This window comes from Bubalus bubalis, chromosome 1, assembly GCF_019923935.1.
Source record: "Bubalus bubalis isolate 160015118507 breed Murrah chromosome 1, NDDB_SH_1, whole genome shotgun sequence".
NCBI lineage: Eukaryota > Metazoa > Chordata > Mammalia > Artiodactyla > Bovidae > Bubalus > Bubalus bubalis.
Window position 1 is genome coordinate 162242727 of NC_059157.1, and position 67663 is coordinate 162310389.

General features: G+C 42.4%; 1 protein-coding gene across 1 annotated transcript; it reads left to right on the forward strand.

Moving 5' to 3' along the window:
- The first annotated feature begins 14069 nt into the window (after positions 1–14069).
- Positions 14070–56784, forward strand: MINDY4B (MINDY family member 4B). Its single transcript, XM_044940613.2, has 12 exons — positions 14070–14176; positions 14704–14731; positions 16397–16564; positions 27690–27809; positions 28604–28695; positions 31156–31321; positions 32373–32438; positions 39187–39257; positions 41029–41101; positions 41686–41847; positions 53834–54014; positions 56300–56784. Exons 1-12 carry the CDS (start codon positions 14070–14072, stop codon positions 56440–56442), a joined length of 1377 nt encoding a protein of 458 aa, XP_044796548.1. The 3' UTR covers positions 56443–56784.
- The last annotated feature ends 10879 nt before the right edge of the window (positions 56785–67663 follow it).

Sequence of the window (67663 nt, forward strand, 5' to 3'; positions counted from 1 at the left end):
TCATCTATTTGCATGAAGTGATGGGACCGGAAGCCATGATCTTAGTTTTTTGAATGCTGAGTTTTAAGCCAACTTTTTCACTCTCCTCTTTCACTTTCATCAAGAGGCTTTTTAATTCTTCTTTGCTTTCTGCCATAACGGTGGTGTCATCTGCATATCTTGAGGTTATTGATATTTCTCCTGGCAATCTTGATACCAGCTTGTACTTCATCCAGCCTGGCATTTCTCATGATGTACTCTGCATATAAGTTAAATAAGCAGGGTGACAATATACAGCCTTGATGTACTCCTTTTCCTATTTGGAACCAGTCTGTTGTTCCATGTCCAGTTCTAACTGTTGCTTCTTGACCTGCATGCAGATTTCTCAGGAGGCAGGTAAGGTGGTCTGGTATTCCCTTCTCTTTAAGACTTTTTCACAGTTTGTTGTGATCCACACAATCAAAGGCTTTGGCATAGTCAATAAAGCAGAAGTAGATGTTTCTCTGGAACTCTTTTGCCTTTTCGATTATCCAATGGATGTTGGCAATTTGATCTCTACTTCCTCTGCCTTTTCTAAATCCAGCTTGAACATCTGAAAGTTCACGGGTCACATACTGTTGAACCCTGGCTTGGGGAATTTGGAGCATTACTTTACTAGGGTGTGCCATGAGTGCAACTGTGCGGTAGTTTGAACATTCTTTGGCATTGCCTTTCTTTGGGATTGGAATGAAAACTGACCTTTTCCAGTCCTGTGGCCACTGCTGAGTTTTTCAAATTTGTTGGCGTATTGAGTGCAGCACTTTCATAGCATCATCTTTTAGGATTTGAAATAGTCCCTTTTACTTCATTCTGAAAGTTTCTAAGTCCTCCTGTTCCCACAGAATCAAGTCTGCTACCTCAGCTCACACCATGGCAGCTCACAGCCTACCTGACTCTGAGGCTTCGGTGAGAAGATTGCTTTCCCAAGGCAAAGGAAGTGCTCCCCAGGGATGCTCTGCAACCCTAGGGTTCTAGAATGCATGGAGCCTGTGATAGGGAGAGGGTGTGCTGGAGAAGAGCACACCCTGTCATCTGCCCATAGTGCTTTAGTGTTAAATGGAGGTGGAGAAGGTTGAAAGCTCTTCCTTTTCTTCAGAAAGTCCACCTTCTCATTTCTGTTTTAACACAGAAAATTCTTTTATTATATAAGTGGAATTAAGGCTCATTTGATCACCCTGGGAGAGGTATGTGTATATGTGTATGTGTGTGTATGTGTGTGTGTGTGTGTGTGTGTGTGTGTGTGCTGTGCTCAGTCGTTATCTGACTCTTTGCAACCCCATGGACTGTAGCCTGCCAGGCTCCTCTGTCCATGGAATTTTACAGGTAAGAATACTGGAGAGGGTTGTCATTTCCTTCTCCAGGGATATATATACACATACATATGTACATACATACATACACACACACAAAATTCACATTTTTTACAGCACTAATAACTGTTGTCAGAGCCTCTTCTAATGCCCAGTTATGATTGGGAAAGATCACAGAAACACAAAAAACCACCATTTACCTTTCACTTTGAGAGGGTGAAAAGGCACAGATTTATAAGATGAGAGCACTAAATGTTACATTCTGCCAAATTTGCCAATAATAGAGTTTCTTAGTTGAGGTTCTTGTATGAAAAGAAACCACTCTAACAAATCAAAGAACAGAAATGCAATATGTTGAAGGAATAAGGCATCACACAGAATACAAAGACTTGCTGAACTCCAAGGATCCCAGGGTTTGTGATTGGTTCCTACAGACCGCAACCACTTAGAGGATTCTCTAACCATCATATGACTCTTCAGTTCAAATGCATATTCCCCAAATAAACAGTCAAGCCTGTTGGGGACAAAATTCTATGTCTGAATCAGCTATGATTGGGATAAGGTCACATGCAGATACATGGCTCCCAGCAGCTCACTCCATGAGAAGAGCAGGATGATCAGGTTTCGGGAAGGTACAGCGTACCTGGTCTCCCTCCATGCATTACTTCCCAGCAATGTGGCTCTTCACCCTTTATAAAGTCCAAGCACTTCCCCATGACTACTCTCATCCTCACAATTATCAGATAAGTAGGCTAAGCAGGGACTCTTTAAGATACAATGATGCCTTCTTCCAGGTGAGGAAAACAAGGCTTACAAAGCTTAGTGGACTTAACCCAAGATCACAGACAGATTAGGAGAGGAAGTAGGACTTAAACCTATGTCTCTCGAGCTGCAAAACCAAACTTTGTGTGTGAGTGTGGAGGAGACAAATGACTAAATGGGTAGAAACGCATGAATAATAGGTGAGTGGGTGTCTGGATCGGAACCACCAGAACTGAAGGAATGTAGTCACTTGCACTCTCAAACTAAGCTATTCGCAAGATGCCAAGGAAAAGGGGAGGAGGGACCAGAAGACAGATGGAGGAAAGAGAAAAGCAAGAAATAGATTCAGATCAAGAAGGAGACTTTTGGAAACTGTACATAAACATATCTATCTTTTAATATAAGGTATCAATGGAAGAGGCTATTCATTGTCCCTCCCACCAATGGCCTCTCTCCCCTTACAATATAGTAAAAACATTCTTAGCAGCATGAATGGTTGCCCAGCTAGGGGTTTCATGAGCAAGAGTGACATGTGCAAATGCCACGTCATGCTCTTAAAGGGCCTGCCCTTTCTTCCTTCCCCTTTCTACACTCTGGAATACAGAGTTAATGGCAGTAGGTGAAGTAGCCATATTGGACCATGAGGTGCAAGCCAAGTATGAGGAGGACAGAGACACAAATGGATAAAGCCTGGGTTGCTGATGATTAAGAAGCCACTATACCAATCACTACCAACCCGGTCTTGTTTTCAAGCCCAAGAAATAATTTTATTACAGTTATATTGGAAAAAATAATATAAGACCATCCATCATCCAGGAGGCACTGGTAAATGCTAAATATTTATATGATTAATATGCAAGCTTAATAAAAGCTGGTACATTTGACTAGGGAATTAGTAGCAAGTTCTATGTTTTCTTTTTCTATTTACTGTAAGATTTTAAATAATTATATATCAATAGCAAAATTATTAATAAACTATATTTCAGCAATTGAAATTTTTTAATGCTTATAGGTTTTAATACAGTTATTCCTCTTCAAGAATTTTTTTTCTCATAGGGAAACTTTTTATCAGAAATTTCTATCAAAGACACAATAACTACTTTTGGCTCTTGTGTAAGGTTTTTTGGACTAAATTCCTTTAAAAATACAAATTTTAAATTACTGGTTATGAACACAGATATTTTTTATTTTTTATTATGGAAAATTTCAAATATACACATGATTAAAAAAAGTAATATAATGAAGCCCTGTTTACCTATTACATGTCTTCAACTGCTAACTCTGGACCAACTTTCTTTCATCTATATGGACTCATCCACTTCAGATCCTCCTCAAGTGGGTTATTTTGAGGCATATCCCAGACATCACATCGTTTCACCCATAAATATTGTAGTATATATTTACTCCTTGGAAGGAAAGTTATGACCAACCTAGATAGCATATTCAAAAGCAGAGACATTACTTTGCCAACAAAGGTCCGTCTAGTCAAGGCTATGATTTTTCCTGTGGTCATGTATGGATGTGAGAGTTGGACTGTGAAGAAGGCTGAGCGCCGAAGAATTGATGCTTTTGAACTGTGGTGTTGGAGAAGACTCTTGAGAGTCCCTTGGACTGCAAGGAGACCCAACCAGTCCATTCTGAAGGAGATCAGCCCTGGGATTTCTTTGGAGGGAATGATGCTGAAGCTGAAACTCCAGTACTTTGGCCACCTCATGTGAAGAGTTGACTCATTGGAAAAGACTCTGATGCTGGGGGGGATTGGGTGCAGGAGGAGAAGGGGAGGACAGAGGATGGGATGGCTGGATGGTATCACTGACTCGATGGACGTGAATCTGAGTGAACTCTGGGAGTTTGTGATGGACAGGGAGGCCTGGCGTGCTGAGATTCATGGGGTCGCAAAGAGTCAGACACGACTGAGCGACTGAACTGAACTGAAGGACTCTTCTTAAAAAACATGATCATATCATTCTGTGTTATTATGATCAAACATACAGTATTTATTCACTTTTTAAAACATATAGTATTTAGTTTCCTCCATAAACTTTTTTGTAGGATCCAAATAAATTCCTTATATTGCAATAAGTTGATATATCTCTTCTAGAATATAGGTTACCTGGAGTTTACCAACGATCTTTTGGCTTGTATAAGCCACATACTTGGAGTCTCTATATCAAGGCAAGGACATCCTAATACCTTCATCTCTCCTCTAGACCTCTGGGGACTTTAGCCCAGAATCACTGCAGGTCATGGCTCCTAGAGCAGGCGTGTGGCTCATTACCCTGGTCCCCAGGCCTGGGCCAACCCAGACAAGGGCAGGACCAGAGTCCAGCAGCCAATCCTGTCTTGGGTTGAGATATTTCTAGTCCTTATCAGGCCATTCATCAGCCAGGGCAGTAATTAGGTCTTGTTGGAAGCACCAGACAACCCAGGTCTCTTTCACCTAAAGCCTGAAATTCTTTCCCAGGTTAAGAAGGTTCTATGCTGAGACTTAGTCAATTTGTATAGTGACTAAGACACAGCAGTCCCCAACCTTTTTGGCACCAGGGACCAGTTTTGTGGAAGACAATTTTTCCATAGCCAGGGGGATGGTGGTGGGGAAGGTTTCAGGATGATTCAAGAGCATTACATCTATTGTGCACTTAATTTCTGTTATTATTACATAAACTGAGATCATTAGGCATTAGATCCCAGAGGTTCGGAACCCCTGGTAAAAGACCATCTAGGTCAAGGGTCAGTGAACTTTTTCCGTAAAGGGCCAAATAGTAATTATCTTAGGCTTGGAAGGCCATACGATCTCTGTCACAACTATTCAACTCTGCTGTTGAGTCTGAAAGCAGCCATAGACAGCAAATAAATAAATAAGTGTGGCCATGTTCCAATTAAGCTTTATTTCTAGAGACAAACTGGGATTTCATATAATTTTCATAAATATGATTGTGTATATTACATATTATAATTATGTACTATTAAATTACACTATTAAATAGTAAAGTATTTTCTGTCATGAAATATTATTCTTTTAATTCATTTTCAACCATTTTAAAATGTAAAAACCATTCTTAGTTTGCTGGCCACACATAAACATATGGCAAACCAGATTTGTTGGTTCATGGGCTGTCATTTGTGAAGCCCTGATCTAGCCGAACCTTCTCATTTCTTTTAACTGAGAATTAAACTGAGGACCAGAGATGTGAATTAATTCACCCAAAGTCACACAGCAAGTTTGATGACAGAGGTCAAATTAGAACCCCCAAGGTACCAAAGAGTAGAATAATATGCAAGAAGAGTGCCCTCAAGAATCGTTTGAAAGACCAAGGACAGAGAACCAGAGCTTATACTCAATGCCATATGGATACATAATGACAATAGACAGCCTGACTTCAGTGCCCGTTTCCTAGTAACCACAGCCTCTCTGATGAAAGATTGCTCCCACTTGTTATTTATAACTTATTTCCCAATAGGGAGGGTGAGTGATTTGTTTATATTTAGTTACAAGAGCCAGGGAAACCCTGATCTACCATCTCAGGATAGACACAAACCTTATAGCCACAGCTGCCGGGAGATGGGAGAAAGCAAAGAAAGCTGCAATGTACAGTGTGGCCTCTGTTACCAACAACAAGGGTCACACAGAGCAATGCCCAACTGCCTGACCAAATAACAGATGGTGTGAGGGGAGACGGGAGGGAATGGATGCATTCCTATTTATGCTCTACGGAGGCAGTCATTACGAGAAACCTTTCTACACCTTGTTCATTACTGGGAGCATCTGTTAATTTTGCCTGCCTTTTGACTTTGTTAGCTTTACTTTGCTTCTGGCTCCTAGAATTATGCTCCTGAGAATGAATCCTTCTGTCTTTGAAGGGGTTTTCTTGATTCCATAGACAATTGGACGACCTGAAGTCCAAGAAGAGAGCACCAAGCATTACAGAACTGTGAACAGCCTATTAAATAGAAGAGAGTTAATAGGCCTGAGTCAAGAGTTTCCAGGTGGAGTTGGGCAGAATTGACAAATGAAGCCAAAATCAGAGAAGGTACACACTGAAGGGGTTATCTGGAGATTACCTAGTGTCGTCCAACATCTTATTTTACTACTGCAGGCTCAGAGAGGGTAGGTGACTTTTGTAAAATCACACAGCAATTTTGAGTGTGCTCACATCTCATTACTTGCTGACCCATGACCTTTCTGCTGCCTGAACAGCCTCTAAAACAAGGCAGAAAGTATTTCAAAGCAGGCAGAGGTGGAGTGTCAACATGATGAATAGGTGCAGAACCTTCACTTCTTTTCATCTACAGATGTAAACAGACAATTATGTGTCACTGCACAATCATAGGAAAGTAGTCAAAAAGCAACTTTTTTTTACAAGACTGAGAAAGACAAGTCCTAAAACAACAACCCACCACTATTTGTGTGGTGCTTTTCAGTTAACAGAGATCCACATCCCCGAGTTTTGTAAAAACTCTAAGAGGTCAACAGAGTAGGAACTGTCCTTGTTTTGAAGAGAATCCACTAAAAGTCATAGACATCTGCTATGTCCCAGTGTTCTAAATGCTTCTTACGTGTGAATAAATCCTCGTAGTGATCCACTAATGCATTTAAAGTTATTATCCCCATTTTTCAAGGTTAGAAAGTAAGGCAGAGAGGTGAAATGGATTGGTCCAAGGTCACTGCCAGTATCTAGATATGATGGACACACCCTAAGGTGACCTCCCCACCCCCAAAAGTCACAATTCTGTATGATACCCTTCCTTTGAGTGTCAGCGGGACTTGTGACTTGCTTCTTATCAACATAATATGGGATATAGAGGGATATTACATAATGATAAAATGGTTAATTCTCCAAGAACACATAATAATTCTTAATATGTATGTGCCTAACAACAGACCATGAAACTTCAAGAGGCAAAAACTGATAGAGCTGCAAGGAGAAATAGATGAATCCACTATCATAGCTGGGGACTTCAATACCCCCTCCCAGAAATGGACAGATCCAATAGGTGGAAAATCAGCTAGGACATAGTTTAATCCAACCATGCCATCAATCAACTGGATATAATTGACATATAAAATACTGCATCCAACCAGAAGCAGAATATATGTTCTCGAGCTCACATGGAATGTTCACCAAGATAGACCACATTCTGGGCTATAAAACACACCTAATATACTATAAGTGGAGAAGGCAATGGCAACCCACTCCAGTACTCTTGCCTGGAAAATCCCATGGAGGGAGGAGCCTGGTGGGCTGCAGTCCATGGGATCGCGGAGAGTCGGACACGACTGAGCGACTTCACTTTCACTTTTCACTTTTATGCATTGGAGAAGGAAATGGCAACCCACTCCAGTGTTCTTGCCTCGAGAATGCCAGGGACGAGGGAGCCTGGTGGGCTGCCGTCTATGGGGTCTCACAGAGTCGGACACGACTGAAGTGACTTAGCAGCAGCTGCAACATACTCTAAGACATTAGGTTGGTGCCAACATTCTATTAGGTATTAGATAGGCCATGAGATACATTTACCTGGTCCACCAGTTGAACTCTTACAGTTGTTACAAAAGCTAACAGATTTAAAAGAATAAAAAATATACAGTGTTTACTCAGACTACAATGGAATAAAATGAGAAATCTATAAAAGATAACCGGGAAATCCCCAAATATGTGGAGATTAAACATACTTCTACATAGGACATGGGTCAAAGAAGAAATCTCAAGATAACTAGATAAAAATAAAACAACTTATCAAAATTTGTGGAATGTAGCAAAAGCAATGTTTAGAGGGAAATTTATAGCATTGAATGAAAATGAAACTTATAGCATATATTAGTAAAAAAAGATCTAAAATCAATCATCTGAATTTCCACTTTAGGAAACTAGAAAAAGAAGAGTAAATTCAATCCAAAGCAAGATAAAGAAAACAAATAATGTATAAAACTAGAGCAGATATCAATAAAATTAAGAACAGGAACTCAATGGAGAAAATCTATGAAACCAAAAGCTGGTTCTTTGAAAAGATCAGTAAAATCAATGAAGCCTCTAGCCAGGCTAAGATAAAAAAGAGAGAGGATGCAAATAATTAGTAGCAGAAATTAAGGGGGGACATCACTGCAAATCTCATGGACATTAAAAGGGTAATAAAGGAATACTATAAACAACTCTATGCTCACAAATTTTATAACCTAAAATAATAAAACTGACTAGTTCCTTGAAAGACACAATCTGCCAAAACTCACACAAGAAAGAGACCACATGAAAAAGCCAACAAACCATGGCAATGGTGGTAGGATATCACTCTCATAATTGTGTTACCTTATATGGCAAAGGTGAAGGAAATTTGCAGATGTAATTAAAGTCCCTAATCAGTTTGACTTTCAGTTAATCAAAAGGGAGAGTACTCTGGGTGGGCCTGGTCTAATCAAGTTAGTTTTATTATAAGAGAGCTTAGGCTTTCCCCAAGATCAGAAACTTGAAGCAGCAGAACCTCCCTTTTTCTTTCTGGTCTTGAAGAAATAACTTCTACAGTCACAAGGAAATGAATTCTTCCAACAACTATGTGAGCTGAGAAGAGAAGAGGAGCCTAGATGAGAATACAAGGCCTGGCCAACAGACTTGTGAGACCCTAGGCAGAGGATGCTAAAACAGGTCTAGATTCCTGACCAGGGGAAATGGAGATAATATCCCTGGGTCAGGAAGATTCCCCTGCAGAAGGAAAATGGCAACCCACTCCAGCATTCCTGCCTGCAAAATCCCAGGGACAGAGGAGCCTGGTAGGCTACAGTCTGTGGGGTCGCAAAGAGTTGAAGACAAGTGACGCATGCATAGAGGAGGAGCAAAAATTCCCACCCACTCTGACTCCAGAACATGTGCTTTAAATACTGGTTCTCAGATTCTTTCTGACACCAACTGGGAGACTTTTTTCCCCCAAACAAACGAATTCTCTATTTCTCCAACACCACCTAGGTGTTCTACAGTTGAAATACCAAGGTTTTTATGAATTCTTTGGACAAAGACCAAATATATTTCCTATCATACCGCACTGGTCTTTAAGACCTTTCAGAGCAGGAGTATGATCCAACACGAGTGTCTAAGTGACCAACCAAAGACCACATGCCCACTGATGGAGGGACCAATGCCCCAGTCTTCATGCTTGAGCACTTCTGACTTCTCATTGTATCCCTAGCCTGTGCTACCACCCGTAAAATGCATAAAGGTAGGAAAAAGTAAAACTTTTAAAGGAGAATTTTTAATATATAAGAGACAAGAAAACATTGGTAAAAGGTTAAGAATTTTCACATAAGTCATATTCATTATGATTCTGTGAGGTAAGTCAAAGGAGACTGAGAAGGTGAAGCTCATAGAAATGAAGTAACTTCTCCAAGGTTAAGGTCACGAGGGAGGCTCTGGCATTTGACCTTGGGCCTGACACTCTCTTTCTCTTCCTTAGCACACCACCAAGGAACAAAAGGGGGGAAATATCAGCTATCTTCTAGTTTCCAGGCCTTAAGGAAGGACTTAATCAAGAAATTTCTATCTCCACAGAAAGAAAAACTAAAGAAAATGAAAGATTAAAGCGCAAAGGATTTAACTTAATCCAAAGGAAGAGCTTTCCATGGGTAAGGTTAATTAAAACACTTAACAAGATTTTATTTAAGAAAAAACACCAAAAGGCTCTCAAATTCTCGTTCCAGATTTCTATATATAAAGCCTCCTATGAAAACAGCAAGAAGAAAAGTTGGGGATCATTTTGCAAGCTGGTCAAAACACTTGCAAGCACAAGGTTTTTCAGATTTGACCGTAAGGATGAACTGAGTAACACTATAAAGATCAATCATAGTTTTCATAGAAACTATAGCAAATAGTAATAACATTAGGTGTTCATATGTTAATTTCCAAGTTTGGAATAAAAAGTAGTTTTTCTCATGAAATCATTGGAATTATTTTTTTTTAATTATCAACAAAGAAAGGAAATGGATTCAGGCACAAATTTCTGTACTTACATAGTGTATTTCCTTTATAGTCAAATGATTTCAGGCCCTCCACCATCCTCCCTAACCCCCTGACTCACTGCAGGGTTGCAAAACTTCCCTCCTCTCCCACAACCCTGCTTTCTACTTTCCTTTTGCTGCTACGCATCCGCTGCTGTGTGAGACCTTGTATTCAGGCGGGAAGCTCTGATACACCACAGGCAGTCTAGGGAGATTTAGGTGATTTCACATGCCATGTGGTGGGAACAAAGGTATTAAAAAGTGAGGGGGACAACCCTAAATTCTACATATTTCTATACCCCTCTCCCACCTTATCTCTCCAGATCTGGCTCAAGATCCCCCAATTCTATCTTTTCTTTTCACTCTACTTCTTACACCCAGGCTCCTGCTCTAAGTTCTTTGACAAAATGCCCAAGAGAGACTGCCTTCCTCTGAATATAGCTAAATCACATTCTTAACTCCTGATGTCATCTACAGACCAGTCTTTTCTATTCTAGAACCTTTATCAACATCTAACTGCAAAGAAAGATAAGAGAAGTGAAGACAGCACTTTCTTGATTGAAAACAATGGGATAACAAATTCCAATTTAGGAATACAAGGAACAAGAGGGACTGGGCAAGGGATGCTCACAAACAATGGTAAAACTTGGCATTATGTAGCAAAAGTCTTTAATAACCAAATCATTTGGTTCAGGCACTCTACTTTTAAGGATTAAACTAAACAAGATAAATAAGACCTGTGTAAGTTAAGTGATATCGGAGAAGGCAATGGCAGCCCACTCCAGTACTTTTGCCTGGAAAATCCCATGGATGAGGAGCCTGGTAGGCTGCAGTCCATGAGGTCGCTAAAAGTCAGACATGACTGAGCGACTTCCCTTTCACTTTTCACTTTCATGCATTGGAGAAGGAAATGGCAACCCACTCCAGTGTTCTTGCCTGGAGAATCCCAGGGATGGGGGATCCTGGTGGGCTGCCGCCTATGGGGTCGCACAGAATCGGATGCGACTGAAGCAACTTAGCAGCAGCAGCAGCAGCAAGTAAGTGATATACCATTTTCATAGATATGCAACTATTCCCATTTTACAGATGAATAAACTGGCCGCAAAGAGGTTAAATAACTAGTCCAAGGCCATACAGCTAGCAAGAGGTGAAAACATGATTCAAAACAATTGGGGCCCAGAGGCCATGCTCTTTACCACTCTGCTCTCCTACCTGTCCCCTGCATTCCCATAGTTCCAAGCCACCATTAAAACTATAAAGGAGGAAATGAAAAAGAATTTCTTTATGCCTCTTATGTTTACAACAAAAATACTTAACCCAAAGGAAGTTTATGAGACGTCTGAATATTAAATGGTTAAACAATCACTAAAAGTTAGTTTAAGAAAGCTGGAGGTAGAGCATCCTCAGGCAAAAGTGGTTGATGTGGTATCTTGCTGCATTTCCATATACAATCAGTCCCCTCAGCTCTGATCCTCATTCTAGTCGTAATAAATCCACATAGCCTCTTTGCTTTGACCTGTTAGTCTTCCCAAGATTTTACAAACGTTATAATCAGAAATGTCATAGAGAAAGTGACCTCCTGCTTAAGAGGTTCAATTTCAAACAGAAAAGATAGGAATCCTTTTCTGATAACCAGTATTTGTTTTTGATTAAAAAAAAAAACAACCCACTGTATTTCTCAGCATTCTCCAGAGAAACAGAACCAACAGGATATAAGAATCTCTCTCTTTCAGTATATATACACATATATATCGGCCAGGGCTTCCCTGGTGGCTCAGACAGTAAAGAATCTGCCTACAATGTGGGAGACCCAAGTTCTGTCCCTGAGTCGGGAAGATCCCCTGGAAAGGAAATAGCAACCCACTCCAGTATTCTTACCTGGAGCATTCCATGAACAGAAGAGCCTGGAGGGCTACAGTCCATGGGGTTGCAAAGAGTTGGACATAACTGAGTGACTAACACTTTCATGTATATTGGCTGCACGAATGTGGGGACTGACAAGTTTAAAATATACTGGGCAGGCTGGCAGACTGGGGGTCCAGGAAGAGGCTGACACTGCAGGTTCAAGTCTGAAGGCTGTTTACAGGCTGACTTCCCTTTCTTCTGTTGAGGATCTTTGTCTTTTCTCTTAAGGTCTTCAACTGATAGGAAAAGGCCTACCCACGTTATGAAAGGTAATCTCCTTTACTCAAAATCTACCGTTTAAATGTTCAGTTCAGTTCAGTAGCCCAGTGATATCCAAGTCTTTGCGACCCCATGGACTGCAGCATTCCAGGCTTCCCTGTCCATCACCAACTCCCAGAGCTTGCTCAAACTCATGTCCATTGAGTAGGTGATGCCATCCAACCATCTCATCCTCTGTCATCCCCTTCTCCTCCTGTCTTCAATCTTTCCCAGCATCAGGGTCTTTTCAAATGAGTCAGTTCTTCACATCAGGTGACCAAAGTATTGGAGTTTCAGCTTCAGCATCAGTCCTTCCAGTGAATATTCAGGACTGATTTCCTTTAGGATGGACTGGTTGGATCTCCTTGCAGTCCAGGGGACTCTCAAGAGTCTTCTCCAACACCACAGTTCAAAAGCATCAGTTCTTTGGCACTCAGCTTTCTTTATAGTGCAACTCTCACATCCATACATGACTACTGGAAAAACCGTAACTTTGACTAGATGGACTTTGTTGGCAAAGTAATGTCTCTACTTTTTAATATGCTGTCTAGGTTGGTCATAACTTTTCTTCCAAAGAGCAAGCGTCTTTTAATTTCATGCCTGCAGTCACCATCTGCAGTGATTTTGGAGCCCAGAAAAATAAAGTCTCTCACTGTTTCCATTGTTTCTCAATCTATTTGCCATGAAGTGACGGGACCATATGCCATGATCTTAGTTTTTTAAATGTTGAGTTTTAAGGTACCTTTTTCATTCTCTTCTTTCTTTTTCATCAAGAGGCTCTTCAGTTCCTCTTTGCTTTCTGCCATAAGGGTGGTGTCATTTGCATATCTGAGGTTATTGATATTTCTCCCAATAATCTTGATTCCAGTTTGTGCTTCATCCAGCCTGGCATTTTGCATGATGTACATTGCATATAAGTTAAATAAGCATGGTGACAACATACAGCCTTTACATACTCCTTTCCCAATTTGGAAACAGTACATTGTTCTAATCTGGTTCTAACTGTTGCTTCTTGACCTGCATACAGATTTATCAGGAGGCAGGTAAGGTGGTCTGGTATTTCCATCTCCTGAAGAATTTTCCACAGTTTGTTGTGATCCACACAGTCAAAGGCTTTGGTGTAGTCAATAAAGCTGGGTACCATAGCCTAACAAGTTAGGTACATAAAATTAACCATCACAACCATCAACATTCTTCATTATGCCAGTTATTAAAGCTACAATTCATTCAGCTAATAGGAAGAGACATACTTCTAAATTTATCCCAGAAAGAAATCAAACCAGTCCTTCTTCAAATTGTGTAAGGTTTCTGTGTGCTAAAATGCATATCAAGTTGGCCTTGATATGGCCAGTTTCTTCCTCAGCCTACACTTTACCCAATAGCAGTTGATATTGTTTTTCAATATCATCATGATGGCTTTTAGTCTCTTTGACTACACATTTCCAAGGAGGCAACACAGCATAAGGTGCTATCACATTCCACTAATATGATATCTCTCATCAATTAAATTATCCCAGTTGCTTTGATACAGATAAGTAATTGCAGTCCTTTTGTTTATAAATCTGTGTCTTGGATTAAATATTCATGGTATCCATACAGTGAAGAAACACAGAGAAGTATTCCACCCCTAATGAAAGTTTAATCATGATCTGACAGCAAGGTCTTACAAAAAGCCCAGAGCTGCAACTGTGTGGAGTGATCTCCTCATTGGTCAAAAGGTAGGGACTGCACACACGTCACCTGAGCATCTTTGCCAGCCAACTCATTTCACTGCCAGCCCGCTCTCTCTCCCATTTGAACAACTTCCTTCTTCCAATTCTCTACATTATCTGATAATTATGGAGCCCTCAGAAGAGGCACAAAGCTCCCAAGAGCTGGATTTAGAGGAGATAACTAGAAAGCTTTTATTTCTTGACAAATGGAGGGAAATCTTTAGTTGTAACCGGTAAGATGTTCTCATTTTCTCAATCCTCTAGAACCAGAGGGATTTCTTTTTTTAAATTTTATATATTTATTTTTGGTCTTTTGGGGGTCTTCCTTGCTACACTGGCTACTCTCTTACTGTGGTGCGCAGGCTTCTGATTGCAGTGTCTTCATTTGTTGCAAAGCATGGGCTGTATGGCTCCTGGGCTTCAGAGCAGAGGCTCAACAGTTTTGGCGCACAGCTCCAAGGCATGTGGGATCTTCCTGGATCAGGGATGAAACCCCTGTCTCCTGCATTGGCAGGTGGATTCTTTACCACTGAGCCACCAGGGAAGCTTCCCTAGAACCAGGGGGATTTTATGTGGCTAAACAACCAGCTTTTACGCTTGCTATGTGAGAAGTCTCCATTACAGATTTACATTTAAAATGCTTCAGGTATAACTGTTTTCAGAAAAAGCATCCCAAGCAAAGTGGAGGTTGAGGAGGTTTGAAGGAATAAGGGTTGAATAGAGTGAGTAATTTTCTTGATGTTTTCTCTTTCATTTATAGGTTGGGAACCAATAATACAACTTCTCAGGTAATTACTTTTCTCAAAGCCAGAGTGTTTTCCTCTAGTTGCTTCTTCAAACAATCACATTAACAGCATAATCTCCATTTATTCTGTGCATGTAATGTCACTCGGGCACTTGGCATTTAATGTGTGAAAACACAAAACTGGAAACTCTGTTGGAGATCTTTTCTTGTGCTTTTTTTTTTCTTAGAAATCTCTTCTTACTTTTACGAGCTACTTTGCATCATTAAAAGCACCATATGGTTATTATTTTCAAAAATAAAAATCATATGAGAATCTAGAGTTCCTACACTTGTGCAACAGCACTAGATTCTGACATCCAAGTGCTTCAGTGATCCTGAAGAAAAGTAGTTCTGAAAATAGTTATCATATTGATTCAGCTCCTGAAAAATTGTTTTCCTTCACCATCTTCAAATAAGGAAAAGATGACTGAATTCAGATGTTAAAAGGTATTTTAAAATCTGTTATACAATATAAGATGAAAGATGTTTTCCTCTCCTGTCACCTGAAAAGCTTAGAAGGTAACGGGCTTTGTATTTCAGATATTAATTCAATCACTGAACCAACTCTGCACAAAATATTAAGGTGATTTTCCTGGCACTAATGTATAATACAGTCAAACAACTGAATTATTAATATTTTAACTATAGCACTAAAGCACCTTGCTCCAAGTAACACAAGATCAAAAACCTTATTATTTCTGCTGAAACTCTCTTAGCCAGTCTACATTACAGTCAGAGAGAGAATACTTCTATTTCAGTCCTAGAAGTATTAAATGGAGCTAGCTATCGTTTGGGGGAATAGAATAGTCAAAAGATAAAACAATCTTTGCAAGGAAAAAAATAAATAAATGTTGAGTTAAGCTTTCCGCAAGGTGGGGGAAACCCCCTGCTACAAATGTAAAGATTTTCCATGTAATTTACAAAATGCATCTTATCCCATTAGTAGTCTATGACTGGGATGCTGTGTTTCTGAGATAAAGTATCTTAGCCTCTAGGAATGCAGAAAACAAGGAAGGCAGTTTCCTTCATGTTTTAGCTACCAATTGGTCAGACATGTTTCATGACATTAGGATAGAAGTCTAAACCAAGTGGAAGAAGAACTGATGCTATCTTATATTTAAATGCTATAAGAATCAGTTAAGAAAAGTAAAAATGGATTTTTTTTTCTTAAAGATGGGAGTGGTTTTTTTTAAGGAAGAAAATCATTGCACGCACTTGCTAGGGATCAGGAATCTGAGAGAATTAAAAGACGGTAACCTGATTTTGTTTATTGGCCAGTTAACAATATAATGGGAAATACTTCGTATAGACTAGAAAGATTCACTCATTGTTTATAAAATGTTGTCTCCTCAAAACAAGAGACAGTAACATTTACAACTGTCTATAAACACAACTTCAAGTCAAGGTCTTGATAGCATTAATTATGTTTCCATAGTTACACTTAACCTCATCAAGTCACATAAAACTTGGGAGAACCCCTTTGACACAGACACTGGGGCTTTTCTGCCTCTTTTTTATCTATTTATGATCATTTTCAGACATCTCTAAAAGGGAGATAACATTTTATGAACACTGATATTTCAGGGAGCAAAAGAAAAGAAGGCAAGCAAAGGAAAGGTCATCACCAGCTGTTTGCTTTGTTTTTTGGTGGTGGTGGCATTTTACACAGAATCATGAAGGTGACCTTATATCTGCTGGTGAAACTGAAGATGGGACAGGAAGGCCTCAGCCAAAAGGACAAGGACATTTGCCATCAAGTCGCCTTTGTTCTGTTCCCAAACCCTCTATCATCTCTTCAAAATCGGGCGGCTTTCCTGTCTCCCTAGCAATGGCCACAGTAAGTATAGCTTGTCAATTAAACATGAAACGAAACGTAATCTTCCCCAAACAACAAGTCTGGGGGAATCTAATCGGCTGTCATGTGAGAGTATTATGGAAGATAAGACTACGGACAGTTGTTATTGCTAAAGGAGAATATAATGAAAATGACTTATGCGTGGTATTTTTCAAGGACACTGGTGATGTTACAGTCTTTCCTTCCCAAACTCGGAGTCTCTCTTTATTGACTTCCTCAATTTGACCGCTAAAAGTGAAGGTATGAGGGTGTTAAATTCAAATAATTGACCATATGAGGTAGCATGGGATAGATGATAAAGATGGCAAAGGTGGAAAAATGAGGTAGATGTGGGAGAAAGGACCCCTGTGCCGTGTGGACAGGAGGAAGATGGGGAATATTCCCCGGCTCAGTCCCACAGCAAACACATGATTCCAAGGAGGAAACACTTTCTGGGGTGCCAACTAATAGTAAGATTTGAAGAGAACCTAAAAGTTTGAGAATCCAAGTGGATCTGGAAGCTGCTGTTTTCAGGGACCATTTGCTCCATTCAAACCTTGACCAAGGTGGAGGCGAGGGGCTGAGGCAGAGACCCAGCCACATCTTCTTGTGTGGGCTGGGGGCAATGTCTTGGCAAGTGGCCAAAGGACCAGCTGTCATGGTCAATGAGGCGTGGTTGGGACCTGGGGAAGCAAAACCAAGGATCAAGGAAAGGAAAAAAAGCACCAGTGAGGCCGAGCGATCTTTCCAACAGGATTGTCCTCCAATATCACCCTTTCAATCACAGTGAACATCAGGGATAATTTCTCCACATTCAGCCCATCCCCTCAGACTATATTCTAGAGACATAGGCAGAGGCCTCCCCTTGAGGCCCTAAGAACAAAAGTAGGAAGAGGTACTTTCTTCCTGAGGATATGCTGCCCTGCACCTGGGTATACTCTCAGAACACACCCAAGACCAGTCTGACCATCCGGGAAAAGACCAGCAAGGCTGCAGTCAGGCCACCATGGACAGAAAGTTCCGCAGTCTGTGCCCCATAGGCAGGATCCCCGCTGGGAGTGGGGATGGGGGCTGGACCCCCTTCTGGGGGAACCTCACAGTCTCCACCTGCCTTGTGAGCCCAGAGGCCAGGCTGGCCCTTACTGCAGTATTTCCAACCTCAACATAACCCATAACCGTTCCTCAGGCTCCCAGATGGGACATCATCACACAGAGACTACAGCCCCCATGTTCTTCATCTTCAAGCACATCCTCACAGGCTCCATGGAGCAACTCTCTCCACTGCTGGAGTTGTGGTACAAAAGTGCTGGGAGGCACACATGCTCTGTCTCATCATCACAGATCTTTCTGCCTCAACCCACCTTCCCCCTTATACTCGAATGCCGGATGTCCCAGGCAGACAGGCCGGCAGGGCTCTCAGAGATGCAGTACTTGGCTCATTGGTGGCCCAGCCCCTGGATGGTGCTTTAACTTGTATCTCAGACATCTAGTTTATCACTCTCCTTTTGAATAATCAAGACAGGTAAAGTGTCATCCTGTTAAAGTCTCCAGCCTCCATGGTTATTCTGCCTACAATGTGCTATAAGAACAGTAGTTAGGGCAACTGAAGTCATCCCTCAGTATCCTGGGGGATGGGTTTCAGGCACCCCCTAGAGGAAACCAATGCCCACCACACTCAAGTCCCTTATATAAAATTGCCTAGTACCATCGGTCCCCCAATATCCTCAGAGACAGAGGGCTGAGTGTATCTGTATTTTACTGTACCAGGTCTTTAATGAATGGTCTTTGTTGTTGTTCAATCACTCAGTCATGTCCAGCTCTTTGTGACCCCATGAACTGCAGCACACCAGGCTTCCCTGTCCTTCACCATCTCCCGGACCTTGCTCAAACTCAGGTCCATTGAGTCGGTGATGCCATCCAATCATCTTGTTGTCTGTCGTCCCCTTCTCCTCCTGCCTTCAGTCTTTTGCAGCATCAGGGTCTTTTCCAATGAGTCAGTTCTTCGCATCAGGTGGCCAAAGTATTGGAAATTCAGCATTTGCATTAGTCCTTCCAATGAATATTCAGGGTTGATTTCCTTTAGGATTGACTGATTTGATCTTGCTGTCCAAGGGACTCTCGAGATTCTTCTCCAACATCACAGTTCAAAAGCATAAATTCTTAGGCACTCAGCCTCCTTCTGTATGGATGGTCCAACTCTCACAAGCATACATGACTACTAGAAAAACCATAGCTTTGACTAGATGGACCTTTGTTAGCAAAGTAACATCTCTGCTTTTTTTTTTTTCTGTCTAGGTTTGTCATAGCTTTTCTTCCAAGGAATAAGCATCTTTTATTTTCAATCTTTAATAAACAAGTATTACTGGCCACCAATGAATTTCTATGGAGAAGGTCATTTTAAAATTTACACATATCAGGAAGCAGGAAATAGCCTACCTTTTATACGCAAAACAGAGAAAACTATGATTCTATACTTGTACTGTATTTGCCTGCAAATGCACACAGAATTTTCCAGACGATTTCCTAAAATCGGGACAGTAGTGGCGGGGGGAGGGGTGGAGGGACAAAAGACTCAGGGCAGGGAGAAACCTTCTTAGCATAGCTTTTTGTGCTCTCCGGATTTTGAACCATGTGCATGGACAATCTATTTTTTAAAACACCATTATAGGACTTCTCTGGAGGTCCAGGGGTTAGGACTCTGCGCTTCCAAGGTGGGGCACGTGTGTTCGATCTCTGGTCAGGGAACTGAGATCCCACATGCTGTGTGGCACAGCACACCCACCCCCCACCCAAAAAATCCCCAAAACTGCACTTTTTAAAATGCCTTTATGCATTTTAAAAACAGGGGGGAAAAAAAAGGCAGTCACCGATGTTTCCAAAGTCTTCTAGTTTCTCTTTATACCAGTGAGCCTGGGTCTGAATTCTCCCACTTGTCTACAAACACAGACATGATGCAATTGGAGACCTCCTCAGTGACTTTTCCAAGATAATTCTCTCCCTTTGGAAGAGGCTTGGAGACAAAAGAATCAGACTTGATGGAGTGTTAAGGAAGTCCCAGAAGAAGAGAGAATTGATTTTTCTTCAAAAAAGCTGAATTTGGACGAATTCCAATTATCAGGACAGGATGATAGTGTGTCCTTTAAACAGCAGCAGCATTAATTAAACACACCCTGGGATTTCAAGATGATGAGCCTTGGGACTCTGAATACGCATATCCAGGAGTGAGTGTAGAAGCTGGATCAGACCAGTTCTAAAGGACCTTTCGGCAGTGTAGCCGCCTGGCAAATTTTCAGAGCGATTGGATCCTCATTCTCACATGAGAGCACCTTTTGTCATCATCCTGCTACTCTCGCTGTCCCCCTCCACTTGGAATTGGGATGCATGGGACTTCCTGACATTGGCACACGCTTTTTGCTGGGAATCCGTTGAGAAAGTAAGGGGTGGGCAATGCACACAAGGCCCCTTCGCTGTCTCTAATTCTCCTGTTTCTTGCTTTTTGCTGCCCTATATCCAGTTCCACAGCCTTCTCCCTTCCCCAGCCTCACATCTTACAGTGTGTGTGGTGGTGTGGTGTAATGAATGGCCAGCCAGGCTGCTGACCCAGGTGAGGTCCTCGGAGAAGGAGAGAGTCCTCCTCAGGGTCCATTCCCTCCCGCTATCTCACCGCCTCCCCCCCCTCCCCCCCACCACAGCTGCTGATCTTCCCACCAGCAGCAGTTTCCATCTTCCTCCAGAGCCAACCCTTCTGCAGAACCCAGCCTGGAACACATTCTTCTTGCCTCTTTTATCAGCAGCCAGTAAACAAAACTAGGGGTTTGCCTAGTGGTTATTTGGAATGCCACCCAGCAGGATCATCTAAAAAATGTAATATGCGAGATAAAAATATTCTGGGGGAGACCCAGAAGAATGAAGCTCTAACAGATGATAACAGGCAATGGGTTGGCTTTGAGTTACCAGAGCCTGGTAACTGATAATTAGTCCTAATAATTGGAATTCATCCAAATTCAGCATGTTGTTATTGTTCAGTCGCCCAGTCATGTCAGACACTTTGCGACCCCATGGATCACAGTACACCAGGCCTCCCTGTTCCTCACCATCTCCCAAAGTTTGCCCAAGGTCAGGTCCATTGCATTGGTGATGCCATCCAGCCATCTCATCCTCTGATGCCCTCTTCTTCTACCCTCAATCCTTTCCAGCATCAGGGACTTTTCCAATGTGTCTGTTCACATCAGATGACCAAAATACTGGAGCTTCAGCTTCAGCATCAATCCTTCCAATGAGTATTCAGGGCTGATTTCCCTTAAGATTGACTAGTTTGATCTCTTTTCTGTCCAAGTGACTTTCAAGAGTCTTCTCCAGCACCACAGTTCGAGGGCATCAATTCTTCATTGCTCTGCCTTCTTCACGGTCCAGCTCTCACAACTGTATGTGGCCACTGGGAAGACCATAGCCTTGACTATACAGACCTTTATCGACAGAGGTCTGGCTGACCTTTGTCAGCACAGGTCTAATAGATGGTTTTGAGTAGATGTTTAATTTAATTAATTAATTAATTCACTGCCTCTGGACAATCTCCAAGAGAAGCATCTCAGTACAGGAGAGTGGATATCATCCGTGTGCCCCTTCAGACACTTGTTCTACCCCTTGCCACTCTGCTTACTGCCCTGGAGACTGAGCTGTACTCCCTTCATCAACAGGGCTCCCTTCTCTGACTTCTTGTTGAGTTTGAACAATGGGAGCCCTGGAGGGAGGGATGGGAATTAAGTCAGGTTGAGCAAGCTGGCAGAATCCCTCTCCTTTGAAGGCAGTGCTCCCCCAGGACTCTTTTCTTCCTTTCCCACCTCCAGGTCTAGGAGACATAACAACTTCTCATTCTTGGTAGCTCTGGCACTCTACATTAGCCCTTGTGGTTTCCCCACATGCAGCCATCATCTTTGCAAACAGTCCCTGAATTAAACTTTCCTCAAGTCAATTATCCTGACTTGAGTGCCATCTGTTTCCTGCTGGGACCCTGACTGGTGGCAGCTGAAAGGCTTGCATTTGAGATCTGGCAGTACCATTTACTAGCTATGTGACCTTGGGCATACCACTTCACTGCTCTGGGCCCCAAGTTCTTTAACTGTAAAATGAAAGGGCCAAATTAGATTTTTATTCAACAAATACTTCTTGTGTACCAGGTACTGCCCCAGATGTTGAGAAACTGACAGTGAACATGACCAGGCCTAGAGATTGCCACTCTACTTGGTGGGCTGATATAGAAATGTCTTCGGACTCACTAGGTCTACATTCTCTGATTCTACAATGGTCCAGCAATTTCTAAAGCAGGAAAGGATTCAGGGAAGGAGCTTCAAAGAGAATTATTCTACTTCAAGTTGTGAAGTATGGTGATGTGGCTGAGCAATGGATAGAGACAGGTGATCACAGGGAAACTCTAAGCCCAGGGACAAGAGACAAGGCAGTCAGGGTAAGGAAATGAATCTGTTGGGAAGAATGATCTGTGGATGCGTGCATCTCTCTCTCTCTCTCTCTCTCTCTCTCTGTGTGTGTGTGTGAGAGAGAGAGAGAGAGAGAGAGAAATAATGGTCATCATCCTTATTATCATCACAGCAATCAGGAAAGAGAGATAAGTATTCCTGGAAAACTAACAAAGTAAAGAGAGAAAAACTACAAACCCCACTTGACTGTGTTAAACAATAACACTCATTACAGTCATTTATTAGGACCATTTACCATTTGTGTCTGGGAGAAGGCAATGGCACCCCACTCCAGTACTGTTGCCAGGAAAATCCCATGGATGGAGGAGCCTGGTGGGCTGCAGTCCATGGGGTCACTAAGAGTCGGACACGACTGAGCGACTTCACTTTGACTTTTCCACTTTCATGTGTATATGTGGAGAAGGCAATGGCAACCCACTCCAGTGTTCTTGCCTGGAGAATTCCATGGATGGGGGAGCCTGGTGGGCTGCCGTCTATGGGGTCACACAGAGTTGGACACGACTGAAGCGACTTAGCAGCAGCAGCAACCATTTGTGTCTAGTTACCAGGCAGCATAAAATATATGTATCGTTTACTGCGTGTCAGGTTATTCTTGTTATAAATTATATTGATGTGAAAGTCAGTGTTGGGGGGGATAAACTGGGAGAATGACATATACACACTGCTGCTAAGTCACTTCAGTCGTGTCCGACTCTGTGTGACCCCATAGATGGCAGCTCACCAGGCTCCCCCATCCCTGGGATTCTCAGGCAAGAACACTGGAGTGGGTTGCCATTTCCTTCTCCAATGCATGAAAGTGAAAAGTGAAAGTGAAATCGCTCAGTCGTGTCCGACCCTCAGCGATCCCATGGACTGCAGCCTTCTAGGCTCCTCCATCCATGGGATTTTCCAGGCAAGAGTACTGGAGTGGGGTGCCATTGCCTTCTCCACATATACACACTACTATATATAAAATATATATAATATAAAGATACTCTGGGTGGAGAAGATCCCCTGGAGAAGGAAATGATATTTCCTTCTCCGGTATTTTTGGAGAAATATTTCCAGTATTTTTGCCTGGAGAATTCCACAGACAGAGGATCCTGGCAGTCTCTAGTCCATGGGGTTGCAGAGAGTCGGACACAACTGAGTGACTATCACTCATATATAAAATAAATGTCTAGTAAGGGTCTATTGTGGGTTTCCCTGGTGGCTCAGATGGTAAAAGAACTTGTCTGCAATGCAAGAGACTCAGGTTCAATCCCTGGGTTGGGAGGATCCCCTGGAGAAGGAAATGGAAACCCCTTCCAGTATTCTTGCCTGGGTACTCCCAAGGACAGAGAAGCCTGGCAGGCTACAGTCCACAGTGTCGCAGAGAGTCAAACATGACTGAATGACTAACATACACACACACAGACACACACACAGGGGCCTATTGTATAGCACAGGGAACTCTTCTCAATACTCTGTAATGACTTATATGGGAAAAGAATCTTAAAAAAGAGTAGATATATGCATATGGATAACTGACTCACTTTCTTGTACACCCGAAACTAACACAACATTGTAAATCAACTATACCCCAATAAAATTTTTTTTTAAAGTCAGGGTTACATAAGTAAGGTGGGTCATCTTCATTGCCATGCTGGCCGGTGGGGGCTACCCCGAGCGGCCTGTAGCTCGTCTGCTCCAGGCCTCCCCAAGATGCATTTGGATGGCAATGCTCCCTAAGTTGGAAGGGGCAGCTGGTAACATAAACAGGAGTTTGATTTGGCTTACTGAATTTTTCAATTGAATTTGAATTCTAAGCTTTCTTAGTTCTGACAGTCTTAGTCTGTCACATTATTCACGGTTTCTCCTCCCTTACTCCTGCCAGTCTCTGGTCTTTTTCCATCTGGGCTGGAACTTTCTTCCATGCACCATAAGACGTTCCAGCATAGACAGACTGTGTTTTCACAGAGGTAATACCAGCACTTATGATTCCCAGAGTCTTTTCCATACATCTTCTCTTGCAGTGGGATGGCTTTCCATTTTAGGGATAGGGGCTGAGCCAGGGGTTATCCCTGTTTCAGAAGAAGCAAAGAAAGTCTTAGGTTTGGAAATCTGTCAGCAAGGAGCAGAGCAGGGGCTTCTCAACCCTGGAGTCAGGAGTGAGCCATTTTCCTTCTGTTGTATGCAGTCTTGATGTCAGAGAAACACTTTCCATCCATATGCAGTCCTCTGCCCAGGAGTTGGTGGCCCTTTTTGGTTAGAGTGCACACCAATTCTGTCTTCCAAGAGCAGCCTTTGTGTCTTCTGCTCCCTCCCCTTGACAGACACAGGACACATCATTTTCCCTCAAGTGCAGTTTTGGGCTCTTTCTCACTCTGAAATGTATCTGCCTCTTTTTCTCTGTTGTTGTTCAGTCGCTAAGTCATGTCTGACCCTTTGAGACACCATAGACTGCAGCATGCCAGGCTTCCTTATCTGTCACCATCTCCTGGAGTTTGCCCAAGTTCATGGCCATTGTATTGGTGACGCCATCCAACCATCTCATTCTCTGTGGTCCCCTTCTTCTGCTGCCTTCAATCTTTCCCAGCATCAGGGTCTTTTCCAGTGAGTTAGCTCTTCATATCAGGTGGCCAAAGTATTGGAGCTTCAGCTTCAGCATCAGTCCTTTAAATGAATATTCAGGGTTGGTTTCCTTTGGGATTGACTGGTTTGATCTCCTTTCTGTCCAAGGGACTCTCTTGGTATATACAGCCTTTGACGGCCTTGCTGTACTCCTTTTTCTCTGTCGAGACAATCTTTTCTTTCAAAGGTAGGAGCGGGGTGGCCAGGAAATAAACTCCAGCCACAGGTGGCACTAGTTGTAAAGAATCTGCCTGCCAATGCAGCAGATGCAAGAGACATGGGTTCGATCCTTGCATCTGGACGATCCCCTGAAGAAGGAAATGGCAATCCACTCCAGTATTCCTGCCTGGAGAATCCCTTGGACAGAGGAACCTGGTGGGCTACAATCCATGGGATCACAAACAGTGGGACACAAATGAAGCGACTTATCATACATGGACACATGGAAGCAGACCCTGGCCAGACATTGAGAAGACTGTTTCAGATGCATGCTTCTCCTGCATGTGTCCTTGGAAACCATCAGGGTTTGCTCTGCGCACTGCTGAGAAGAGGTACTCTGGCTCTGGATCAGTTGTGCTCCATGTTCCATTTGTCCACACTCTTCAACTAGCTCCAAATGCCTGAGCGTGCTGTTCAAAACTCTCCAGAATCAGATTTGAGGTACTTTCCAGTCTGAGCTTCCACTGACTTTCTGCCCCATGACCCTGGAACACACACATGCAATGTTCTAGTCTCACTGAACTGCTCACTGTCCCCAGATACCCTGGTACCATGTATGTGCATTTGTAGGTCTTCCTCTCTGCCCCACCTCCCCTCCTTTACAAGTGACAGGCCATTGTGTGGTCTGTTGCAGAGTGTGGGATGTGTCCTTGAGCTGGAGTATGGGGTGTTTGGGGCTGCGGCAGTAAGTGACATTGAATAACATGGAGTTGCATCATGGAAATTCAGGCCCCTCTTCACTCTGGCAGGCCAGGGAGAAGACCACTAAGGACATGTTCACGTCTTCCTTTGTAGCTCAGTCAGTAAAGAATCCACCTGCAATGGGGGAGTCCATCTGCAATTGAAGAGACTGGGTTTGATTCCTGGATCAGAAAGATCCCCTGGAGAAGGAAGTGGCAACACGCTCCAGTACTCTTGTCTGTGAAATTCCATGGACAGAAGAGCCTGGTGGACTACAGTCCATGAGGTCACAAGAGTCAGACATGACTTAGCTACTATACCACCACCACCATCTCTCTTTTTAATTAAAAAGAGTGCAGGGTTCAGTCAGAGACTTCATAGAAAATGGTTTCTACCATGATTCAATAAGATCATTTTATTTCTATTATATATTTATGTATTTACTTTTGGTCACTATTCTGTACAGTTTTTTTAATTTTTAATTTTATTATAATGTTATAGAGCAATTTTGATTGCTTTATAATGTTGTGTTAGTTTGTGCTGTACAACAACATGAGTCAGCTATATGTGTATATAAATCCCTCTTTCTTGAGCCTTCCTCCCAGCTTCCCCCATCCCACTCCTCTAGGTCATCACAGAACACTGGGCTGAGTTCCCTGTGCTATACGGCAGTTTCCCATTAGCTATTTCACACATGGTAGCATATATATGTCAACGCCACTCTCTCAATTCGTCCCTCCCTCTCCCGCTACTGTGTCCACAAGTCCATTTTCTATGTCTGCGCTTCTATTCCTGCCCTGCAAATAGGTTCATCAGTACATTTTTCTAGGTTTCATGTATATATATGCATTAACATATGGTGTTTGCTTTTCTCTATTTTTTATTATGGCAAGTGACTTTGATTCCCCATTAAGGACATGGTGTAAAGGGTCCTTTTACATATTTAAATAAACATTTTAAATGTTTTCTACATTATCAAAGAGTGGCCCAAGCTAATGAGCACTATTAATTCAACAATGATCAGCACATAAAAATGACAACAGTCCTAAGGAAGGCACATACAGGGTTGAAGCTGGGAGGTGGCTCAGTGCTGTTAGACTGGGTGTGCATCCCAGCTCGGCTTCTTCTGGCTGGGTGATCTTCTGCAAATACTTTCCTGTGAAAGGAGGATAATTATAAAATGGTCATTTCATAATGGTCAATTTAAATGGTCAATTATAAAATGGGACCTTTCTCAAAGAATTAAATTAACATAATGAACTCAAAGCACTTAGCCCAGTCCTGGGAGCACAGAAAATGCTCAATAAATACTAGATGCCATTTGCCAACCTCTTTCAAATGCCACCTCTTCCACGAAGCTTTCACTGACTGCTTCAGTCAGAAGTCGTCTTCACTCCTGGCACTTTGTCTAATGGAATGTCACACATTCTTTATTGGACATGGTTGCAAGGTTAGACTCTTTACGCATCTATACCCCATATAGGACCTAACACATACTAAAAGATTCTTGTGTGTCTGGTTATAAAGGCATTCCCTTTTTGTCATGTGTTTGGTTTACAAAGGCTTGTACCAAGCTTTCTGGGATTTTCTAAAAGACCCTCTCTAATCTCAACATGCTGCTGAGTACCCAGAAAAAAACATAAAGATTCTACAGAGGCTGCTTGTTGAATACCATTGACACCACTATCACACTCAGGTTACAATCATAGAGGCCTGCCTATTCCCTTTTTCTAAGCAAGAGAGAAAGACCCAAAGGCAGGAGAGGTAGAGGTTCCAGAGTCATGGATGGAGGGACAAGAGGCATGAGAACAGAACTGCAGCCTCATCACGGATGGTAAGAGCGAGCAGGGAAGATGGCTGGCAATGGAGGGTGAGACAGACACAGGGACTAAACTCAGATGGGGACAACAGGCGCAGAGTTGACGCTCTGGGCCTTCAGGATAAAGCGTCCTAAGAGAACCTGATGCAATCCTTTTGCAGAGGCTGGACAATCACGCTCAGAGGAACAGAGTAACATGCTAACCTGACTCTAGGAAAGGGACAGGCCCACCTCCGTGATTCCACCACCTGGCTTAGGGCTGTTTGCTAAGGGCTGTGTCTAGGAAGAATACCCTTTGAACCATTTGTTCCCTTTTTTTCAGAAACTGCGCCAGACCCTCTTTGGAAATACCATCCAGGTCTTCAGCTCTGACTGGACAAAGGCCTATTTCCAGTTTCATGAGCCTTTTTCTGACCTGGCTTTTGCGTTGCAAGTGGGAAAGGTAAGTGCAGGTGATCTCTTTTTTAATCCTATGCTCCCTGTGTTTCCTTCCATCCTCCTCCATATAAATGCATGTTTTCATTATAATCAAATGTAGAAACATGTTTATAATTTAAAATGTAACCTTAAATGATAACAGAATTAGTGTGTTGAAAATTCTAAGACACTATCAAGGATGTAATAAAGTCTCAAACTCTTCCCTACCCTCTTCCAAATTCTGGTTTTCCTAACTCTTCTTTCAAAGTCCTAAGCATCGCTAAGAATTTAGAGGTAGAGAGAGATCTAGGAATTTCTAACTTGTTTTATTTTTATTTTATTTTATTTTTAAACTTCACAATATTGTATTGGTTTTGCCAAATATCGAAATGAATCCGCCAAAACCTCAATAATTCATATCATTGATCATTAGCCACACAGAATTTCAAGAGCTAGCCGACTAGTTCCTTACTTCCTGCAAATCTCAAAGTTGAATGTGAGACAGGAGCACAGTGAAGGTAGGACAGAGGAAGACAGACAGCCTGAGGTGCTGGCTATAATGCTCCAGAGAGAAGCAAGTCACTGCAGGTTCTAGTCTGGCCATGGCACCCGGCCAGAGTCCATGGAGAGGCGTGGCATTGTAGAGTGCAGTGTCCCTTTGCTAAGCCTAGGGATGCTGTGCATCAGGAGGGAAAAGGCTGCCAAGAAGAATAAATGATGACATCCATTTCCAAGAGTTCATTTTTATAATGTGGGCCCTAAGGGTTCCAATACCATTGTAAAGCCCTGCTCCTCACTATTCATCCACTCCCATTTCAGGGAGGTGTCCGAAGCATTCAGATGGCTGTACAAGGATTCATCATTAAATACCTGCTGTTTACAAGGAAGGGAAAAGACTGTAACTTCCTCAGGTAAGAGGCCTATGAGAAGGATGCTAAAAGAATTAACCATTTTATGAAAAACTTTATGGGCTAAATAATCACCATGGAAAATCCCCTGGGTTGCTTCAAGAAGAAGACTTGACTCAGATGCAAAAAGTGGGGACTTACCTGGCAGCCCACTAGTTAAGACTTTGCCTTCCAATGCAGGGGATATGGGTTTGATCCCTGGAGAGAGAGCTAAGATCCCACATGCCTCACAGTCAGAAAACCAGAACATAAAACAGAGGCAATATTGTAACAAATTCAATAAAGACTTTTTAAAAACAGTCCATATTAAAAAGAATCTTAAAAAATAATAATAATAAAAAAAAGACAGAAATGGCCCTGGTTCTCCCAGAGGGGCTGGATTTCACAACTGGGGAGGGCTCTCCCAGAGTCCCCCTCAATGCTCAGCTGCAGGAATAATGCTGGCAGTTTTTATGCTCCACCGCAGACCACCCTGACAGGTAAAATGAAGCACCAGGTCTCCAGGTGGGCTCAACTGACAACATTTGATGGGAAGCCCCAACCTAACAATTCCAGAGAGAGAACAAAAGGGGTGATGAAAAGCCTCATAAATGGAGAATTCACCCTCCCGTTTAATCAGGCTGACAATGCAGTGTTTAGTGGCTGCCTATTTTTAAAAAAATCAGTTCAAATTATTTTGTTCTTAGATGTTAACAAGCCCCTATCATGTGCAAGGCTATATGATTGCTATTAGGAGAAACAGAAATAATTAAAAGGCACCTACCTACCCTTGAGCAGGATAAGTTATCACCCAAAACAGGAACTGAACATTCATCTATCCTAAGAACATGAATTGCCAGGTTCCTTAGAAGCAGAGCCAAAGACAGGAATTCTTTATGCAGGTGATTTATTAAGGGAATGAATGTCCTCAGAAGAAACCTATAAGAGAGCAGAGTAAAACAGGCTCAGGAAGGAAGAGAAGTGGAGGAGGTAGGTGGTTGCCAGTGATGGCTAGGCTCCGCCTGAGCCATGGGAGTTCTCCGCAGTGGGGCACTGCTCCACCTTCAGATAAGGGGGTGGGGCCTTTTCACCTCTCACCCCTGCTTAGGCATCTACTATGTACCCTCCTCTGGGAAGGTGGCACAACTCCTAGTCACTTCCAGGGAAAATGGCTCCAGGTCTTCAGAAAGTTTAGAACTACGAGCCGCTAGCGGAAGTACCCAAAGCAATGGCAGGATGTATCCACCAACTGAGTAAGAGATCCCAAGCAGTCTAGATGAAACACATACATCTGCTATACAAATAGAAAGCATTTAGCACAGTACTTGGTATTAAGTCAATGATAATGAATAACAGCTACTATCCACTATCTCCATGAAGCCTTCTTGAATGTTCCCAGGCACAAGTTCTTTCTCCTTCCTCTGTAATTTCCCAGCACTTTGTTTTATTCTCATTCTACCTTGCACTGGGGTTTTGGAGTATGAGGCTCTTGTTACTCATTTCTGTATCATCATAGAGCTAGGTGGATTTCACAAACCATGGCTGAGTTCATTCTCTAACCTCTATCATGTGTTTCTTCATTAGGACCACAGCTGTCAATGTTAAATATTTAGAAAATGAGCATAGCACAGGTCTCTGATGTAAAGACTGGCTCTCATTTCCAGGGAGGTCGGACCCACTGGGATTACCTGACAGGGCTAATGCCACAGGATAATCTCATGGTTAAGTCAGGAGGCACACTGCCTGCATTCAAGTCACTGCTCTACTGCTGTAAAGGCAGAAGACTAGGGGCAGACTACTCAACCTCCCTGTCTTCCCTTCCTCACCTCTAAAATAGGAGAAATAATAGTGTCCACCTCACAGCTTGTTGAAAGGATTAAATGAGGTGATATGTGTTAGGTGCTTAGGACAATGCTGGACCCAGTGAGTGCCAGATGAGAGTAAGTTACAAGTCACTAAGGGCAACCTGAAGGTGGCCTCAAATGACACGTAGGATGTGATCAGGCAGAAAGCACAGACAGGATATGCATATTAAAGGCAGCGCACGAGAAAAAGCATGGAGGTGGAACGCAGAAACAACATCCAGGGGACCGGTCCATCTGGGGCAGAGGGTTTGCAAAATGAAGTCTGGGAGATAAACCTGGGAGGACTGTTCGGGGTTGCACTTTGGAAGGGCCTGTGTTATGGGGTTAGAGAGTTCGGATGGAGCCTGACTAGAGTTCAAGAGAGAGGACAGTGTGGGGATTCAGTGGGGACCGTAATGCACAGGGTGGAGAACCAAGAGGAATAGTGTGCTGGGATGAGGATGCCTATTCTGTGGGGGCAGAGAGGATGAGACCCCCCATGACATTCTCAGAGTGCAGGCTGATGAAGGAACCAAACAGAGCCATCCTGTACTCAGAAGGGTTCCTGAAAGTGGAGGCCTGGGCCCTCGGCTGGGTGATGTTCTTTGCCACGTGTTCCTCCCCTCCTTCTGCGTTAAAGCTTGTGCAGGATAAGCAAGCACGATCAGGACCACACGCTGGCGGCGGCGCTCGCAGGCATCCTGTGGGCCGCAGGAGCAGCTCAGAAGGCCACCGTCTGCCTCATTACTGACGACACTTATGTCGCCCCAACTCCTGGCTACTCTGGGGACGGTTTCTCTGAACGGGTGAGTGCGCTCCTGCCCGTCCTGCCAGATAAAGGTGCTGGAGCCTGGGTGAGTACTAGACTCACCATGGCAAGGCAGTTGGAAGCCCACTGCTGCTCTGGGGTGGACCTCTACAATGTAAGCATCTGATGTGACCAAAGAGGCAAGGATCAAGGCCATGAGGAACCCAAGCAGCAAAGACAGAGATGCCTGCTGTGAATTTCTCCTTCCAAAATTTATCATAATCAAGAATGTTCCAGGGCCTTCCTTGGTGGTCCAGTGGTTAAGACTTCACCTTCCACTGCAGGAGGTGTGGGTTCAATCCCTACTCCGGGAGCTAAGATGCCCACATGCCTCATGGCCAAAGAACCAAAACATAAATAGTATTACAGCAAATTCAATAAAGACTTTAAAAACAGTCCACATCAAAATAAACAAACAAACAAGTATATTCCATACCTAACAGAAAAGAAGCAGATTCACAGAACACAGAGAACAAAGCAGTGGCTATCAGTGGAAAGGGAAGGAGGGGCAACATAGGCTTTGGGAGTTAAGAGGTGAAGACTATTACATATAAAATAAGCTACAGAGTATATTATACAACATGAGGAAGATAGTCAATATTTTATAATAACTATATATAAAATATTACCATTAAAAATTGTGAATCACTAGATACTACACTTGTAATTTATATAATACCATATATTAACTACAACAAAAACATTTTTAAAAAGAAAATCTCATGCCTGAAATTATCATAAACTACACTTTCATAACTAATCTTTTAAACTTGGCTAAATTCTACCTATTAGGGAAAAAAATGTGTTTATGGTTTTCCTTCTCAAGATACCATATTGGTTTAAAACAGGAATGCAGACATGAGACCGGTGGCCACCCAATTTTACCATGTATGTTTTACATGACCTTGGGTAAGATAATATGTCAGTTTTAGCACTGTGATTTTGCAATGAAACAAAGAACTCCCTTGAGGTAATAACAGTGAGTTGACATCTTCTAGATATGACTTTCATCTTCCTATTCATTTTTATCTTCTATTTCTGACTTATAGCTCCAGCTGTTTGAACTTTCAGACAAAGAAGCCACTGAGAAATTCATCTATGATCATTTACAATGTGTAAGTGTTTAAGTATTGAGGTAATTCCTTTATGTTGAACTGATCTTACAGGAATTTTCTTCCTTTTATAAAGTATATTTCTAATGATGCTTGTTAAGAAAACCAGGTCATTTTGAGGACTCAGAGAGGGCGGAATGAGAGAAAGAGAAGCCTGTCTCTCCCTCCCCACAATCTAGAGAGAGGCCAGATCACACACAGGCCTGCTCACAAATGCCGCTTTCTCCTTGGCTAATCAAACCCAAAAAATAATACTATAGAGGGCATATACAGCAAGATGGCTTTTATGGGAAGAGAAAATTTTACAGCAGTCTTGCCTCCTCTGAGGGATAAAACATAAAAATGGTAGTCTAAATTGCCAAAATGACCATTTACATTGGCTCAAAAAAATGACTTTCCGTCTGAAAAAGGTGCCCCCCCACCACCACTTCTAGCAGCCCCTTCTACGCAGTGCTCTCCCCTGCAATGAGTCTTCCCCACCCCCTGGGTAGGCGTGACACAAAGTAGGAGACAGCGATGGTTGAAAATGCAAGGTGCTTTTGTAAGATGCCTCTGCGGAGAAAGAAAGGAAAGTTGGTTTTCCAAAGAATCCGAACCTTACAATGTAGCAGGGTAACTGTAAGTCCATGTGTATGTGGCTTGTATGGAAAGGGGAAATGTGATTCATGAAACTCAGAGCTCCATGCCTTTCAAAGGTCACAGCGATGGAAAACTTGAGCATGAGCTCTCAAACACACACTAGCAATAGGTTTTTGGATAAACTAGTTACCCCAGACCTACCTCCTCCATCAGCTCTTGGGTCTATGTGGTAGGCAGAAGAACAGTCTCCTGAAACATGTCTATACTCTACCACCTGGAACCCATGACTGCTTCATTACATGGTAAAGGGGAATTAAGGTTGCTAATCAGCTAACTTTAAAATAGGGAGATTATCCTGGATTACGTGGGTGGGTCCAGTGTAATTACAAGGGACCTTATATGTGGATGAGGAAGGCAGAAGAGAGGGGAAGAGTGGTGTGATATGAAAAGAGCATCACCCCTATTGCTGCTTTGAAACTGGAGGCCATGAACCAAGGAATGTGGATAGGCTGCTGCAAGATGGAAAGGTCAAGGAAACAGATTCTCCTCTAGAGCCTCCAGAAGGAATGCAGGGCTGATGATAATTTTTTTTTTTTTATTCACTTGGGTATAGCTGTTTTGGGCTTCCCAGGTGATGCAGTAGTAAAGAACCCTTCTGCCAATGCAGGAGATGTGGGTGCTATCCTTGGGTCAGAAGATTCACTGGAGGAGGAAATGGCAACCCACTCCAGTATCTTCCCTGGAAAATCTCATGGACATGCAGCCTGGAGGGCATGTCCATGGGGTCGCAAAGAGTCGGACATGACTGAGCACACACACACACACAGTTGCTTTATAATGTTGTGTTACTTTCTACTAGAGCTGCTGATACCTTAATTTTAGACCATTAAGTCCCATTTCAGACTTCTGACCTCCAGAACTATAAGATAATAAAATAAATCTGTACTATTTAAGCTACAAACTTATGGTAATTTGTTCCAATATCAATATGAAAGCAATCAAAGCTGTGTGATAGATTTTAAATTATCTGTCATGAAATGTTAGGCTGCTGCTGCTGCTAAGTCACTTCAGTCGTGTCTGACTCTGTGCGACCCCATAGACGGCAGCCCACCAGGCTCCCCCATCCCTGGGATTCTCCAGGCAAGAACACTGGAGTGGATTGCCATTTCCTTCTTCAATGCATGAAAGTGAAAAGTGAAAGCGAAGTCACTCAGTCGTGTCCGACTCTTAGCGACCCCACGGACTGCAGCCCACCAGGCTCCTCCATCCATGGGATTTTCCAGGCAAGAATACTGGAGTGGGGTGCAATTGAAGCCTGCTTAGGGACTCTCTGTTGCAGAGAGAGATGTTTAAGGGGGCTACACAGAGAGGAACCATTTAAGAAATTACTTTCCTAGCCAACAGAGGGAAACCCTTCCCTCTCTACCTTCCATCTCCTCAACTCAGCCCTGGGAGAGTCTGATTCACTAAGAAGGACTTTCACATCTGCAACAGTTTCTTAAGTATAGCCAGAGCTGACAATTGGAAAATCAGAGCTAGAGCTATATATAGGGATTCCCCTCAAAGGCTAAGGGTTAAGCTGGAATAAGTAATAAACAGAAGTGGAATCAGACTGCACAGTGCAGGTGGGTTCGGCACAAGAGCCACCCGTGTCAAGCAGACTCAAGCTGACCATTAACCGTAGCTATGCTGGGGAAGGGCCAGCACCATTTCCTGGGTGAGGGGGGATCTTGCTTCATAGATACCCCTCTCAAGGGCACTCCCAGACCAGGGGCTGCCTGTGTGATTAGCCTCCATTCAGACCTTCACCCAATGTCATTACTATCAAAGAACAACAGTTCTAGAGGTGGGACGAGGAGTGGGAGATGGGGACTGACACATATACATCACTGATACTATGTACAAAATGGACATACTGTATAGCCCAGGGAACTCTACTCAATGCTCTTTGGTGACCTGGATGGCAAGGAAATCCAAAAGGGAGGGGATATATGTATATATATATGGCTGATTCCTTTTGCTGTACACTAGAAACTTAATACAACCTTGTAAAACAACTATACACCAAATAAAAATTAATTTAAAAAACATTAAAAAAAAAAAAAGCATCTCTGTGCCTATCTTGAGGCAGGGATCACAAGCTGAAGAACTGAGGGCTACATGTGGGAGCAGGCCTATTGTTATTATGGATTGAGTTGCATCACCCCCCCACCACCACCCCAAAATGTGTGTGCCCCAGCAGCTGTGAATGTGTTCTTATTCGGCTCGAGAGTCTTTGCAGATGTCATCAAGTTAACATCAGGTTATGCTGGATGAGGATGGGCCTCAATCCAATGACTTCTATCTTTGTAAGAAAAGAGAAATTTGGTCATAAACACTGACACAGGGAAAACGCCATGCAATAGTGGAGACTGGAGTGATGTATCTCCCAAACCAAGGACGCCGAGGACTGCCAGCACCACAAGAAGCTGGGAAGGTACCAGGAAGGTTCCTTCTCTCGGGCCTTCAGAGAGAGCATGGCCCTCCTCTGACACCTTGATTTCAGACTTCTAGCTTCCGGAACTGTGAAAGAATCAACTTCTGTTGTTTCAAGCCTTTCAAAGAATAAACTTCTGTTGAATTTCTGGCCACTTGTAGGGCAGTTGTAGGAAACTCATACATCTACCACACAGGGTGGGCAGTGTCAGTTCACCTGGTGTTGTGTTTTTAAAAGTTTGAGTCAGTGAACTTCAAAAAGAACCAGAAAATTCCATATCAAAACCTAAAGGCTTAGCGCCTTCTGGCCAAATCAGAAAATCTGGCTGCACTAGACCTATATTCTATCTAGCATGCCCTCCATTAGCTGATACGGGGAGCAGTGACTCCCATTTAACAAGTCGTGATAGACTGAATGATGTTACCTAACTGGTCAAAAGGAACTGCAGATGAGATTAAGTTCAAGGTCTCAGATGGGAAGATTATTCTGAATTTCTCTGGTGGGTCTGATTAATCATAATGGTTTTAAAACAGAAAGAGGATGGCAGGAGAGTCAGAAAAAAAGGATGTAATGAGAGAAGCAGAAGGGAAGAAGCTATGCAACGTGGGGTCATGAGCCAAGGAATTAAGACCGTTACCAGAACCTGGAAAACACTAGGAAACACCATTTCCCATAAGGACTCCAGAAGGAACATGGACTGACCAACAGCTAGGATCGAGTCCACAGATACCAAGGCTGGACAGCTAGCCTCTAGAACCCTGAGATGATGGATTCCCATTATTTTAAGCCAGCGAGTCTGTGGTCATCTGTTAAGACAGCAACAGGAAACTGACCCAAAGGTGCTCTCCTGTGCCTCAGGCTGCACCTCTCCCCTTTTCTCTCATGCCCTGAAGTACAGCCATTTGGGTTCCCATCTGGCTCTGGTGGCACTGAAATTTGTTCTCCTGCATGAGATTCCAGCCCTTGTTAGCACACAGATAGTGGAGCACAGATGAATTCACAAAAGGGAAAGCATATGCATTTTCACAGAAACCTTCCTGACACTATGCCTTTAAAGAAAAGGCTTTAACCCTGGGCACTTTGAAAGCCAGCCAAGGAGCTTCTTCTCCTCAGCAGGTAGAGTACTGACACAAAGCCAAGATAAGGCCAACCAGTGGGAGGCCCCGAATGTGGGTGGATTACATCCTGGAGCTCACAGGGCACCTTCAGAAAGTTCAGAGCAGAAAAGTAACCTGGCCAAGAAAAGAGACAGGGAGAAGTCCCTTAGAGAGGGGCAGATAGTAATTTTTCTGTGGTTCTATTAATAGCATGTTCTAAGAACCAAGGTGAGCAATGCAAAAAAAAAAAATAGAGGGAAACAACAGAATGCAAAAGAATAGAGATCTCTTCAAGAAAATTAGAGATACCAAGGGAATATTTCATGCAAGGATGGGCACAATAAAGGACAGAAACGGTATGGAACTAACAAAAGCAGAAGATATTAAGAAGAGGTGGCAAGAATACACAGAAAAACTATATAAAAAAGATCTTAACGATCCAGATAATCACAATGGTGTGACCACTCACTTAGAGTCAGATATCCTTGAGTGCAAAGTCAACTGGGCCTTAGGAAGCAACACTACAAATAAAGCTAGTGGTGATGATTGAATTCCAGCTGAGCTATTTCAAATCCTAAAAGATGATGCTGTGAAAGTGCTGCACTCAAAATGCCAGCAAATTTGGAAAACTTGGCACTGACCAAAGGACTGGGAAAGGTCAGTTTTCATTCTAATCCCAAAGAAGGACAATGCCAAAGAATGTTCAAACTGCCGCAAAATTGCACTCATCTCACACACTAACAAGGCAATGCTCAACATCCTCCAAGCTAGTCTTCAACAGTACATGAACTGAGAACTTCCAGATGTTCAAGCTGGATTTAGAAAAGGCAGAGGAACCAGAGGTCAAACTGCCAACATCTGTTGGATCATAGAAAAACCATGAGAAGTCTAGGAAAACATCTACTTCTGCTTCATTGACTATGCTAAAGCCTTTGTCTGTGTGGATTGCAACAAGCTATGGAAAAGTCTTCGGGAGATAGGAATACCAGACCACCTTACCTGCCTCCTGAGAAATCTGTATGCAGGTCAAGAAGCAGCAGTTAGAACTGGACATGAAACAGTGGACTAGTTCAAAATTGAGAAAGAAGTATGTCAAGGCTGTATATTGTCACCCTGCTAATTTAACTTATATACAGAGTACATCATGAGAAATGCCAGGCTAGATGAAGCACAAGCTGGAATCAAGATTATCGGGAGAAATAGCAATAACCTCAGATATGCAGATGACACTACCCTTATGGCAGAAAGCAACAAAGAGCTAAAGAGACTCTGGATGAAAGTGAAAGAGGAGAGTGAAAAAGCTGGCTTTAAACTCAACATTCAAAAAACAAATATCATGGCATCCAGTCCCATCACTTCATGGCAAATAGATAGGGAAACAATGGAAACAGTGAGAGATTTTATTTTCTTGGGCTCCAAAATCACTGCAGGTGGTGACTGCAGCCATGAAATCAAAAGACACTTGCTCCTTGGAAGAAAAGCTATGATCAACCTAGATAGCACATTAAAAAGCAGAGACATTACTTGGTCAACAAAGGTCCATCTAGTCAAGGCTATGGTTTTTCCAGTAGTCATGTGTGGATGTGAGAGGTGGACTATAAAGAAGGCTGAGCACTGAAGAATTGATGCTTTTGAACTGTGGTGTTAGAGAAGACTCTTGAGAGTCCCTTGGACTGAAAGGAGATCCAACCAGTCAATCCTAAAGGAAATCAGTCCTGAATATTCATTGGAAGGACTGATGCTGAAGCTGAAACTCCAATACTTTGGCCACCTGATGCAAAGAGCTGACTCATTTGAAAAGACCCTGATGCTGGGAAAGATTGAAGGCAGGAGAAGGGGATGACAGAGGATGAGATGACTGGATAGCATCACTGACTCGTTGGACATGAGTTTGAGCAAACTCTGGGAAATAGTGAAGGATCAGGAATCCTGGCGTGCTGCAGTCCATGGGGTCGCAAAGAGTAGGACACGATTGAGTGACTAAACAATGACACACACACAAAAAAAACAAAACAAAACCAAGGTTGGCACTGTACATTATTTCCTTCAACTTTTGCAATAATCCTAGGGAAAAGGTATTTTTATCTGCAATTACAGATGAGACTGAAACTCAAAGAAGTGAGTTGGAGTTAGTATAATAGAATTGGTTTTGAATTCAGGTTTCTGAAACTCCAATTTCTAGAAAACTCTGCTCCCCCTGAGTTTAACAGGGTAATGAGGAGGAATGCAGTGACTGAGGGAGGCTAGATAAAGGCCATCCAGAGCAACTCTGAAGGGCTGGGCTAGGATGGATGCTGGAAAAACGGAGAGGGAAAATACACGAAGTCTTAGCCATGAGTCAAAGAGAGTCACGTGATATAAGTGGAGGAAAGAAAGACAGATTGAAAACCGAGAAAATGATGGTGCCATGGGCAGGCCTGAAGCAAGGCAAGAGGATGCATTTGAGAGGAGATGACCTAGGGAAGCAGAGACAGCTTCCACTGTCCTTTCGTCAGCTAGAAAAAATCCCTCAGGCTGTAAATCCTTGAATTCGTGCCCACAGGTCCACAGAGATGCACAGCATTTAGACCAATGTGTTTTTCCTTTGTTTTCCAAATAGTTCAAAGGAGAAGGATGCCATGGCGTCATCTTATTTCTTTACAGCCTGATCTTCTCCAGAACATTTGAAAGGTAAATGCTACAAATATTTGCACAGGTATTTCCTATAGCTCTGGGGTCATATGAACTACCTTCTCCTGTGTTGGAAAGTATTTTCATGCCTTATTGGAAACATGAGAGCTATTTTTTTTTTTTCTAATAGACACTCTTCTGTTGATGCATCCTTTTCTATAGTCAGTTTGGCCATATTCATGGGAGAGTGGATATCATCAGAAAAGTGTGAATCTACTTTTCTAGCACTGTGGGAGCTTCCTTCTTGTGGTTATAAATATTGGCAGATATCACTCAGGCTTATTTGTACAACTTTCATAAATGAAAACAATTCATGATTTCTATATACAATAAAATATACACCCACAAATATTTATTTTGTCCCCATGAAATGCAAAGCACAGTTCTTGGCTCTGTGGGATAAACAAATAAAACAGGATATGGCCCTGAGTGCCTCTCAGGTTCTAGTTTGGCAAAATCCAGGTAAACACATACAGAGACTGGGGAAGTCCCAGATGGTACTTGGTATGTCAGATGATGTGCAAAGACAATGACTCTTAAGGGATGCCAGAGGAGAAAGGGTCCCCAACAGATAGGGTAGTCAAGGAAGGCTTCATGGAAGAAGGAGACCTTCTTCTGGACCTTGAAAAAAGGATAAGCTTTTGCAAGTCAGAGAGAGAGAGAAATACAGGGCTTCCAGAAAGGAAAAATTTCAAACCTTGAAGCAGTGTTCCTGAAACTTATCATTTGCATATCATACTTCTATGATGTATTATTATTTGCTTAACAATTTCCTTAAATCAACACACATTTGGGATTTCCCTGGCAGTCCAGTGGTTAAGACCGTGATTCCACTCCAGGGGGCAAGTGTTCTATCTGTGATGAGAGAACTAAGATCCCACATGCTCCATGGTGCAGACAAAAAAAGAAAAGAAGAAAAATTCAAAATCAATACACATTTAAATATCCTCTTCTTAAATTTAATACCCTTCAAATATTAATATGTTAATATATATGATCTAAATCATTTATTTGCTGTGCTAAAGAAAAAATGTATTAAACACATAAATGTGGAACTTTTAAAATGCTCATATCTATATCAACTAACATCAAGCCATACTTTAGGAAACACTGCCCTGAATTATATCTGATGCTTCACCCATGTCTTTAGGTTTGATTCACAGAAGCACCTGACCTTCCAACCCTGTGACTAGGTTCATCCAAGAACACATACAGCTCACATACTCAGCATCTCCCTCTGGGTTACAGCTGAAGCCACTTTCCACCTTGATATTACATTGCCCTGGGTAGAACCCTGATCCCCGATGAAACAGTGGAAACTACAACCAAGAAACAGGCTTAATGCCAAGCTGGCGTTTTCCCCTTAAACAGTCTGTTCAGCTCTGCCTTGGGCCAGCACTCTCTGGAGTTGTCACAAGTCACCACCCTAAGCCAAGCATCCCCTGGGACTCAGAACAAACAGTTTCTCTGCATCCCCACAGAGCCCATACCGAAGGATTGTCACATGTGAGGTCTGTCACTTCTTCTTTCTCCCTCATCGCTTCTCACTGGCTTCCCCTAATGGCATCGGAATTTCCCCAATCATCTCTACGGCCCCAGTCCTAGAAGCTTTCCAGGGGACAGATGGAAACACACCAGGCACATGGGACGGACAGTGACCAGACGAGCTCATCTTAGTGCTGCTCTGTGTTGGGGGGTGAAGGCAGGAAAGGCTGTGGGTCCCTGAAGCAGTCATGGTCTCTGAGTGCTGATGGTTCCTCCCATTCCGCAGGCTTCAGGAGGAGCTGGACGTCGCCACCACTCACCTACTACAACCAAATGCTGGAGGTTTCCTGTGCAGGCAGGTGGGTTGTAAGACTACCTTTTTATTTTCTTTTTAAGACTACCTTTTTATTGTAGAATCTGAATAAGGCTTTTATTTTTTCAATTAAGTATATTCTCTCCTTAAGTGAAGGGTGATAAAATTATCTTTGAAATACTAAGATTTCCCCCCGCCTTTTCACTTTTCCACTTTCCATTACTGTCCTTTCTAGCTTACCTCTGAGAGTCTGCCATCCGTGAGAGTCTAGAAATGTTAGAAAATATCTTGACAAGATCCCCCTCCCCGCCAGGAATCCCTCATAACTGAAAGGAAAGCACTATAAAAATATCTTAGTTTCATGCATCTTAAATCACAATTATAGAAACCAAAGTTTAAGAAAATATTAAGGGCCTGTGGGGAGTTATGGGGCATGGCTCAAGAAAAAAAATTTATAAACTCCTATTTTAACTCTACCAAACATTTATAACATATGTTTTTCCAGAATTATATACCGTGGGATTTCATTCTTTTCACTAAAAATGGTAATCTTTGTGATTATGAAAATAAAAATATTAAGTCCTTGTGTCAAGGTTATCTTTACACATATTTGTAAAATATGTCATCTAGGCAGTTTTGAACCTGATTTTAACTGGAAGAGCAAGTCCACACACCTTTAACGGCTGTCAGAAAGGAAAGTCTCAAGAAATATTACATGGGGTCCTGACCCGCAGTGACATCGGCTATTTGCAGTGGGGGAAGGGCACTTCAGACGATGACAGACTTTCACAGGTAAGTGTGTTCCAGTTCTCAACCACACCACCAGTGGCACTATTTGGATATTTTGTTAAGTCTCTAGATTGCATGTGTGCGTACTCAGTTGTGTCCAATTCTTTGAAACCCCATGGGCTGTAACCCGTCAAGCTCCTCTGTCCATGGGATTCTCCAGGCAAGAATACTGGAGCGGGTTGCCATTTTCTCCTCCAGGGGATCTTCCCGACCCAAGGATCAAACCCACGTCTCCTGCACTAGCAGGTGGATTCTTTACCACTAGCTCCATCTGGGAAGTCCTAATTCAAACCTGAGCTTACTTTTTCCTTTACTACTTTACTGCATGCCTCTCACATGCACATACAGACACACACAGAGATTTTTCAGGGTCTAAATGGAAATACACAAGTCTTGCTTTATATTTTGCCTTATCAATTTTTATGTATATAGAGTATAGGTGATACAAGTAATATGCAAATAGTTTTTTAAAACAATACTTGAAGTATACAAATAAAGTCCCCTAGCATCCCCACTCATCAGAAGTTGATACTGTCAGCTGACAATGAGTATCTTCCCAACCCTTTATTTATGCAAATATGAATGCATATATTGTATTATTACTCAGAGCTTTAAAAATCACTGAAAATAAAAGGGAATCTCACTTATGAAATGCCTCTCAAAACACTCTCCAGCTCTGAGGATTTATAACCTCTGACAACCAGAACGTAGACTGTGCTGTTGAAAAGCACAACCAGAGAATTGAGTAAGATGTGATTCTGCAAAAACAACCGGTAAAGAGAGTGAGGAAGCAAGTACACTCACCCAAACCACAAATCAAAGATGCTTCTGTGATATTTTCACAAAAAGTTCATCCTAAAACCTAGGGAAGGCAAGCAGGTTCTGTGAGAAGCAATGCTTGTCTGGAGCAATCCTGAAACTAACTGGGATGGAATTCAATATGATGGTGAGAAACCCTCCCAGGTTCATGGTCTATCAGCGCCAAATAGCCCCACTGCTCAGAGCCTGTCCTGTCCTTCACTCTGCTGGTTCAGGCTCAAAGTCTCTTTCACATGTACAGGACTTTACACTTTATAAGGTCTTTTTATATCTATCGCTTCATCTGGCTTTCCTCCTACTGTTGGGTCCAGCTGCTGCTGCTGCTAAGTCGCTTCAGTCGTGTCTGACTCTGTGTGACCCCATAGACAGCAGCCCACCAGGCTCCCCCATCCCTGGGATTCTCCAGGCAAGAACACTGGAGTGGGTTGCCATTTCCTTCTCCAATGCATCAAAGTGAAAAGTGAAAGTGAAGTCGCTCAGTCGTGTCTGACTCTCAGCGACCCCATGGACTGCAGCCCACAAGGCTCCTCCGTCTGTGGGATTTTCCAGGCAAGAGTACTGGAGTGGGGTGTCATTGCCTTCTCCAGCTACAACGTGTTATTCATGAAATCAGCACATCACAACACACACAAATCATGTCTGATGGTGTTGCGAGCGGGGCATCTGACTATCACAGAATGACTGCATCTTTTTTGTACAAGTGTGTATTCAAAGTTTACTAAGTATTCCTTGAGTTTGAAATATAGTCCATCATAGAAAAATGACAACAGAAACTAACATAACATTGTAAATCAACTACACTTCAGTTTGAAAAAAAGAAAAAATGAGAAGTGACAGATAAACTAAAAGTAAAACAAATGAACCCAATCCATCACCCAGGGTCAGTTCTCTCAGAAATGCTTCCTTCTCTTTCTCATATAAATATGTCCTATTCTACTTCTTCTGAACCCTGTCTTTCTCATGTAATACAAATGTCCTTATATGTCAATGAATATGTGTCCTTCGTCATATTTAATGGATGCAAACATTTCCACTATATGAAACTGAAAGACTGTACTTTGAATATGTCCTAAACAGAGAATGGATCTGTTACTACTATAAAATTCCTAATTGCTTGTCCCTGATAATTTGGGAATTCATCTTAGAACTTGATGTATATAACAACAAGGAAAACTAAGCCAAAAATAGGAGACTTATAGATTTCATTATACATAGTTTTTCAACTGCACAAGGTCACTTCACATCCTTGGTTAAGCACTCTGTATCTATTAGAACCCAGGAATAGGACAAGACTCAGTCTGGTAGGCTACACTGGGGGCAAGTTTCAAGGAGTGAGGTACAAAAACCACAACAACTTTAGTGCTTTGTCTATTATTAATAAAGTTCTTTCACAATATTATTTCACCATATCCTCACTACAAACTACAAAGATTTAAAACAGTGTTTCTCATAGTTCTGTCATCTGAGTAGGTAATTCACAAGCTTTGTCATATCTTCACACCACCTCTGTTATTATTTGCTCAATATTTTCCTTTAAATGGACTCACTTTTAAAATTTGAATCTAACCTTTGCTATAGCAGGCTTCCCTGGTAGCTCAGCTGGTAAAGAATCTTCCTGCAATGAGAGAGACCTCGGTTCGATTCCTGGGTTAGAAAGATTCCCTGGAGAAGGGAAAGGCTACCCACTCCAGTATTCTGGCCTGGAGTCCATGGGCTGCAAAGAGTGGGACACGACTGAGCGACTTTCACATACAAATATACATTTTCTATAGCAGTAATATAAGCAATAGACTTGATACACTATTTCTTTCTAACACATATTAAATAAATAGGTAACCAGTTTTAGGTCAGTTAAAGCAGTTGTTGGAGAAGACTCTTGAGAGTCCCTTAGACTGTAAGGAGATCCAACCAATCCATCCTAAAGGAAATCAGTCCTGAATATTCATTGGAAGGACTGATGGTGAAGCTGAAGCTCCAATACTTTGGCCACCTGATGTGAAGAGATGACTCATTTGAAAAGACCCTGCTGCTGGGAAAGATTGAAGGTGGGAGGAGAAGCCTGATTGAAGGGGACGACAGGGGATGAGATGGTTGGATGGCATCACCAACTCAATGGGCCTGAGTTTGATTAAACTCCAGGAGTTGGTGATGGACAGGGAGGCCTGGCGTGCTGCAGTCCATGGGGTCGCAAAGAGTCAGACACGACTGAGCGACTGAACTGAGCTGAAAGCAGTTTTAGGTTTACAGTAAAATTGAGTGGAAAGCACAAAGGTTTTCACATATTCCCTGTCCTTACACACGCATGGCTTCCACATTATCAGTATCCTCCACCAGAGTGGTACATTTGTTACAGTTGATGAACCTACACTGACATGAACTAAGTCCGTAGTTTATGTTACGGTTCACTCTTGGTGTTTATACTCTGTGGGTTTGGACAAATGTGTAATGACATGTATTCACCATTATAGCATCATACAGAGAAGTTTCACTGCCCTAAAAATCCTCTGCGCTCTGCCAAGTCAACCCTCCATCTCCCTCAATGATGGATCTTTTTCCTGTCTCCATAGTTCTGCCTTTTCCAGAGTGTTATTAATATATAGTTGGAATCATAGTATGTAGCCTTTTTGGATTGGCTTCTTTCACTATTCTTCTTTCATTATTAATATTAATAATATGCCTTTATATTTTCTCCATATATTTTCATAGCTTGATACCTCATTTCTTTACAGCACTGGATAATATTCCATTGGAATACTGTGAATAATATTTCTGTGAACAAATATTATTCCACTGATATATCATGGTTTATTTAGCCATTAACTTATAAAAGATACTTTGGTTGCTTCCACATTTTGGCAATCGTGAATAATGTTGCTATAAACATCCATGTGCAGGTTTCTGTGTGGACATAAGTTTTCAGCTCCTTTGGGTAAATATCAAGAGGGGGGCAATTGCCGGATCACATGGTAAGAGTATGTTTAGTTTTAGAAGAAGCTGCCAAACTGCCTCCCAAGGTGGCTGTAGCATTTTACATTCCCACCAGCAATGGAGGAGCGTTCCTGTTGCTCTGCATCCTTGCCAGCATTTAGTGTCGTCAGTGTTCTGGATTTCAGCCACTCTAATAGGTATCACATTGTTTATTTGCATTGCCCTGATAATAAGCATATGCTTATTTACCATCTGTCTATTGTCTTTGTTGAGACGTCTGTTACTCATAGGGAGCGTCTAAAATTATCAGTGCTCAGGTCATCCTCCAGAACAGTGTCAGCTATATGTGTGTAGGACCTGTGTGAACACACAGCAACACACTTAGAAGGCTCTTCTGTCACTGCCTTAAAATTCTTAACATTTTTTGAACAAAGGCCTCCAGTTTTTCATTTTGTACTGGACCCCACAAATAGTACGGCTGGTCCTATCCAATGACTCTGGTTTATCTGGCCTGGAGACCATCTGGTAATCAAGGCTTTTTAACCCCTCAGGTGCATCCAGAGTTAGAAATCTCTGTTCTAGAGAAAGGCTGCTTAACCTCAGCACTACTAATACTTGGAATGGATAATTCCTTGCGGTGGGGGCTGGCCTGTGCATTATGGGATATTCAGCACCATCCTGGCTTTTACTCACTAAATCCCAGTAGTACTGCCCCACCCCATGTGACAACCAAAAATATCTCCAGATATTGCCAAATGTCCCCCAGAGGACAAAACTGTCCCAACTGAATCACTGCTCTAAAAAAGGTGTGTATGGGGGAGAATCTCATTAGACTTAACTGATTAAATCCATGGTATACAGAATTAGAAAACTATCATTTCAAGTGAAATTACAACAAAGAGTATCTTCTTTCAATACTGATATTTCCTTCAAGTATGAGAAATGTTGACAGCTTTCCATTCCTTTTTACCAAGGTGATAGGGGCAAGTTTCAAACCTTAAAGTTCAACAGGCATTTGCTAAACCTTAAAATTAAACAGCAGCTTGTGACTAAGCTTCTCTGAGAAAAGGGACTGTATCAAAGGCTATGCACCCCAGCCCCAAAGAAAGTGAGATTGAGAGAAAAAGAGAGAGAGCTTCAGAGAAGCAAGAATTCATAGCAATCCAGTGCTACCATTTTCCCCGGATCACATACCTTTCAATACAAGTCAGCTCTGACCAACAGCACTGCTAAGTCATGCTCTAAAGAAAATTACCTGCAGAGCCTAAAATATCCTCCAGTAATAAAGTGGATGCTTGTTGGGACCTTAAATTCCATCAAGAGGCCAAGGTCTAAGATTTAAAAAAAAAAAAAAGCAAAAGCTTTCTTGCTGGGAAGAGGGCAAAATGTAGCCGACCTCAGGACCACCATCCAAATGCCTGCTCACAAACTGGAAGTAGGGCAAAGGATGGTGAGACACTGGGTTAGCTTTAAAATCTACATAAAAATCACATCTACAAAGCTTCCATCTTTTCAAAAAGTGACTAATGTGGCTTTTCATCTTTCCTTCTTAGAGTCAGTGTTCTCTCCCCAGGGAGATGCCTATGAATCCTGCCCTCAGTGAAAATTGCCTGAAATTGTACACTAATGGCTTGAAACCCAGAGGATGTTTATTATGTTGTCTCTGACATGCACTTGAAGTTTGGTTTCAGAACAAATGTATTAAAGAGCAAATACAGGCTGGCAGGTAGTTTTACTTGAACTGCTGAGATATATGACTCTGTTAGGCATCTACATACGTACATATAAAGTTTATTTAACCTGAAGGTGCTTTTTTATTCTTTCTATAGCAGCTCATTATATTCTGGGAAAAAAGCAATCTATAACTCACCAAATATTATCAAAATAATTTTTGTAGATAATGATTTTATATCTATAAGAATTTTATATTTTCCCATCACTCCCGAAGCTGGCAATTAAAGTATTTTTTAAAGCTCAATCACTCCTGAAGACGGTATTTTTTAAACCTCATTTAGTCATTATAGTCTAACAGCCACTTGTGCAGAGCACATACTGTGTTCTGGGCTCTCTCCAAGTCACTGGTAATGATATCTTCTTTCATTTAACCCTCATTTCCACTCAGAGTTACAACTGGTGTTAGTTCAAGTACAGGGGCTGTTGTGTGATCATTCATTCTATTTCTTTTTATTGGGAGTATAGCTGCTTTACAGTGTTGTACAATGAAGTGAAACAGTCATATGTGTACATATTTCCCCTCCCCCTTGACCTTGCCTCCCCTGCCCCCATCCCACCCCTCTAGGTCATCGCAGAGCACCAAGCTGACCTCCCTGAACTACACAGCAGCTTCCCACTAGCTGTTTGTTTCAGAGATGAGAAATCCCAGACTGAGAAAGGTGTAAGAAGGCCACCAACTAAGGAGGTGTCAGGGCCAGGATTCTGAGCCCAGATCTATATGTGTTCCAAGGCACTTTCAGCCCACTGCCTGCCATGATCATCTCTACTTGTTTCTGATAAAGTGGTAAATACAAAACATTTGTTCTGGGTAGGATATCTTTCAGAGGTGCTTCTGTAATCAATCACATCAATGTATTGACATAGACATGTATATTTGTTTTATATAAGATCTATTACAGATCCTGCCCTCAATCTCCTCAGCATCAGGGTCTTTTCCAATGAGTCAGCTCTCTGCATCAGGTGGCCAAAATAAAGCCTGGGGACAGGAGGAGAAGGGGGAGACAGAGGATGAGATGGTTGGATGGCATCATTGACTCAATGGACATGAGTTTGAGAAAACTCTGGGAGATAGTGAAGGACGGGGAAGTCTGGCATGCTGCAGTCCATGGGGTCGCAAAGAGTCGGACATGACTAAGTGACCGAACAACAAATTACAGATCATCTGATGCAGGACTACAAGTGGTTAGATAGTGGCAAAATCATGGCTCAGTCTTAGAATGCATGATGGTTGTACTCGATATCTAAAACTTTATCCACTGACTACTAGGTTAAAGCAGTGGTGAGTGTGAGTTGATTGTGATCTGCAAATACTGGTGGCACACACCCTTTCAAGTATCTGTGTGTTTGGCGGACTGTGCCTGTCACTACACGCTAGGAGGACAAGCTCAGTGGCGCTCAGAGATGCACTAACCAGAAGACTCATCTGATGGTAGTGCATACAGATATCTAATATTTCATAACCTCTATCATAAAACTTCTTGCAGCCCAGCTGTTTGCTCAAAAAAGAACCAGATGTGGTTCGAGGGCAGTTCTTTAAGCATCATTGGATTGAGGACCTCACAATCACTCCCTTCCTTTTCTGCTCTGGGGCATGGTTACTCTGCACATGGATATGCCAAATACATACAGGTATTGGTGCTAAGTGGTAAGAATCCGCCTGCTAATTCAGGAGACATAAGAGACGCAGGTTCAATCCCTGGGTCGGGAAGATCCTCTGAAGAAGGGCATGGCAACCCACTCCAGTATTCTTGTCTGGAGAATCCCAAGGACAGAGGAGCATGGTGGGCTAAATTCCACATGGTCAGAAAGAGTCAGATATGACTGAAGTGACTTAGCTCGCACATAAGCATTTTTTGGGTATTTAGGGACTCCTGCCTTGGGTGGGCATTCTAAATTGGAAGATTATATGTAAGCACTGGTAAGAGAAACCTAATATAAGAAGTTTTCTGAGTTCAAAAGAAAATCAATGTGCTGCTTGGCAGAACCTGCTGTCGCGGTGAAACCCCCTCATCCGCCACTGCATCTGTCTTCCCTAAGTGAATCTCTTCTAACTCAGTGATAAAATTGCAGAGATTGCAAAAACGCACGTCTTTCAGTCCCAATGTCACAGCCCAGTAGGTGAGATTAAAAAAACAAGAAAGGAGCTCTCATTAGATGACATGCAAGCCCCCCAGACCCCACCAGACTGACAGTTCGTGCAGCACACAGCCAGCTCCCCGCAAGAAGAGGCGCTATTTTGAAGCCTCCCATCACTTTTCTATTTGAAGATACAGGTTTGAGTGTGCGGTTCCAATACCTAAGTGAGAACATAAAATAGTTTGAGTCTAACACCATCTGGAAAACCTCAGGAGGTTCACATTATCTTCGCACCTGCCACCGAGAAGAAAAATCAACTCTGATTTTTAGAAGGAACGGAAGCCATTTAGGTCTTGCTGGAATTATTCCCCCGACAACCCTGGCAGAGCACATCACCATCTGAGTCCTACCTTCTTCCCTCTTTACATTTTTCCCTTTAAAGAGGCTGACAGGAAGAAATCCAACACGGAAAGTACCAGATGAAGCTCCACCCACCGTTCTCTACCCCTGAGTCGCTGGGGTAGCGCCCGGAAAACATGACAACACCCCTGCAAACTGGCTAAGAGAAGTTACATCAACTCGTGTTCCGGGTGGCAGAGATGAGAGCCAGACTGTGAAGAGCCACGCATGTGAGTCGTCACCAGGAATCGGCGAAGAAAGCACATTTCCACACCTTTCTCCCAATCAGATCGCCGGATGGGGGCCCTGGGACTTCCACATCAAGCTCCTTATGCAGAGGCGCATTCCAAGAGCCATTGTTCTGGAGCCGGCCTGCGCTTGTGCTCAGTCACTGTCAGGTCCAACTCCTTGCGACCCCATGGACTGTAGCTCGCCAGGTTCCTCTGTGTATGGGATTTTCCAGGCAAGAATACTGGAGTGGTTTGCCGTTTCCTCCTCTTCCCTGACTCAAGGATCGAATCAGGTCTCCTGCATTGGCAGGCGGATTCTTTACCACTTAAGCCACCACATGGACAGATGGATCCTCACTCTCTGGTGCTTAGAATTTGCCCCTTCTTCCTATCTTTGTAACTTTACCTTCAACAACACCTGCTATGGAAGGTTTGATTGCCGCATGGAAGGCTGAACTGACTGGGCTTATTACACAATGAGTGAATTTAAGGAGAAAGGTATTTTATTTATAGCACCACTCTATCACAATTTAATTTCCTTTTTACCATGGCAACATGAGGCAACATGCACAAATTCTGCATTGATGACATCTCACCAGTAAAACATACTTAGAATTCTCTTTCGTGGGGAGGTTAGCTGATAAATTGTGTCTATCCCAAAGCAATACAAATTCTTAACTGAAGATGCCAGTCAAACAGATTCCATGCTGCACTGAGGAAAGGGCTTTGATATTTGACTGGGTTCAGTTGGGAGGTGCTCAGTTTTGGTTCTGCAGGACTCCCTTTAAACCAGGCATGTTCTAAGCTGTAACCTGAGGCTCACCTCTTAGAGTTAAAACCCAAAGTGCTGTGACAGACATATTTCTCTTGACCGGAATCTCTCAGGGCAAGTGGGACTCTGCCTGCTCAGTGTAGGGTCTCTGAATGGTCACTTCGAGTGCTGGAGATTGTTATATTTATGACTCCTTCGTTTTCCTCCTACTTTAATAAGATCATGAGTAGCTTTGAGTTCAGGAGAGAAAACTGTTGCATTGTTGCATAAAATCACAACAGTGCAGTGGCCACACCTTACAGAGTATGAATCTGAGCTCCAGTTGAATTTTGCCAACGTCACAAAGATTTTGTGAAACAATATCATGTATGTCTACAGTCAATTACATCCACCCACACATCATTTACAGGAACTTTCACTGATTTAAAATCAGCCAGAATATGCATCTGGAGTTAAAATGCAGTGGCACTTTATTACAAACAGCCCTCAGTTTCCTAATTAGTTTATCCATATTTTCAAACTTAATAATTCCAAGTCCTGCGGATCGTATTTTGATTATACATAACCTTAGTACTATCGCAAGAAGGCCTAAGAAAGAGCTTATTTTATAACTAGTGAATGGTGACGACGTTCTTTGGAACGTAGGGGGTGGATTCTGGGATGTAAATACATGGGGTTGCTTCAGTGGCACATCCTCTGTGTTTTATTTCCAATGTAGCCAGTGGGCGACTTGCCCCAAGTTTGGTGTATTATACTCATGTTATACTCAGTCCAGGGAGGGCTGGTGTTGATGTGAGCAGATGAGCATGCCCACTATGAGCATGTCCAGACTGGGGTGCTGGGTCTACACCCCTTTTTTCAACTATCAGCTAAAACGTAGGTCATTTCTTTTAAACACAGTATAATTTTTCTCCAGTAGCTAAAGAGTAAAGTTTAAACACAAAAGCACCTCTGATTCACCCACTCACCCACAACTGAAGAATTTCAACTCTAGGAGAAGGAAGGGATTTGAATAGAATGATTGAGAAATCAAAATGTCAAGTTACTAGCCTTTAATACTTGGGTTGACAAAACACGCAGTCATTTTTTTCAAAACTGGATTTTCCACGCAACAGAATTTGTTCCTGAACACACAGTACAACTCTGAGGACCAAGAAGAAAAGAAACAGAATTGAATCCTTTTGTTATGGGAAGATATGCCACAGCTGAGGGTCCAGAGCTCTCTCTGGCATCGTGGGAAATGATGGGGGTTTCCATGTAGCTCACGTTAATCTCTTTACGTGTTTTTTTTTTAAGTGTTTTTTAAAAAACATTAATGAGTTTAAATGGCATTAAAAAATATGTGCTTCCCTGCCTCTTTAAACAAAATGGGAGATATCATCAAGAAAAACACTATAATCCTGATTCCCTCATGTGTTTGGACTACAAAGAGATCAAACCAGTCAATTCCAAAGGAAATCAACCCTGAATATTCATTGGAAGAACTGATCCTGAAGCTCCAATACTTTGGCCACGCAAAGAGCTGATTCATTGGAAAAGACCCTGATACTGGGAAAGATTGAGGGCAAGAGGAGAAGCCGATGACAGAGCATGATATGTTTAGGTAGTATCACTGATTCAATGGACATGAGTTTGAGCAAACTGGGAGATAGTGAAGGACAGGAAGTCTGGCGTGCTGCAATCCATGGGGTCGCAAAGAATTGGACATGACTTAGTGACTGAACAGCAACAACGAACCTCAGGGGTTACTGGAGTATGCAGGATCCTTTACTAGTGTGCCTCCCAGAGTGGTGCTTTGGTGAATCTAATTCACTGGCCTGAGAATTCAAGGCCTGGATTGCCTGGAAAAACCAGAAAACAAGCTGATTAAGACATTGAACTTAGGCTTCCCTGGTGACTCACTGGAAAGAATCCACCTGCCTATGCAGGAGATACAGGTTTGATCCTTGATCTAGAAAGATCCCACATGCCACAGAACAACTAAGCCCGTGCACCACAACTATTGAGCCTGTGCTCTAGAGTCCAGGGGCTGCAACCACTGAAGCTCATGTCCCCGATAGCCTCTGCTCCATGAGAAGCTACCGCAAAGAGAAGACAGGCACCACAACTAGACAGGAGCCCACACCTGCCGCAACTGGGGTAAAGCCCACGCAGCAACAAAAATCCAGCACAACCAAAAACAAATAATTTTTAAAAATAGTGGACATAATATTATGCGTAATATTGAACTCGTACACTCAGCTCTAAGTACAGCTTCACAATTCATCTACATGTTAACACGCAGATATGTGTATATCTGTGAGAGTGTTTGTGTGCGTTCCACTCATTTCCCAGAAGCTTTTTTCTGTATTCAAAATATCCTCTCTTTCCATATTCTAGGCTCTTTTTCCTATGAATGGTTAGGAAATGGTTAGTGCTGCCAGAATGACCACCTGCTGAATGAAATACTGTCCTATCTTGGGAACAGAAAAAAGTACACTAGTCAACAAAAAGACCAGTTCAAGTTCTCATATTCCATTCCTACACTTCTATTTCAGTCTATTTATTCTCCACCTCACTAACAAACCAAACTGAGATGGTTCCACCAGCTCCATAAGCCCACCCTCAAAATGTTTTAAAATAAAATCCATGAAGACAAAAACTGGAGCATCACCACACCATTCATAAATGCAAATTCATTCACGAGAAAGCCTTTGTTTGAAATCTTCCTCGATGCACAGTGCCCTGCCCAGTTACAAGCGCAATGCCAAGTCTCTGAGCTGCTTTAAAAAAAAATTTTTTTTAAGCCTGTATTGAATTTGTCACAATACTACTTCTGGGTTTTGTGTTTTGGTTTTTTGGCTATGAGGCATGTGGAATCTTAGTTCCCCCTTACCAGGGATCAAACCCACACCCCCTGCATTGGAAGGCAAAGTCTTAACCACCAGACCACCAGAGAAGTCCCCGAGCTGCTTTTTGATCCTTGGTGACATGTGTTCTCTCGTAGGCAGCCAAATCTAATGTTCATCTGCGTTCCTCTCTCCTCTTGCAGGTGGGCAGCATGCTGAAGACTCCCAAGTTACCTGTCTGGCTGTGCAACATCAACGGAAATTACAGTGTCCTGTTTAGCACAAACAGGCAGCTCTTATCAGACTGGAAAGTGGAGCGCCTCTTTGATCTGTACTTCTACAGTGGCCAGCCTGCACAGAAAAAACCTGCACACCTTACCATAGGTGAGCACTCCAGACCCCAGTGCTCTCAGCTTAATGTGCTCAGAGAGCTGAGGCTGTGCTGGTTTACAGCTGTGTGGATGCTTGGGCTAGTTCTGCAGGAAGATATGGAGGCCTGATCTCTAAAATGAAACCTAGGCTTCAACGTCACGGGTCTAACCTAAGCATTGTAACCTTGAGGTTCCAACTGATGAATTCTAATCCCAAAATAGAGTATCAGATGACTGATCATCCCAGAACACAGTAACTAAACTGAGAATGCATTTGTATTCAGATCAGTTCAAAAAGCATTTTTGAGACCTACTAAGCACCAGGTATGTGCCAGACACTAGGAAAGCAAGAAGGCACAGTCTTGGCAGAAGTTCCAGTGTGATCATACAAGCCATTTCATTCCAATTCCCACCATGTTTAAAAAAAAAAAAAAAAAAAACACGAGGAAAAAAGATTAACCTTATGATGTCTTTAAACACTAGCCTTTTGGACAAGGGAATAAACATGATGAAACCAGGAGCCCATATTTGCTACCAAGGCACCATGCGTGGAGCCTTGCTGATTTGGTGTCTGACTCTTTGCATTTAGTATCACAGGTCTGGCTTTAGGCAACTTTTCATTATTATGACTGCATCTAGAAGAGTATTTTAGTGACTGCTTTGTCTATGTAGCTCCTAATTCTTTTTCTTTAATTATGAGAAATTTATATTTGTGTGTATGTGTATACACATACATGTGCTTAGTCGCTCAGTCATGTCCAATTCTTTGCGACCTCATAGACTGTAGTCTGCCAGGCTCCTCTGTCCATGGGATTCTCCAGGCAAGAATACTGAAGTGAGTTGCCATGCCCTCCTTCAGGGCATCTTCCCAACCCAGGGATCGAACCCAGGTTTCCCTCATTGCAGGTGGATTCTTTACCGTCTGAGCCACCAGGCAAGCCCAATACATACATATATATATGTGTGCATGCGTGTGTGTGTGTATATATATATATATATGACCCCAGAAAAATGTATATTATATATATACACACCCATTTCATTTAGTGGGACATTGCCAATACATTCCTTAAGATAGTTATTGTTTCTACTTTTCTACTATTATTGCTTCTACTTTACTCTTTTCTTTGAGGAAAGCACTGGGATTTTTTTGTGTTTTTTTTTTTGTATTTTATTAGCTCACACACATAGCAAGCATTGTGTTCCAGGCACTGTGTTGAAAGCCTTACATACATTATTCCATTAAATCCTCCTAACAGTCATCTAAAGTAGGCACTATGATACTTATTTTACACAGAGGAAACTGAAGTGGCCAAAAAATGATTTCTAATGGATGAGGTTGAGAGATACTAAGTACCTTCCCAAAGGTCATTTGCGACAAACCTGGGCCTTGAACTCAGTTCTAGACCACCTCACGAGAATAGTTGCACTTCACCCCCAAATGCAAATGTACTCTTAGCATTGAGAAGCTCTCTCTTTTCTTATTTTTTCCTGACAACATTCGGTGATTTATTGATACACCTAACTCTATGTGTTCCATCACGGTGCAGGACCACACCATTACATGACATCAATACTGAGTTTTCAAAATCTACAACAACCCAGACTATCATGGACATGTCTTGTATGGGGCATATGTACACACCATCCACGAATCCCCATCAGCTCACTCACTTCTAGGAACACAGCTTGCTGAGCCCAACTCCTGCCCATTCATCCTATTTTCCTTCCTTCTTGGCTTCTTCTGAAATGGTATACATAGCTCAGTTCAGTTGCTCAGTAGTGTCCGACTCTTTGCGAACCCATGAATCGCAGCATGCCAGGCCTCCCTGTCCATCACCAACTTTTAGAGTTCACTCAGACTCACATCCATCGAGTCGGTGATGCCATCCAGCCATCTCATCCTCTGTTGTCCCCTTCTCCTCCTGCCCCCAATCCCTCCCAGCATCAGAGTCTTTTCCAATGAGTCAACTCTTCGCATGAGGTGGCCAAAGTACTGGAGTTTCAGCTTTAGCATCATTCCTTCCAAAGAAATCCCAGGGCTGATCTCCTTCAGAATGGACTGGTTGGATCTCCTCGCAGTCCAAGGGACTCTCAAGAGTCTTCTCCAACACCACAGTTCAAAAGCATCAATTCTTCGGCGCTCAGCCTTCTTTACAGTCCAACTCTCACACCCATACATGACCACTGGAAAAACCATAGCCTTGACTAGACGGACCTTTGTTGGCAAAGTAATGTCTCTGCTTTTCAATATACTATCAAATGCTGGGGTCTAAATATTGGCTATTCCTTCCTCAGACACTCACTCCCATCACTGGGAAAGCGTCCAACATGAAGATGAACACAGACCAGGACGACGGTTTTCCCCACTGGAGATGGTGATCAGAACCAAGTGGAGAGATGCCACCATCAATTGGAATGGATCTGTTCCCTTTTTCTAAAGAAGAAGCCAAGATGTACAATAAAGTCTGAAGCATCAGCACTGCTGCTGCTGCTGCTAAGTCGCTTCAGTCGTGTCCAACTCTGTGTGACCCCATAGACGGTAGCCCACCAGGCTCCCCCATCCCTGGGATTCTCCAGGCAAGAACACTGGAGTGGGTTGCCATTTCCTTCTCCAATGCAGGAAAGTGAGAAGTGAAAGTGAAGTCGCTCAGTCGTGCGCTATGGGGACACAAAAGCCTAACTTGGGGAAGACCATTTTATGTTCCTTATTCAGAAGCCCCACCCAAAACACCCCCATAAGCAGTATGTTTTTTCTTTTGTCTCTATGAACTCTCTGCAGTTGCTATTGGTATTGTTGGAGACACACAGAACCCTTACTTCAGGGTCTGGAAGTTGTATCCTTTATGCTCATATAAACTGGTTCCTCATTTTTATTCAAAATAAAAACTGAAGTCTCTTTCCTCCATGTTATTTCCAAATTCCTCTCTCCTCAGTGTGATTCTCCCTGGGGATTACAAAAGGAGGGAGCTAGCTTTCATTTGGGGATGAAGTCATCAGTAATAAATCATTAGATTTTTAGTTATGGCAAGAACTCAAGCCTTCTCAAAGATTTCCTGGTATGAAGAGCATTCCTTTCCAAGGTTACATTTCAAAGTGCCCACATTAGCAAGTTCTTGTCATTAAAATAGTAAATGGGATTGAAGCGGGGGCTATTCCTGGTAGGCTGGCTATTGTAGTTGGCTGTGGGTGCAAACCATCCTGTGAGCACACAGGAGACATTCTTTCCATCAGTGCTATGTTTGCTTAATTTCTTTATAAGTTGAATGTAAATAATGGGTGTGTGCTCAGTCAGGTCCAACTCTGCGACCCCATGGACTGTAGGCGGCCAGGCTCCTCTATCCATGGGATTTTCCAGGCAAGAATACTGGACTGGGTTGCCATTTCCTTCTCCAGAGAATCTTCCTGACCTAAGGATCAAACCCACGTCTCCTGCATTGGCAGATGGATTCTTCACCCTGAGTCATCTGGGAAGCCCCTGGATATAAATATACAAATGGACAAACATACACGGAGAAGCCTGATTCCTAAACGAAATAAAATTATATACAAAAGTAAAATCTCTTCTTCTGTCAGTGTTCAAAGGGGAAAACAATTCTTTTTAGAACTTGACCTTTCCCTGTTCTGTTGAATGCCTACACTTTTTCTGAAGAAATACACAGAGCAAGATACATATTCTTTCTAAAAGAAGCCCATGGGAACCATTTAGACCTTTCTCCTACCCACCCCACTGGTCTACTGACTCACAGATATAGGGTTTCTTATTCACAAGCCAAACTTTAGTTTGCAAAGAACAACTTTTCTGCACCCATTGTCCAAATTAATTTGCTAAATGCATTTTCTTTTGGCCCCAAGAACGATGTTTTAACTTAAGAAGCATGTAGAAAATGAAACTTCAAGGTGAATCATAAATTATGTCAAAAGAGAAAGCCAATTTGGCTTTGATTGCTGATTTCAGTATCCTTATCATTGATGCTTCTATTTGGGATTTTAAATACATCAGACAAATGAGTGGATCCTGATAGATTCTCAGCATATTTCTTGGTCTTAGCAATATTGTGCTTTTCCTGAGGTGCAGGCCTGTTTCGGTTTTATGAACACTGACTTATTTCTAATTAAATCTCCCTTTCGGTGTGGACTACTGGAAAACTTAGAGCCTAATGAGAACCATAGCAAGTATATCGGTCAGAAAGCTCCCAGCCACAATAAGAGAGCTCACTAAAAGTGTCTCACACGGTGAGAACATTCCTCTCTAAAAAGAATGAGCCAGTTAGGGATCCACGTGACTCTCCCAGGTCAACCGGGGTTCTCCTCCAGGCCTGAGCACAGGAGTCTCAGTGCCGGGACATAATCAGAGCTCTACAGAAGGAGAAGGGGCAGGATGCATGCGGCGTAGACTGTGGTGTGGCAGTGTTGCCTGGCAGTGTATTAGTCCTTACAAAAGGTGCTTTTTCAATTGGCCTCATATCTGAATCTACTTTCTATTTCTACTCTGTTTTTCTTTGGATTTCTTAATTGATTTACGTGTGCATGCTCAGTTTTATCCGACTCTTTAGGACTCCATGGGCTGTAGCCTGCCAGGCTCCTCTGTCCATGGGATTTTCTGGCAAGAATAGTCGAGTGGGTTGCCATTTCCCCTCCAGGGTATCCTCCTGACCCAGGGATCGAACTCGTGTCTCCTGTATTGGCAGGCAGAATCTTTACCACTGAGTCATTGGGAAATTGATTTATAATTTATGTATTTTACCATATTTTATAAGCTGTTATAATGTCTTATTATTCCTGGAACAAACTTATTAATAAGCAAAATAAGAAAGATTAAGAATATGTTTTTTATATAGTTGTATAATCATTTTGACACAGAAAGGTATTAATCACTTTGTATGTCAATGTTCAGTGAAATGAGTATTTATTTTCTTTTATAAACAATATTTTTACATTTTTGATAAGGTGGAAACATGTTTTTTTTAAGTAGCTAGAAATTTCCTAGGACCATCAGTTCACCTTTGAACTCTCTGTGTTTTTAGATAAATGACTTTAATTGTCTTGTCAGCTTCTAAAACATGAAGCAGGAAAACACTATTTGCTTGAAGACAGAGATGATAATTTTTCTGAATAGTTACTAAACTGAGTATCTCCTTAGTGAGACCATGTCCCTGAGGAAATGGCAAATCCTTTTGGTTTGTCCCTCAAAACTGTTGTTTGTTCTTAGCAAAGATGTATCATTCTGTCAAGTGTAAGTTCACCAATGTCACAAGACCAGGTGGGACCAAGCCAGGTCACAGGAGGCCTGAAATTCCCTGGTCATCTCCAGGTTATGTGCAACCTTTAGTTACACCTGAGCCTAATTTTATCTATGAGTGAGTAACACAAACTATCCGCTTCATTGATCACAACTTTGACATGGCAAAGAGACTGTGTAACTCAATGAAAGCTATGACCCATGCTTTGCAGGGCCACCCAGGACAGACAGGTCCTAGTGAAGAGTTCTGACAAACCGTGGTCCACTGGAGGAGGCAATGGACCCATCCAGTACTCTCACCTGGAGACCCTCACAGACAGTATGAAAAGGCAGAAAGATATGACACTGGAAGACGAGTTCCCACAGGTCGGAAGTTGTCCAATATGCTACTGGGAAAGAGTGGAGGGCAATTACTAACAGATCCAGAAAAAATGAAGTGACGGCCAAAGCGGGAATGATGCTCAGCTGTGGATGTGTCTGGTGGTGAAAGTAAAGTCTGATGCTGTAAAGAACAATATTGCGTAGGAACTTGGAATGTTAGGTCCATGAATCAAGGTAAATGGGACATAGTCAAGGAGGAGATGGCAAGATTGAAAATCAATGTGGGAAAGATTGAAGGCGAAAGGAGAAAGAGGACAAAAAGTTTAGATGGCATCACTGACTCAATGGACATGATTCTGAGCAAACTCCAGGAGATGGTGGAGAACAGAGGAGCCTGATGTGCTACAGTTCATGAGGTCTCAAAGAGTCAGACAAGACTTAGCGACTGAAAAATAGCACAGACTATGGATATATGCTGTGGACTGTTGTAATCGCCTTGTCAGGGCCTTAGAGACACAACTGTTCACTCATTCAGGGAGCTTTTTAAACATCCCCCATGTACCAGGCACTCGCCTGGGTGCTAGAGAGATACAGTGAGCAACACCAGCCACAGGCCCTCTTCTCTCTGGAGCTCTTCTGAGGTGAAGGCACTCATCAAGAAACCACTGTGATGAATAGAAACTTGAAAACTGAGATAAGTGTTCAGAGGGAGGGGATTCATGGCATGCAATAGCTTGTAACAAAGGCCTGGAAGTTCAGGGAAAGACATCTCTGAGAAACAGACAGTTAAACTGAGGTAGGGAGGCTAAGTGGTGAGAAGCAGGAGAGGGGCAGAGGGATGAGCAGGTACCAATCCCTGCCTCCAACGAGTTCAAGAATCAGAGAACCATTAGGACTGCCATTTGCAGAATGCGAGGTGCAGCGTGGGTGAGAAGCAGCTGGAGGGGCAGGGAAGGACACACCCTAGGCATTGTAGATGAGGAGGCATGGGCAGCCTTGGAAGGTTAAGTGGCCTGGGAAGATGTGCGTTCTGAGAAGATGTCTCTGTGGAGAGTGGAGAGAGCCCACAGTGGACATAGAGACTAGTTAGAAGACTACAGCAGGGATCTAGACAAGAGATGACCAGAACAGAGTAGTGGCAGTTAAGGCAGACTGAAGTGGGCCACTCAAGAGAAACGACTTGGTGGGTAAAGCAGACAAGGCCCAGAGGTTGACACGGGGGTGGGTGGGGGCAGAACATGAGGGAGAAGGAGGCATCAGGAATAGTTTCTTAGTTCCAGGTTTGAAAGTTGGATGGATGTTTGTGCCTTCGTTGAATTTTAAAACACACTAAAAGAATAGCAGGTTAGGAGGGGAAGAAATCCTGAGTTCAGTCTTGGATGTGAAACCATGATTCACGTGGAGAGGTAGAATAGCAGGTTAGAAATAAGGTTATGGATCTCACAGGAGAGGTTTGAACCACAAAAATACATTCGGGAGGCACTGATGGTAAGGAACATGGTGGTAGGGAGGGAATTTGCCTGAGGAGACTATTTAGAGAGCTGGCCTGAATCTAAGCCCAGAGGAATCCCATTGTTAGTGGTCAAGTAAGTTCCAGTGAGCCTGGAAAAGAAGCAGAGAGGCAACAGCCAGAGACACAGGAGCTGACCCTCAACTGATATCTAAATAAAAGGTCTTTTCAGTGACTCTTTATGTCAAAACTCAACCAGAAAGAAGGGGGTCAGGAAGATCCCTGGAGAAGGAAATGGCTGCTGCTGCTGCTGCTAAGTCGCTTCAGTCATGTCTGACTCTGTGAGATCCCATAGATGGCAGCCATGGCTACCACTCCAGTATTCTTACTTGGAGAACCCCATGGACAAAGGAGCCTGGCGGGCTATAGTCCATGGGGTCGCAGAGAGTCAGACATGATTGAACTCTTACGTGAGGTTCAAGGCTGAAATTAATTCTGTTGAATGCATTCATATCCCATCCCTTTCCAAGAAGGACACAGGGTGGCTGATAACTAGGAAACTTTCAGGAGAACTTGGTATGTCCTTTTTTTTCAGTTATCAAACCCAATTTTAAAAACGTCTCACCACTGTCCACAAGGTGGTGCTATGAGAGTGACTTTTTCAATCTCCTCATCAAAAATAATTATCAAAGTAAATGTGGTCAATTCAGGTACCGTGTAAAAAATAAAAAAGCAAATAATTATAAACGATGTAATGGGTATTAATCTTTGTGATACTTAGAAGCGCTGTCACTAAGCATGGTGGGTAGTACTGCTCTTGTAGATGTCTTCCTTTCTCTTCCACTCTAACGGGGGCAGAAAGCGGATGGGTAAGGCACAGCAAGAACTGTAAATGTTAGCTCTAAAATACCCCCATTTGCATCACCACCTTCTTGGTGCAGACACCACTGGACTATTAAATAGCTCCCCAGGTGTTACCCTCATCTTCTTTTTTGTCCCCTTCTATTAATAATTGTTTTTCAACACAATAGTCAGTTATCTTTTAAAAATTTGACTTTTGATCATGTGATAGAGCCATTTTTATTGACCTTGGACAAAAACGCCAAAAATCTTAACATGATCTCCAAGAGCCTGTGGGATTTAGCTTCTGATTCATCTCATGCCCAACTCCTGATCATCACCATGTTTTCACCCAAGCCAAGCTTACCCCCAGTTGAGGGGCTCTGCACATGATTTTCCCTGTGCCAACAATGATCGTCACCCTGATCTCACTCTGCAGATGTCTACTTAAAATCCACTTTCTCAGACGGGCCTTCTCTGACACGAGTAGGGTGCCATTGCCTTCTCTGATTCCCATCTAATATCCCCCAATTTGCCTTTCTTAGCACCTTGTTCTACTTTTTATCACTCACTGTGGGGGGTTATAATTACACACTTATATGTATGATTATGTGTTAAAATGCCTGACTACCCCCTAGCGCAGTGGTTCTCAAATTTTTTAATCTCAGGACCCTTTTATGTTCTGAAAAATTATCAACAACCCTGTTTATCAGGATTATTCTATTAATATTTATCCTGTTAGAAATTAAAGCTGAACATTTGTTTAAAAATCTATTCATTCATTTTAAATAACAATAATAAAGCTATTATATGTTAACCTAAAATAATAGGTTATGAAAGTGAAGTGAAAGTCGCTCAGTCGTGTCCCACTCTTTGCAACCCCATGGACTATACAGTCCATGGAGTTCTCCAGGCCAGAATACTGGAGTGGGTAGCCTTTCCCTTCTCCAGGGGATCTTCCCAACCCAGGAATCAAACCTAGGTCTCCCTCATTGCAGGCAGATTTTTAACCAGCTGAGCCAAAGGGAAACCATCTTATGAAAAATAGCTATATTTTCCAAAGGAAACAGTGGCATTATTTACATTTCCATAAATCTAGTCATTGGCCAGCTTAATGTGAGATGGCCATATATTCTCATATCTACATCTTACTTCAATCTGTTGTGATTTGCTTTTAGGCTGAAACACATGAAGAAAATCTGGTCTTACATATTTAGCTGGAAAACAATGGAAAATGTAATAGCCTTGTGGTTATTCTTCTTTGATACTACACCAAAACTCTGCAAGTAGTTATTTCTTTAAAAGTTAGTTGCAATGTGGAAAAGGAAACTGTACTAATGTGCTTTTCAAACTCTGTTCTATTAGAATCTATTGGTGTATCTTGCACTCCTAATCCATCTTTCCCATGCATTAGTCATTTGGAAAATACTGGCTTGTTGAATTATGAAGATCATTAAATGTGGTCATATTTTATAATGCCATATCAAAAACTCATATTAGTTACTAATGAACTATTGCTACATGAAATAACATGGATGGAGCTCATAAATATAATGTTGAAGGAAAGAAGCCAGACAGGAAATACATGCTATATGGTTACACTTATATATAGTTCAAAAATGGACAAAAAAAAAATTAATCTGCAGTAATAAAGGTCAGGAGGGTGGTTACCTTTGGGAGCAGCAATCAGGAGGGGTACAGAGAGTTGTGGGGTGCTAGCAATATTAAATTACCAAGTCTGGGTACTGGCTACACAACTGTGTTCACTTGCAAAAATTAATCAAAACTATACATTTAAATTTATGCTCTTTTCTATATATATATATAGTCATTAATAAAAAATATTTTTTCTGGACTAGGACATTTGAGAATAGACAAATATATCAATGGAAAGGAATTATGAGTCCAGAAATAAACCCTAAATTTCATTGTCAATTGATTTTTTACAAAGAGGACAAAACCATTAAATGGAACAAAGAATAGTCTTTTCAATAAATGGTGGTGGGACAACTAGATATTCACATGGAATAGATGAAGTTGAACACCTGTCTCATATCTCACACAAAATTTAACTCCAAGCAGGTCACTGATTTAAACGCAAAAGCTAAAACTATAATTCTCTTAGAGAAAAACATAGGAATAAATCTGTGATTTCATACTATGCAATGGTATCTTGAAAAAACTGGCTTAAAACTCACCATTCAAAAAACAAAGATCATGGCATCTGGTCCCACCACTTCATGGCAAATAGATGGGGAAACAGTGCAAACAGTGTCAGACTTTACTTTCTTGGGCTCAAAATCACTGCAGATGGTGACTGCAGCCGTGAAATTAAAAGACACTTGCTCCTTGGAAGAAAAGTTATGACCGACCTAGACAGCATATTAAAAAGCAGAGACATTACTTTGCCAACAAAGGTCCGTCTCATCAAAGCTATGGTTTTTCCAGTAGTCATGTATGGATGTGAGAGTTGGACCATAAAGAAGGCTGAGCACCTAAGAACTAATGCTTTTGAACTGTGGTGTTGGAGAAGAGTCTTGGGAGTCCCTTGGACTGCAAGGAGATCCAACCAGCCCATCCTAAAGGAAATCAGTCTTGAATATTCATTGAGAAAAGATTGATAAATTGGGCCTCTCAAAATTAAAAACATTTGTTCTTCAAAGAACCCCATCAAGAAAAGACAACCACAGACTGGGAGAAAATATTTGCAAATCATGCATCTAATAAGAGACTTGTACCCAGAATATATAAAGAACTTGTACTGTATAACTCAATAATAAGAAGACAATTCAATTTTAAATGTGAAGTGATTTGAATAGAGATTTATCCAAAAAAGATGTACAAATGGATAAATAAGCACACAAAAAAAGATCTTCAACATCATTATCCTTTAGGGAAATGCAAATCAACACCACAAGAGACACTACTTCACACCCACTAGAATGGCTGTAATCAAAAAGACAAGTGTTGGTGAGCATGTTGATTGCTTCATGCTGGTGGAAATGTAGAATGGTGCAGCCACTTTGGAAAGTAGTTTGCTAGTTCCTCAAAATGTTAAGCATGCAGTTACCGTGTGTTTGTGTGTATGTGTCTATGCTCAGTCGTGTCCAACTCTTTGAGACCCCATGGACTGCAGCCCACCAGGCACCTCTTTTCATGGGGTTTTCCAGGCAAGAATCCTAGTGTAGGTTGCCATTTCCTACTCCAGGGGATCTTCTCGACCCAGGGATTGAACTCACATCTCTTACATCTCCTACATTGCCAGGTAGATTCTTTACCACTGAGCCACCTGGGAAGATCCCACATTACAGTATTAGTTAGCAGTTTCAAATTTTACCCCTAGATATGTACCCCAGAAAAACAAAAGCCTATGTCCACACAAAATCTTGCACACAAATGTTTATATCAGCATTATTTATTACAGTCAAAACGTAGAAACAACTCAAAGGTCCATCAACTGACAAACACATAAATAATACGTTGTGTTGATAGATCATACCGTGGAATTTTATTCGGCCATAAAAAGCAATGGCATACACAGATAACCACATTACAGTTGACTATCACACAGATGAACGTCAAACAGTTATGCAAAGTGAAAGAAGTTGGTCACAGAAGACCACATACTGTATGATTCCATTTATATAAAATGGCCAGAATAGGCCAATCTATAGGGGCAGGAAGTAGATTAGTGGTTTCCCAGGACTGGGAGGGGCTTCCTGGTGGCTCAGATGGTAAAGAACCAGCCTGCAATGAAGAAGACCCGGGTTTGATCCCTGGGTTGGGAAGATTCCCCTGGAGAAGGGAATGGCAACCCACTCCAGTATTCTTGCGTGGAGAATCCCCATGGACAGAGGAGCCTGGCAGGCTACCGTCCACGGGGTTGCAAAGAGTCGGACACGACTGAGCGACCAACACAACCACACACTAGGGCTCGGAGAAGGAGAAGGTAGACTAGAATGAGGGGAGGGTGACTGCTAACGGGCACAAGGTTTCATTTCAGGATGATGAAAATGTTCTAAACTTAGGTCACAGTGTTGAATACATACTCTGAATATACACTGAAGAACAGCTAAACAGGTAAACTTTAAGGAATGTAAATTATATCTCAATAAAGCTGTTTGTAAAAAAGAAAAAAAAAAGAGCTATTTATAAAGGGTACTATTAATAACACCATTCATTTGAAAGGGGCCATAGTAAAAGAATAAGGATCTGACAGATCTGCAAAGACAAAAAGCCTTTACCTCTGACCAACATGTTTTGAGAGGCATGACTACGTCTAGGGAGGAAGAGGGTGAAAATTTCATCATCACTCCCTCCCCAGTATAACCACACAGTTCCCTAAACACAAACTGGCATTTGGTCTGTTTCACACCTGAAATCAGACCCTCCCCTACTTGATGAAGCTGCTTCACCTCTAATTAGCTTTTATTTTGCATAAAATTATAAACCCACAAGGAACAGAGCAACAATGCAAATGGTCCTTTCCTCTCCCAGAGGACCCCAGCTTCACTACACTCCTTCCCCTTCCTGCCCTGGGTGTTTGAAAGGCTGACCACCACCCACGAGAGAAGTGCTGCAGGGAACACACAGGTTACCCCTCAGCAGCAGCCCAAGAAGCCACAGGGTGCAAGAACTAATCAGACTTGACCAGATAGAAAGACAGGGCAGCCTTGACGGGCAAAATGAAAGTAGCAGGTGAGCAACCTGCTTGACTGCTGCTTAGAGGTAAAAGAGAGTCACTAACTAAGCAATTTTAAATCATCAGGGAGGACAGAGACACGCAAAGGAGCTGGCTTAAGTGAACTCAACTGTCACCATAGAAAGTATAATAGCCTCTGGCTATTGGGCGCCTCCCAGGACAGTCTCGGGGCGCACCCAGCACCAGGTCACTGGGGAGGTAGGGTGTGAGCGTGTGCACTATGAGTCATTTCTGAATGCTGAATGCAGCCAAGAGGAACATCAGAGTAACTCCAGAGCCTGAATTCCCAGGGTAATAAAAAGACAGAAAGTTGTTACGTGCCCATAGCTGTAATTACCACTTAAAGTCGTTAGCAGCTGCCCCGGCTATTGGTGTGTAAAATGAAAAGCCAATTTGGAATCTTTTCCATAGAATGAGATTTCCCATTTCAAAAAGGGAACAGAGCACCACAATGATCTAGGTCACCTTGCCCTGTGTGCTCAGGTTGCGGCTGCCAGCATAATGGAGGAATGAAATCGGGATCCAAGAATTTAAGAGATTCAAGGATATAAGGTGTGATGGGCCTCCTTGCTCTGTCCCTCAGTGTGCTACCCCTTCCCAGGAACAATCAAAGAAATTTGTGCGAGCAACTGCCAATCCAACATACAGGCCGTACCTGTCCTGGGTTGTTTTTTTTTTTTCCACTTTGTATTAAAATATATATTATTTTTCTGATTTTTTTCTACTGTAGGTTATTGTAAGACATTGAATATAGTTCCTTGTGCTATCCAGTATGTCCTTGTTGCTTATCTCTTTTATACTTAGCAGTGTGTATATGTTAATCCTGAACTCCTAATTTACCTCCCCCACTCCCCCTGCTATCCCCTCTGGTAACTGTAAGCTTGTTTTCTATTACTGTGAGTCAAGAACTCTTAAAGCCATCTATCCCCTCCCATTCTTCTCTTTTCACACACTGCCTTATGAGTTATCTTTGCCCTAACAGACAGATACATTCAATCAGTCATTTGATGTTGATAGAAAGGCATCTTTCAGTGGTCTAATCGAGACAGTTCACTTTTTGGATGAAAAGAATAGGGAATAAAGCAGGGGTGATGCTGATGGGTGTGT

Coding starts and splice junctions, on each gene's coding strand:
- MINDY4B (XM_044940613.2), top strand. CDS start 14,070: ATGGAGCCCTCAGAAGAGGCACAAAGCTCCCAAGAGCTGGATTTAGAG. Junction 31,322..32,372: donor GGGACGGTTTCTCTGAACGG/GTGAGTGCGCTC, acceptor TCTGACTTATAG/CTCCAGCTGTTTGAACTTTC. Junction 32,439..39,186: donor TCTATGATCATTTACAATGT/GTAAGTGTTTAA, acceptor TTTTCCAAATAG/TTCAAAGGAGAAGGATGCCA.